We start from the raw sequence: 72089 nt of genomic DNA, 5'->3' as shown, positions 1-72089 counted from the left end.
GTGAGCAGTGATTTTCATGGATGCCTCACAGAGCCATTGGTTTCACTGGGTGTTTTTACATTGGCTTTCTTTTCACTGATCTGTTGTCTGTAGAAAAAAATGTGAAACCTGGCGGGTTTTTTTCACGAATGCGGATAACGGAAGGCAATAGAAGTCTATGGGGCATATTTATCATGAGGCCCTGAAATAATTGCAAATGCCACCTGATTGCTAGCACTTGCGCCTATTTAGCCCTCTCTGTGAGGGGGCGTGGATGGCCGAGCAGGGAGCTGTTGGCCTGGACTGGGCTGGCACGGGGACGGGGTGGCAGGGCCTTGCGTAGAATAAATGTGGCACAGTCCTGCCCCGTTACATGAACAGCCTTCCGCCTCAATGTGGGAATGAACCCTGGGTATAATCTTGGCTAGGGATGTACTCAGGGCCGATTCTAGCATATTTGCTGCCTGAGGCGAATATTAAAATGCTGTCACCCCCCCCCCCCCCCCGCTCCCTGTTAAGTAAATGCTGAAAATGTTACTAACAATTAACAACAGCTCCCTGACACTGTGTGACTGGCTACAGGATCTGAGAGGCATATAGATGACAATCTCTTCCATCAGTAGAACTTTATTCTGGGTTCTCCAATCCATGACGTATCAAGGCTGAATTCATGGCCAGATATCTTCAGCTCCGCGCAGCATCTCCACCCGGCGCCCCTAAAAATCCCACAGTCACTTACAGTATAAAGTCTCCTGGATAACAACACTGTGCTCCTAAATAATATATACCCCTCACAACACAACTGACCGCACTCTCCCCACATATAACACATCCCTTCATTATATATATATTAGTCTACTGGAATTATAGCATGCACAGCACCAATCAATATACAACACCCCCAATTTATTAATACAGACCCTGCCCCCCCCCAATATTTGGTTTACATGATGCAAAGTAATCTGTATCCTATAACTAATAAATATATAGCACCCCCTAATGAATATATATATATATATATATATATATATATATATATATATATATATATATAAAATAAATTTATTTTTATATATCCCTGCTCTCATATATTTAAAGGCCTCGTTATTCACCCCCCAATTAAATTATATACAGCTCCCATATAAAGATCCCCTACAGCTTAAATAAAATCTTGGCCCACATATACAGCCCCCCAGCTTAGTAATATACTGTACCCGATATACAGCCCCTGCAGCTTAGTAATATATTGTATCCCATATACAGCCCCCCAGCTTAGTAATATACTGTATCCCATATACAGCCCCCCAGCTTAGTAATATACTGTATCCCATATACAGCCCCCCCAGCTTAGTAATATACTGTATCCCATATACAGCCCCCGCAGCTTAGTAATATACTGTACCCCATATACAGCCCTTGCAGCTTAGTAATATACTGTATCCCATATACAGCCCCCCAGCTTAGTAATATACTGTATCCCATATACAGCCTCCCAGCTTAGTAATATACTGTATCCCATATACAGCCCCTGCAGCTTAGTAATATACTGTATCCCATATACAGCCTCCCAGCTTAGTAATATACTGTATCCCATATACAGCCCCCCCCAGCTTAGTAATATACTCAGGGCCGCCGATAGGGCAGTACAACTGGTACTGCCCTATGGGGCCCGGACTCTAAGACACTAGGGGGGGGGGGGGGGGCCCGGCCGGTGGGCCGCAGACTGTGCGGTCTGTGCTGCACAATATGTGTGGGGTGGAGGCGCCGGGGGCCGCTGGTTAACCCCTTCCCGCCGCGCGCCGCGCGCGCCGGGTCCCGGTACATGGAGAGGGCTCGCGGGCCGAGCCCTCTCCATAGCCGGTAAGTCTTTGCTGCATATTGCAGCAAAGGCTTACCGGTAACACCCGCGATCGGTGCTAGCACCGATCGCGGGTGCTTTCACGGAGATCGCCGCCGGCAATGCTGCCGGAGGCTCCAAAAAGATGGCGCCGCATGGGCGCCGCCATCTTGCCGTGGATCGCCGCTCCCCGATGACGTCACGGGGAGCGGTGATCCGTTGCCATGACAGCTTCGGGTCTCACGAAGGCCCGAAGCAGTCTCGTTTTAACCCATTCATTACAATGTGCTATCAGCACATTGTAATGAATGAGGAGTAAAATCCCCATATACTGCCATATTGCAGTATGGCAGCATATGGTAGGATCGATCAGACAACTTAGGGTTAAAGTACCCTAGGAAGTCTGAAAAATAGTAAAAGTAAAAGTAAAAAAAAGTTTAAAAAAAAAAAATTATAATAAAAAAACCTAAAAATTCAAATCACCCCCCTTTCCCTAGAACTGATATTAATATTAATAAACAGTAAAAATCATAAACACATTAGGTATCGCCGCGTCCGAAAATGTCCGATCTATCAAAATATAATTACGGTTTTTCACTGCGTTTAACCTCGTAACGGAAAATAGCGTCCAAAGTCAAAAATGACATTTTTTTGCCATTTTGGAAAATATAAAAAAATTAATAAAAAGTGATCAAAAGGTTGCACAGTCCTAAAAATGATAGCAATGAAAACGACATCAAAAGTCGCAAAAAATGACACCACCCACAGCTCCGTACACCAAAGTATGAAAAAGTTATTGCCGCCAGAAGTTGGCAAAATCAAAAAAAAAATTTTGTACAGGAGGTTTTAATTTTTTTAAATGTATGAAAACATTATAAAACCTATACAAATTTGGTATCCACGTGATCGTACCGACCCAAAGAATAAATTAGACATGTAATTTGTGGCACACAGTGAAAGCTGTAAAATCCAAGCCCACATGAAAGTGTTGCAAATGTGTTTTTTCACCATTTTCACTGCATTTGTAATTTTTTTCCCGCTTCCCAGTACGCGCCATGGAATATTGAATACCGTCACTGCAAAGTGCAATTTGTTACGCAGAAAATAAGCCATAACACAGCTCTTTATGTGGAAAAATAAAAAAGTTATAGATTTTTGAAGGTGGGGAGTGAAAAATGGAAGTGAAAAAACTAAAAAAGGCCAAGTCGTGAAGGGGTTAAGTGCGCAGTGCGCTGCGTACAGTTCTTTCATGCTTACCCTGCCGCCAGCGTCGCGTCGGTCTCTGCGCGCTTCCTCCTGGGCTGGCTGTGTGATCCCGCGAGATCCAGTGCTGGGTCACAGGTCTCGCGGGATCACACACTGTCTGCAGGAGAAGAAGGCGCGCGCAAGAGAACGAGAAGAAGACCGGAGCAGCCTTTTCCTTTTTGTAAATATATTTTGTGGCTGGGGCCAGAAGAGTGTGCCTTGTCGTAGCAACAGGCCTCAAACCCTGTTTGTGAAAGGTCACTGCGGGGGGCAGGAGGCTTGTTCGATTTTGGGGTGTGTTGGGGCCCAGACACTTTTGCTGTATGGGGCCCCGAATTTCCTGATGGCTGCCCTGAATATACTGTATCCCATATACAGCCCCCGCAGCTTAGTAATATACTGTACCCCATATACAGCCCTTGCAGCTTAGTAATATACTGTATCCCATATACAGCCCCCCAGCCTAGTAATATACTGTATCCCATATACAGCCCCCCAGCTTAGTAATATACTGTATCCCATATACAGCCCCCCAGCTTAGTAATATACTGTATCCCATACACAGCACCAGCTTAGTAATATACTGTACCCCATATACAGCCCTTGCAGCTTAGTAATATACTGTATCCCATATACAGCCCCCCAGCCTAGTAATATACTGTATCCCATATACAGCCCCCCAGCTTAGTAATATACTGTATCCCATATACATCCCCCCAGCTTAGTAATATACTGTACCCCACATACAGCCTCCCAGCTTAGTAATATACTGTACCCCATATACAGCCTCCCAGCTTAGTAATATACTGTATCCCATATACAGCCCCCCAGCTTAGTAATATACTGTACCCCATATACATCCCCCCAGCTTAGTAATATGTACTCTGGCCTGTTACACTGTGTCAGTCATAAAATACAGTAAAAAACAAAGAAAAATATGCAATGGAATATGTTTGATCAATATGTTTTTTTGTAGGTAAGTAATTCCCCACCTGTAATTTTCTGTAGCTCTGTCTCCAGGACATTCTGTACATGCAGTTTTGCTCTCGTGATCTTCATGGCTTTATCTGCTGCCCTTTCTGCATGGCTGCCCTTCCCTCCCTCATATTGCGCCCTCCCTCCCCTAGGCATCATGCAACACAAATTTCTGCATTGAAGGGGGCGTTCTGGTGCTCAGTTGGACTGTGTGACAAATTTAACATGCAAAGTCCCACATAGTTGTGTTGTACGCCTTATTAAAGGTGCATCAAAATAAGTGGTGCACTCTGTCGGAGAAGTGCAGTGGGCGCCAGATTCAAGAAGTACGGCGCCCTCTGCACTATACACAGGCAAACTGCACATTGTGCAATTTGCACTGTTCTTAGTAAATGTAGACCATTGGAGCAGATTTACTTACCTGGTCCGTTCGCGATCCAGCGGCGCGTTCTCTGCGGTGGATTCGGGTCCGGCCGGGATTCATCAAGGTAGTTCCTCTGCCGTCCACCAGGTGGCGCTGCGCTGAAAAGCATCTGAACGCACTCAACTTCACCGAGCCGGACCAAGTGAAGGTAAGCGCGTCCCGAGCAACACTTTTATTGTTTTAAATGCGGCGGTTTTTCCGAATCCGTCGGGTTATCGTTCGGCCACGCCTCCCCCGATTTCCGTCACGCGCATGCCGGCGCCGATGCGACACAATCCGATCGCTTGCGCCAAAATCCAAGGGCAATACAGGGAAAATCGGCGCAAATCAGAAATATTCGGGTAACACGTCGGGAAAACGCGAATCGGGCCCTTAGTAAATGACCCCCATTGTATTCACATTGCTTTCACATAAATGTGGTTTAAATCAATGTGATGTTAATGTAATGTAAACGCAATGTGCAAAACATCCAAACATTGAATTCACATTGCTTTTACATACACATGCTTTAACTGGTTAAGGACCGGTCCTTTACTGTTTTTTCTTGTCCATTTTTCACTCCCCACCTTCAAAAATCGATAACTTTTTTATTTTTACACCTAAAGAGCTGTGTGACGGCTTGTTTTCTGCGTAACAAATTGCACTTCATAGTGATGGTATTAAATATTCCATGCTATGTACTCGGAAGCGGGAAAAAAATTCCAAATGCAGTGAAAATGGTGAAAAACCGCATTTGCGCCATTTTCTTGTGGGCTTGGATATTACGTCTTTCACTGTGCACCCCAAATGACATGTCTACTTTATTCTTTGGGTCGGTACGATTAAGGGGATACCAAATTTGTATAGGTTTTATAATGTTTTCATACATTTACAAAAATTAAAACCTCCTGTACAAAATTTTTTTTTTTGATTTTGCCAACTTCTGGCGCTAATAACTTTTTTATACTTTGGTGTTCGGAGCTGTGGGTGGTGTTATTTTTTGCGAAATTTGATTATATTTTTAATGATATCATTTTTAGGACTGTACAACCTTTTGATCACTTTTTATAGATTTTTTTATATTTTTCAAAATGGCAAAACAGTGCCATTTTCGACTTTGGGCGCTATTGAAAAACCGTTTATCATATTTTGATAGATCGGGCATTTTCGGACGCTTCGATACCTAATGTGTTTATGTTTTTACTGTTTATTTATATTTATGTCAGTTCTAGGGAAAGGTTTTTTTATTATAATTATTTTTTTTTTTTAACTTTTTTATTTTTCTTTTTACTATTTTTCAGACTCCCTAGGGTACTTTAACCCTAGGTTGTCTGATCGATCCTATCATACTGCCATACTACAGTATGGCAGTATATGGGGATTTTCCTCCTCATTCATTACAATGTGCTATCAGAACATTGTAATGAAGGGGTTAAAACGAAATAGCCTCGGGTCTTCGGAAGACCCGAGGCTACCATGGAGACGGATCGCCGCCCCCTGATGATGTCACGGGGAGCGGCGAACCCAGGCAAGATGGCGGCGCTTATGCGCCGCTATCTTTTTGAGGCTGCCGGCAGCCATCGCTGTGATAACGCCCGCGATCGGTGCTAGCACTAGCAATATGCAGCACTTTCCGGCTGTGGAGAGGGCTCAGCCTGTGAGCCCTCTCCATGCAGCGCGACCCGGTTAAATATCTTGTTCCCATGACAGGGGAAGTTTCTGGCGTGGTGGAGACGGAAAGGGGTGAGCACCCCTAACCCCTCCCAGCTTCATAATGAGACATGACCAATTTGACATGCTTTGTGCAGCGCTGCGTAATCTGTAGGCGCTATATAAATTAAGAATTATTATTATTATGACATTGTGGCTCAGCCATGCATAATTCTAGTCAACGGCAGCCGTGAGTAGTTTGTGTGGCTAGTTCACTGCCACCCAAAACGGTCGTGTGCACGAGTTAAGAAAACCAGTGAAGTGATAACATTGTGCAATGGAGGGATTTATTCTGTCATAGACTATTTTACACTCCCTACTATACAGTTACAGCAGATAACATTAACCATCCACTAACGGGACAGCGCCACCTACTGTCGGACAGGGTGAGTACCAGAGAACTGAGGACACTATGGACTCAAAAGATAGCCTGGCATAGATTTGCTCACAAATTAGAGATATAGCGACACATTTATCAAAAACAGTGCGATTTGTACTATGTACAGTTTGCCTGTCTATAGTGCATACATTTGGCGCCCCCTGCAGTGCCTTGACAGAGTGCACCAATTTTTTTTTGGTGCACATTTAACAGAGTCCGACTGAGCACTGGAACGCTCCTTTATGTGCAGAAATTTGTGTTGCGTTGAGTATAGTGCAGCCGTGACACAAATACCTGTGCAAGTAGTTTTCACATAAAAGAATGTGCTTTTGTAAATGTGCCCATAGTGAGAAAACAAATGAAGGGATACCATTATGGCCTGGAGAGTTATGATTTGGCCTAGGGCATGCTTGGTACGCTTACCATTATCATCTACACTGTTCTTTTCAATTAGTTACCTGTTTATAAAGTACATCTTACCACATAGAACTCTGCTATAAATTGTGCGTGGATCCTGGTGCAGTTTATAGAAAAATTACCGCCGCAGCCCACTCCCCACCCATGTGTTATAGGGTGAAATAAACAGCAAAGAATTGCAAAATTTTCACTGCATAGAAGCCATGACAGAAACCCACAATATCACCTTAATTAGAAAACTTCTTAAAACTTCAACTTATAAATGTGAGAAAACCACTGAAGTCTAGATGGATAGGGCCTAGCTCATTTTATACCTCCTGGTATATGATTTATCCCCAGATGTACATATTCATGCCTCTAGGTGGGGTATATCCGGGTATATCATGGGCAGGGGGAGGGTATAATCTAAGCCGGCTACACCAGCAATGCTGCAATGAAAATCAGTATCAGATAACAGAATCATGAAAATGATGTAACTAAAATATCTACATTTGTTGCAGATTTGCATAGGATTTCACCTTTTAGATTTTTGAGATTTCAGTTTTCAACTTTTTTTATGCTTGATCAGTTTTAAAAATAAAATCATTGATTTGATAAGTAAGTAAGTAAGACAGTGCAAAGTAAGATGGTGGGTCTTCTCCAATACCAGATGTATCAGAGTGTCTCATACTGGGTGATAAATCTGGTGCAGTTTAAAGGAAATCTACTATCAGGATGAAGGATTGTAAACAAGGCACACTGACATACTGGTGTGTGAGCCCTCTGGCAGGATCTACTCTTCTTTTAGCTTTGTATTTCCTGGTTTTAAAGAAAGAAATTGTGAAAATGAGACTGAAACCCCTCAGGCTCATTTGAAATGCAGATCCTGCTAGAGGGGGCACACACCAGTATGCCAGTGTGCTTGGTTTACAATCCTTAATCCTGGTGGTAGATGTCCTTTAAAGAGGACATGTCACAAGATTTTATCCCACTTAACTACTAGCCCTTTCAGGTAGGGTATGAAATGTCCTTTCTAGAATTCCTCCTTTTATGAGATATCTCACATAATTACCTATAAAAATCTCCCCCAAAGTCAGGCACCAGGGCCGGATTATAGGCGGGGCTCCCGGGGCTCGAGCCCCGGGGCCCCCACCATTTTGCCCCCCCAGGGGGCCTCCACCGGATCGCGTTCCCCGGTCCCTGACTCCTCAGCCGCCTGCCCTCGGCACACGTCACCACCTCCACGGATATCCCCTTGCATGTCTTGCCCGCCCACCTGTCCGCCCCCCGGCACAAGTTACCGCCTCCCCGCCCTTCAGCTCCATGGCCGAGCCATCCGCCCCCTGCCCGCCCATCCCGCAGCCTTACCCTGCATCCCCCCGCCGCCACCCTCCTCCTGCCCGAACAGGCAGTCATCCTCCGCATCTCCCACTCCTCCCCGCCTGAACATCTGAACATTCAGCCGTCCTCCGCTCCCCGCGCCCCCCCCCCCCGCCGGAACATTCAGCCGCCCTCCGCTCCCCGCGCCCCCCACCCCCGCCGGAACATTCAGCCGTCCTCCGCTCCCCGCGCTCCCCCCCCGCCGGAACATTCAGCCGTCCTCCGCTCCCCGCGCTCCCCCCCCCCGCCGGAACATTCAGCCGTCCTCCGCTCAGCCCCCCCCCCTCCCCCCCCCGCCGGAACATTCAGCCGTCCTCCGCTACCCGCCCCCCCCCCCCCGCCTGAACATTCTGCTGTCCTCCGCTCACCGCGCCCCCCCCCCCCCGCCGGAACATTCAGCTGTCCTCCGCTCATCGCCAAATCCCCCCCCCCCCCCGGAACATTCTGCCGTCCTCCGCTCCCCGCGCCCCCCCCCACCGCCGGAACATACAGCCGTCCTCCGCTCACCGCCCCCCCCCCCGGGAACATTCAGCCGTCCTCCGCTAACCGCGCCCCCCCCCCCCCCGCACGGGAACATTCAGCAGTCCTCCAGTCCCCAGCGGCCCCCGATGCCAGCTGGAACAAGCAGCCATCGTTAACTCCCCCCGCCCGAACACCCTCCTGATGGGACAGCCGAACAACCTAAAAGGGTAAGTATACATTACATATTTATTTATCTGTGTGTATATATGATGTATATACTGTGTATCTGTGTATATATGTATATACTGTGTATATGTGTATATATGCATCTACTGTGTATCTAAAGTGTTTATATGTATATACTGTGTATCTGTGTATATATGTATATACTGTGTATCTGTGTATATATGTATATACTGTGTATATGTTTATATATGCATCTACTGTGTATATGTGTATATATGCATCTACTGTGTACATGTGTATATACTGTGTATCTGTGTATATATGTATATACTGTGTATCTGTGTATATATGTATATACTGTGTATATATGTATATACTGTGTATATGTGTATATATGCATCTACTGTGTATATAAAGTGTATATATGTATCTACTGTCTATATAAAGTGTATATATGTATATACTGTGTATATATGATTCTACTGTTTATATATAGTGTATATTTGTATATACTGTGTATATGTGTATATATTGTGTATATATGCATCTACTATCTATATGTGTATATACTGTGTATAGATGAATATACTGTATTTATACATGAATATATTTGTATAAGCATATATATGTGCACATTTAAATATACCGTATTTTCCGGACTATAAGGCGCACATAAAAGCCTTGGATTTCCTTGGAAATCCAAAGTGCGCCTTATAGTCCGGTGCGCCCTATAGGTCCTACTTACATAGGTCCCCTCTACCGGAGACAGCAGATCTCCAGCGGGAACTGCAGACCACGCGGCACGAACAACTTCTGCCGCGTCGGTCTGCAGTTCCCGCTGGAGATCTGCTGTCTCCGGTAGAGGGGACCTATGTAAGTATGCCATTCTCCACCTCCCGCTCACCTTCCCCGCTCACCTTCCCCGCGTTCCGCGTCTTGTCTCGGCGTCACGTCTTGTCCCGTCGGGTCTCCGCTCCGCCCCCGGACCTCCGCCACACCCCCGGACCCTGCGCCTTATAGTCCGATGCGCCTTATATATGGAATTATTACATATTTAAGGCGCATCGGTCTGATGCGCCTTATATTCCGGTGCGCCTAATGGCCCGGAAAATACGGTATGCATATATATATGTATATATGATGTATGTTTATATGCTGTGTGTGTGGTATGTATGTATATGTTCTGTATACTGAATGTGTGTGTGTGTATTTCCCATATGTGTGTGAAAATGCTGTATCTACTGAATGTGTCTGTATTTGCTGTATGTATATGCAGCATGTGTGTATATGGTGTTTTTATACTGCATGTATATGTATATATGGTCAGTGTATACTGTATGTATGTATATATATATATATATATATATGTGTGTGTATGCCGTATGTGTGATGTATATATACTGTATGTGTTTGTGTATACTTTGTATTAGTGTATAAATGTATATGGGTACATAAATGTGTGTGTATACTTGTATATATATGGGTGCAAGCATATGAGTGTAGAAATTTATGTGTGTATATAAAGGTGTGAATATATCAGTGTATAAATGTGTGTAATTGTATAAACTGCGGGCTGCATGTCTGGTACGGGCTGAGGTGTATGTTAAATGGGACTGCATATCTGGTAGGGGTGAAGGTAGATACAACGATGTGTTACTGGGGGTGAGGCGGCTGTATGTAGCTGTGTTACTGGGGGTGAGGCGGCTGTCTATAGATGTGTTACTGGGGGTGAGGCGGCTGTATGTAGCTGTGTTACTGGGGGTGAGGCGGCTGTGTGTAGCTGTGTTACTGGAGGTGAGGCGGCTGTATGTAGCTGTTTTACTGGGGGTGAGGCGGCTGTATGTAGCTGTGTTACTGGAGGTGAGGTGGCTGTATGTAGCTGTGTTACTGGGGGTGAGGCGGCTGTGTGTAGCTGTGTTACTGGAGGTGAGGTGGCTGTATGTAGCTGTGTTACTGGGGGTGAGGCGGCTGTGTGTAGCTGTGTTACTGGGGATGAGGCGGCTGTGTGTAGTTGTGTTACTGGAGGTGAGGCGGCTGTATGTAGCTGTGTTACTGGGGGTGAGGCGGCTGTGTGTAGATGTGTTACGGGAGGTGAGGCGGCTGTATGTAGCTGTGTTACTGGGGGGTGAGGCGGCTGTATGTAGCTGTGTTACTGGGGATGAGGCGGCTGTATGTAGCAGTGTTACTGGGGGCAAGGCGGCTGTATGTAGCTGTGTTACTGGGAGCGAGGCGGCTGTATGTAGCAGTGTTACTGGGAGCGAGGCGGCTGTATGTAGCTGTGTTACTGGGGATGAAGCGGCTGTATGTAGCTGTGTTACTGGGAGCGAGGCGGCTGTATGTAGCTGTGTTACTGGGGGTGAGGCGGCTGTATGTAGTGGTGTTACTGGGGATGAGGCGGCTGTATGTAGCTGTGTTACTGGAGGTGAGGCGGCTGTATGTAGCTGTGTTACTGGGGATGAGGTGGCTGTATGTAGCTGTGTTACTGGGGGTGAGGCGGCTGTATGTAGCTGTGTTACTGGGGATGAGACGGCTGTATGTAGCTGTTTTACTGGGGATGAGGCGGCTGTATGTAGCTGTGTTACTGGGGATGAGACGGCTGTATGTAGCTGTGTTACTGGGGGTGAGGCGGCTGTATGTAGCTGTGTTACTGGGGATGAGACGGCTGTATGTAGCTGTTTTACTGGGGATGAGGCGGCTGTATGTAGCTGTGTTACTGGAGGTGAGGTGGCTGTATGTAGCTGTGTTACTGGGGGTGAGGCGGCTGTGTGTAGCTGTGTTACTGGAGGTGAGGTGGCTGTGTGTAGCTGTGTTACTGGGGGTGAGGCGGCTGTGTGTAGTTGTGTTACTGGAGGTGAGGCGGCTGTATGTAGCTGTGTTACTGGGGGGTGAGGCGGCTGTATGTAGCTGTGTTACTGGGGATGAGGCGGCTGTATGTAGCTGTGTTACTGGGGGCCAGGCGGCTGTATGTAGCTGTGTTACTGGGGGCCAGGCGGCTGTATGTAGCTGTGTTACTGGGAGCGAGGCGGCTTTATGTAGCAGTGTTACTAGGAGCGAGGCGGCTGTATGTAGCTGTGTTACTGGGGATGAAGCGGCTGTATGTAGCTGTGTTACTGGGAGCGAGGCGGCTGTATGTAGCTGTGTTACTGGAGGTGAGGCGGCTGTATGTAGTGGTGTTACTGGGGATGGGGCGGCTGTATGTAGCTGTGTTACTGGGGGTGAGGCGGCTGTATGTAGCTGTGTTACTGGGGGTGAGGCAGCTGTATGTAGTTGTGTTACTGGGGGTGAGGCGGCTGTATGTAGCTGTGTTACTGGGGGTGAGGCGGCTGTATGTAGCTGTGTTACTGGGGATGAGGCGGCTGTATGTAGCTGTGTTACTGGAGGTGAGGCGGCTGTATGTAGCTGTGTTACTGGGGGTGAGGCGGCTGTATGTAGCTGTGTTACTGGGGATGAGACGGCTGTATGTAGCTGTGTTACTGGGGATGAGGCGGCTGTATGGAGATGTGTTACTGGGGGCGAGGCGGCTGTATGTAGCAATGTTACTGGGGATGAGGCGGCTGTATGTAGCTGTGTTACTGGGGGCGAGGCGGCTGTGTGTAGTTGTGTTACTGGGGTGAGGTGGCTGTATGTAGCTGTGTTACTGGGGGGTGAGGCGGCTGTATGTAGCTGTGTTACTGGGGATGAGACGGCTGTATGTAGCTGTGTTACTGGGGATGAGGCGGCTGTATGGAGATGTGTTACTGGGGGCGAGGCGGCTGTATGTAGCAATGTTACTGGGGATGAGGCGGCTGTATGTAGCTGTGTTACTGGGGGAGAGGCGGCTGTATGTAGCTGTGTTACTGGGGTGAGGTGGCTGTATGTAGCTGTGTTACTGGGGGTGAGGCGGCTGTATGTAGCTGTGTTACTGGGGTGAGGCGGCTGTATGTAGCTGTGTTACTGGGGTGAGGCGGCTGTATGTAGCTGTGTTACTGGGGATGAGGTGGCTGTATGTAGCTGTGTTACTGGGGATGAGGCGGCTGTATGTAGCTGTGTTACTGGGGATGAGACGGCTGTATGTAGCTGTGTTACTGGGGATGAGGCGGCTGTATGGAGATGTGTTACTGGGGGCGAGGCGGCTGTATGTAGCAATGTTACTGGGGATGAGGCGGCTGTATGTAGCTGTGTTACTGGGGGCGAGGCGGCTGTATGTAGCTGTGTTACTGGGGTGAGGTGGCTGTATGTAGCTGTGTTACTGGGGGTGAGGCGGCTGTATGTAGCTGTGTTACTGGGGTGAGGCGGCTGTATGTAGCTGTGTTACTGGGGTGAGGCGGCTGTATGTAGCTGTGTTACTGGGGATGAGGTGGCTGTATGTAGCTGTGTTACTGGGGATGAGGCGGCTGTATGTAGCTGTGTTACTGGGGACGAGGCGGCTGTATGTAGCTGTGTTACTGTGGGGATAGTGGATAGTGAGCAGGAGGACGTGTATGCACGCTGCACTCAGTGGGGGCCTCCACCAGATTTTGCGCCCAGGGGCCCCCACCACCCTTAATCCGGCCCTGTCAGGCACACATGCCTCTTCTCATCCCATTTTCACATGAGTCTCATTTAGTGGTTACAGAGGTGGTGTCATTTGAGAGACAGCCCGCCTTTGTTCTATAGCACCTAGAAACACGGTTTTTGTTTCATGTTAAAGATAATCTCATAATTGAGATCAAATCAAGTTTATGGTTCTGTGAGCTAAATAACTGGACATACAAGCATTTTAGATGGGAACTACATCTTCATCTGCAGCTTTATCTGCTCCCTCGTACTAGGCTTACCACTTGATGTGTTCAGTTTGCATAGGACAGACTATATACGAGCTACCATCTGCAGTTGTGGGAGGGGCAGGGGTTTTACCTTTGCATCGCTATACATTTGCAATGATTCACAATCTCTGGCTTTATTTTGCAGATATTTTGTTTTTCATTTATGAAAATAATAAACATTAACAAAAATCCTTCCCATTTTATATCAATAGTATAAGGAATATGTTGTAGACCAGCGGAGATCTCACCACTATGACTTCTACTAATCACAAGAATCGGAGTTCCTTTTACTCCAGTCTGAAGAAATTTTAACAATATGGTGGCACATCTTCTCCATTCACTTTTAGGGTTCTGCTCGAGATCGCAGAGCACTTATATATGAACAAACTGTATAAATGAAACAGAAAGATGGTTCATCTGCAGGACATGCATCATTCCAACAGAATAATTACTGACCCCTATTTTCTTGATCGATGAAGACCCCCATGATAAGTCCCACAGCAATCTACAACGTTACCCCTATGCTGTGGATATAAAATAAGACTGATTCATGGGTAAACTCCTTTAAAATTGATAAAATTAGAAATAATATATTCTGAGTTTTATTTTTGTTCAAAACTGTCTGCCAGTTATATATTGGTGTTAAGAAAAGTTATAAAACAAACAATCATATTTCAAAATATGTTAACATAAAACCTAAAATGTAATAGTTACATTACTTTATATTGTGTTGTATTTTTTTAAGGTAAAAAGCCTCAACTTTTGAATAATATATATATTTTGGAGAACAGAAATAGTAATAATAAATAATGGGAGGGTTTCACCTTGTAAATCTGTGCTTAGTGGTCTTCATGGTTTGGTTACACATTTGTGCTCTTCTCAGACCTGATAACAGATATTGAAATTATATCAGCCGGGGAAAATCACTTGATATCAGATAAATACATAATTGTCTCATAAATTATTTGTTAAACGTTAACAGGACCAATATCCTCCCTAGATTCTCATGCAGGTTTCTAACAATTGGATCCAGTGCCTTTAGTTCTGTGTTCAGCACCATGGATAAGACACTGAATACGTCATATAGCTGTGCATCACAGGAAGCATATCCGATTGCACATATTGTAAATCTGATTGCAGCAATCCATCTCTGAGACAATGTCGACCTCTTTGATATGATACATGACCTACAGAGAATACTTCCACAATATCAGGGTCTAACACACCAAAAAACATGAATGAAAGAGCAATAGTCAGACCAGATTTCTGCAGATCAGCTCTTATTAATTTAAATGGAAGCTAAGCTGCAGTGAATCAGTTCATCCACTACACAGAGAAAAGCCCTTTAAAAAGAAATTTAACAAAGAATTTAGTGCCAAGAGGGTAAGGTATGGACCAGAGTTAAGGGGGTCCCCAACACCTTTATGACTTGTGCATCACAGAGAAAACTAACTTGGCTTGACACAGGTGTGCAGCATCTCAACCATCCTTTGCATTCATATGATAAATTCTAAATTATAAATCACACTGTGGGGCCCTATTAATTTTGCTGAAAATTGTACCATTCTATGTGTGATTTGGGTAGTTACCTGTATAAGGTCAACCGTTGGTGGCTAATACTAAGTTCACCTGTATCTCCTATTTAATGAAAAACTGAAGTTGCAGCATGAAAAACGCCCAATAATAAACAAAAAAATATTTATAAGTTTATTTGTACATCAGATTGATCCCCAAACTAGTATTATTATATTTGATATATCCTATATATAAAGGGTAGTGTGTGTTGTATAGGGACTTGCCATGCTAATGAATTCTCTGCAATACAAGAAGTACAACACAAACTTTCATTATTCTTTTAATATTGCCTAAAATGTAGATGTTTCAAAAGTTAAACCAGAAGAATTATAAATAAAGCTGAATTATACTGATTCTTATGTATATCTGTAGCACTTATATTGGTCAGTTACTGATCACATGACCAGTATTGCGCATGCGGCAAGTTTACAGTTGAGAGTGGCAGTTGGAGACTGGCGAAGAGGAGGAGAGTATGTCTGCTGGACCAGGGCAGAGCGATTTCATGGAGAAAGAAGAGATTATAATTATTTCGGACTCATCGGCTGATGAGAAGACTTCAAGCAAGAGCCAGGGGGAGAAGAGGAGAAGACCATCGAGCTCTGCGGAGTCGTCCGACCTATGGATTTATCCAGAAGATGTGCCTGCTGGATCTAAGCAGAGCACCTATATAGAGAAAAGAGGGATCATCATCATCTTGGACTCATCGGACGATGAGGAGACTTCAATGAAGAGTCAATGGAGGAAGAAAAGAAGATTCTCGTCTGGCTCAGAGAAGTCTACTGTTCCACAGATTCCTCTAGATATGGATATAAATGTCCCCAAGAAGATGCAAGCCAAAAAGAGGCACTTGGCAGTGGAAGAGAAGGCACCACCCCCGAAGATCCTGAGGCAGGAGGACCTGCCCGAAGACCAGGGATGCTCAGGTAGATCCATTTATATTTGAAAATATATATATATATATATATAAAACAGGAAATTGCGCAGCACACCGAATTGAGTGAAAAAAATTCTTGTGGTTTATTCCATATTCAATAACAATAGCAGCGACGTTTCGGCTACATGTAGCCTTCCTCAAGCCGGCTTGAGGAAGGCTACATGTAGCCGAAACGTCGCTGCTATTGTTATTGAATATGGAATAAACCACAAGAATTTTTTTCACTCAATTCGGTGTGCTGCGCAATTTCCTGTTTTATTGCTTGAAGATTTGAGGCCCAATCTTATGCAGCGTGCACCCATCTACTGCCCTGCTGAATGTGCTGCTTGAACTCTCCATACGTATATATATATATATATATATATATATATATATATATATATATACAGTATATATATATATATATATATATATATGTATTTGTATATATATGTGTCTGTATACAGTACTGTATATGTGGCGCTTAGGGAATAACGTAAACCGCCAGTTTTTGAATACTATTTGTAAAATATGTATCAAGTCCAAGGTGTGCACCCAACCCAACAGCTTGGGCTGGAGCAACTGAATACTTTTTGATATGTAAATATATACTTTCATAATTGTATATATGGGCAATTATAGAAATGAATGGTCACATAAATGATTTTGCAAGAGATAATCTATATCTAGGCCCCCATTGGATCTATAGGTCATTAATGTGTTTAGCCAGTGTTACATACCAAAAGCTGCATTGCATAGATAGAGCATGGGCTGCAGAAATTCTGACATTTTACTATCTACTTTTCTAGTATAGGTAACATATGTCTATGAGGTTGTTAGTAATAGTCATTTATAGAAATGTTTGCTCACAACATTTGTCTGCTGGTTTAGTCCAGTGAAATGTGGCAGAACTGTAACTGACAAAACATGGTGTCAGCCATGTGACCCCGGCTATTCCATTATCTGTATTCATTAACCCCTTAATGACCGCCCTATCGGCTTTTTACGGTGGTCATTAAGGGTACTTCTTCTGACGCGACGCCTTTCTACGGCGCCGCGTCAGAAGAAGTCTTCGGGACACCGGGTTATTATAGTGCCGGTGTCGGGCTGTGATATCACAGCCCAGACCCGGCACTAACACCCGGGATCGGAAAATCTCCGATCCCGGGTGTTTAACCCCTTACACGCCGCGGTCAAGCATGACCGCGGCGTGCAAGTGTGTCCCCTGTGGATCGGACCCCCCCGGTGTGCTTACCGGGGGATCCGATCCCTCCTGCCTCAGCCCCGGGTTCCGACGAGTGACCCGGGGCTGTCGGCTCCTCTCTGTGCCGGGTTCCGCCTCCAGGCAGGACCCGGCTGTGTGTAACTGAGCATGCTCAGCATGCTCAGTTACTTACACTATACACTGCAATACAAGTGTATTGCAGTGTAAAGGCTTGAATAAGCGATCGGATGATCGCTTATTCAAGCCAAGAAGTAGAAAGTGTAAAAAAAAGTTAAAAAAAAAAATTAAATCTTTTTATAATATAATTAAATAAATAAATAAAATAAAAGTCCCATAATCTCCCCAGTATCACATAAAATGCAAATAAAGTAAATAAAACACAAAAAAAGTACATTTTTGGTATAACCGCGTCCGTATTAATCTGTACAATAAATCTAAATCAATATTGAACCCGCTCGGTGAACTACGTAAAAAAAAAACTCGAAAAACTTCCCATAATATACAATTTTCCATCAAACACCATCACAAAAAATGTTCTAAAAAGTGATCAAAAAAAGTTACGTTCCCTAATATGATACGACTGAAAAGAACAACTGTTTTCGCAAAAAATAAGCCCTCAACCAGATCTGACAACAGAAAAATACAGAAGTTATGGCCCTGAAAAGTTGTCAATAGTAAAAACAATGCGATTTTCTCCAATATTGGTTTTGCTCAGGAAAATTGAGCAAAAATAAGAAAAACTATATAAATGAGGTATCACCGTAATCGTAGTGAACCAGAGAATAAACATAAAATATTATTTTTACGTTACGTTGAGAGGGGGGGAAAAAAATGCTAACAATCCAAAATAAAAATTGATGATTTTGTTTGTGTCCCCCTTGAAATAGTTAATAAAATCTCATGAATTAGCTTTAGACTCCTAAATTAAATTATCTATACATTGTATCTCATCCCGTACATAATGAGCCCTCATATGTTCGCATTACCAAAAAGAAAAAAATGTATAGGTCGTACAATGTGACAATACAAATCTGCTGTACATGGCGCCTCCATTCATTCTATACTCGGCCGTGCGCCCGTACAGCAGTCACCACCACATATGGGGTATCAGTACACTCGGGAGGAATTGGGCATCAAGCGTTGCAGTGCGTTTCATCATTTAATTTATTCTGAAACTGTCAGTTTTGGCCTAAATGAATGTATTTTCCAAAAAATATTCTATAGTTTCTAAATCGCAGGTCCATATTTTTTAACCCATGTGAAACACTTAAAGGGTTAATGGACTTAATAGAAGTTGTTTTACATATGTTGAGGGGTAAAGTTTCTATAGTGGGGTAATTTATGGGGTTTTACTATTATTAAGGCCTCTCAAAGTCACTTGAAAGCTGAGTTGTCCCTCAAAATGTGAGTTTTGGCAATTTTCATGAAAATAAGAAAAATCGCACCTAAAGTTCTGCACCTCATAACATCCTAGAAAAATGACCGGAAGCATAAAATATCATCCCAACATAAAGCAGATATTCTGTAAATGTTAATTATCAAACTTTTTGGGTAGTTTTACATCTTGTCTGGAAACCAGAACATTTCAAACTTGGAAAATGAAGAATTTTTACAAACTTTTGCCAAATTTTCACTTTTTTTCAGAACGAAACGCAAAACATATCATTTAAATTTTATAACTAACATGAAGTACAATGTGTCACGAGAAAACATTCTTAAAATCACCAGGATATGTTAAAGCGTTCCAAAGTTATAACCAATTATCGTGAGACTTGTCAGATTTGAAAAATCGAGTCTGGTCATTGAGCTGAAAACTAGTGTCGGTGATAAGGGGTTAATGTCCTCAATTTTTTTTTTGTTAGCTTTATTTACAAAATAACATAATCACCTAGTGACTGGATGCCTTGTTACATATAATATAGACCTGTTTCCACCATTAGTCCTATTAGGCTAATGGATGGGTCTTGTGTACAAACCAACCTGTATGTAATCCAGTTATTTACTTGCATGACAGACCCCATATTTATTCCTGTTCATTTGTGCAAAATTGAGAAAAAACACATTTGTGCCATTTTCTATTATGCCCTGTTTTTTCGTCTTTCACTGTGCACTCCAAATGAGTCCTCCCCTTTATTCTTGGGGTCTGTATGATCATGGAGATACCATTTTATATACTAATTTATATAAGTATTAATATGTTTTAGTAGATTTAAAAAAAAATCTTATCTTTTGTACAAAAAATATTCTTAATTTTGCTATAGTCTGAGGCCAATAACTTTTCCATACTTCAGGGTACAGGGCTAGTATTTTGCAGAATAAGATGACTTTCTAATTGCTTCCATTTTGGGTACTGTACCTTTTGATTGCTTTTTATTAAAATTTTTATGCGTCTCAAAATGACAAAAAAGTGCTGATTTTCAAATATTCTATTTCTATTCAATTCTAAGGAAAGGGGATGATTTGAACATTTAGGTTTTTATTAATTTTTTTACCTTATTTTTTTTAAAGATTTTTCTACTGTATTTTTAAACTCCCTTTGCGGGTATATGAGGATTTTCTCACTGTTCTATGGGTGGACCACAATCCAGCCCAAGATGGTGCCTCCAGTAGTTTTTTACATGGTTAACAATATTAACAGTAGGTGTTTGCTGCATTATGCAGCAAACATCCAGTGTGTATGAAGAGGGGAACGTCACGGTGCGGCAAAGCTTTAAACAAATTAAAAAATACCCCTTAATAGAATACAGTTATGTGATGAAGTCTCATAGATAAGCACTAATACATCATGTACTGTGTTGTATGGAGATAATTCATGTTTTATTTCAGAGGAAATCACTGCCATGTTGGCATGCTAAGTGTAATCACTGGATAACTCCCAACTTTTGCAGTAGCAAAATAAGGACAAATCATAAAAAAATTACTGTGCCCCTCTAGCAGCTCCTCCTCTCATTGTGAGCCCCCCCCCAGCAGCTTCCTCTCATATTATGCCCCCACTCAGTAGTTTCCCCTCATATGATATGCTCCCCTGATATTGTGCTCAATCACGTCCTTCTCTCCTTTCAGTACTTCCTGTAGTACTGAAGCCATAAGGTAGATGACATCATCACATCACGCCTGCAGGCTCTGCTACACACTGCAGTAACCGATTCACAAAAATGGTGCAGAGAGCCGACGACTCTGCATTATTTCTGTATTCAGCTCTGATGGCGTCCAGAGAATGCTGACAGAGTCAATGTCCTGGGACATATCTCTTGGTGGCCAGGACAGTGGGAAATATATGGCATGATTGTGGGGTATGATGTTGGAAAGGGACAACCAGTAACATAACAGCACTAGGTCTGTTATATTGTTTCTTTGTCATACACATCTATGCATGTGCTTGTGTCATTCAACAAACCTCTGCCAAATAGATTACAGACCTGAATATCCACATTTATAGGCAAAAGTTCTATCTACTTTAGGAAACAATTCTCAACAAACCTGGTACTAAACAAGAAAAGTGAAAGTGGAGGCCTCAACAATGTATAGCAGATAAAGCAATCATTATAATATTGCTTATCTTTTTGATCCTTAGGAGCACCAAGCAGTGTCCAGCCACCTGGCTTCAGCCGCACCTCTGATACCATCATTCAGAGATTACAATTCCATCATGTGCTCGGCGAGGGAAGCTATGGGAAAGTCGTGCTGGTAGTAGACACCATTAGCCGCCGACAATTTGCTGTTAAGATCGTCAGCAAAAGAGCCCTGCTTGCTAAGCGCCACAAGATTGAAGTGATGGTGGAGCACCGAGTGTTACAACTGGCATCTGGCTGCCCCTTCCTGGTCCACGCAGACTTTGCATTTCAGACCAAGATGCATCTACTACTTGGACTGGAATATATGAGCTGCGGGGACTTCTACGACTTCTTGCAGTCGAAGGGGCCTCTTAACATCGCCAGTGCAAGGTAATGATTTCATTGTTTTACAGAAATAAAACATATCTAACGTATGTCTATGTTAAGAAAATGTGTCTCTTTTGATCTTCAGAACTTTACTTATTTCTTATCTTCTTTGTTACAGATTCTATGCCGCAGAGCTCGTGTGTGGCATCCAATATCTCCATCTAAAGGGCGTCATCCATCGAGACCTTAAGCCCGGGAACATCTTGGTGGCTGAAACGGGCCATTTAAAGATCACAGATTTCGGTCTCGCTCTTACCAACATGCACGGAGACCGCACAGCCACTGGCTACGCTGGGACTGCAGGCTTCGTGGCTCCTGAGGTGAGAGGACCCCTAGGAGCAGAGCAGCGGACTTATTGCTTGATTGTCTTCCAAATGCATTATATCACTATCAGAATTATAATAAATATGATATTGTAGTGGCTTAAATATTTATTAAAGTGTAACCATTTTAGTAATTAAGAAATGTTGTATCTTTTCTGACAGATGCTGGCTGAGGAGGAGTATAACGCCGCTGTAGATTGGTACTCATTTGGTGCCATTGTCAACGAAATGGTTACCGGTCAGTGTCAATACGATCCGACACTCTTTAATGAGACCAACATTGGCGCTCAGAACATCATTTTACAGCTCCTCCAGAAAGATCCAGCCAAGCGTCTGGGAGTCAACGGTAACATCAGAGAGCACCCATTTTTCCAGCGTATTCACTGGGTCTCGGTGGAAGCCCTTCGGATGCCCCCACCACACTTCCCAATAGTAAGTATTGCTCCAGAAACTGTAACCATCTTTTTTTGTAGAGTATGGTATGAAACTGCAATTCTCCAACAACTGACTCGTTCGTTGGTCTCAACTTTCTGCTCCACAAGGAGGAGACATTTTTGGATCAGAGTTTTAGATGGACTACTGTCTCAAACACTGATCTATTTGCTACTGTGTGAATCCTGTTCTTAATGTATTGTTAATAGGATTTATTGAACAGTTTAAATGCCTCATAGTCATCTGTTTTTAGCATCAGTTATTGTGAGCCAAAACGCACAGAACAGGTATATTTCTCTACATTATACTTTATCTATGTGTAGTCTCTGCTCACAATAACTGATATAGATGTGATATATAATTAACAGAGGTGTACTGGCCCTTATTAGTAACTCTGGAATCTTCTGTTTGCAGCCATCTATGTCTTGTGGCCATCCAGAACCATTCGATCTGAACACCATGGAAGCAGCAGAGGCCAGCATGTCCTCTTTGTCATCTAAGGACCAGGCTGAATTTAGAGGGTTTTCGTTTGTCACCTCAAAAACCTTTGGCTAAGACACCCATGCTCTATTGTCACCTGAGCAAGCTGCCCTCCTGAGCACCTGGCAGAATATTGGGCAAGGGAAGACCAGCGGAAGAGCCTGAAGATTGGATCACCTACTGCCCCCCTCAGCATCAATCAAGACCTGCATCTGAAGGACATTGTGACCACCACTATGATGGTAAGTCAAAGCGTATAAGACCTGCGCTCATTTTCAATTATAGACATGTGTGAGACTTCTTTTTATACCAGTAACTAGATTTCCTCGCACCCATGATAGCACCAGCTCTTAGTGCTGTTTTGGGTGAGTGAGAAATCAATAGGTGAGCGTTGGCCGGCTATTAAGGGGTGAAGAGGAGGCCGGAATTTTTTTTTTTTTAACGCTAGCACATGTCTATAATACCATCTTTAATGTACTATGGATAGATTCATACTCTGTCAATAGTACATGATATTTTACCGGATTACTTCCTCAAGTCGATGACAATACTGTCATAGATTTGGGGAAGAAGGTGTGAGATGGCCGGCTATTAAGGGGTGGAAGGAGGCCGGATTTTTTTTTTTTTTAATATTAGATCACTATCTGTGCTGCTGTATACATAGTGATTTGATAGAACACAAAGAGCATCTTGATGACCACCAGTAATGGTAAGTCAAAGTATCATAAGTCCTGCATTCATTTTCAATTATAGACATTTGTGAAACTTATTTTTATACCGGTAACTAGATTTCCTTGTACACATGACAGCACCAGCTCCTAGTGCTGTATTGGGTAAGTAAGAAATCGATAGGTGAGTGTTGGGCGGCTATTAATGGGTGAAGAGGAGGCCGGATTTTTGATTATTTTTTTTTAATGCTAGCAAATATCTATACCATCTTTATTGTGCTATAGATTCATACTGTCTATAGTGCATTATACTCAAATAGAAATAGTAGACAGCATACCCAAGATCAAAAAAAGACTGATAGTTGTGGAGGGTACCAGCAGTCCATCAGGGGTCCCTCATAAATCCAATAACAGCAAAGAAGACCATAACACAGCAGAGGGATGGATGAACTCAAAAAGAGTGCTTTATTACGACCAAATGCAACTTTTCCATGGCACTGCTATCTTTGTCAAGCTTGACAAAGATCGCAATGCGATCGAAACGTTGCATTTGGTAACACAATCATTTTGAGTTCATGCGTGCCTGTGCTGTACTGCCGTTTTCTTTGCTATTATTGTACATTATACTTAACCGTTAACTTTCTTAAGTTCATGACAATACTGTCATAGACCTAGGGAAGAAGGTGTGAGATGGCCGGCTATTAAGCGGCGGAAGGAGGCCGGATTTTTTAATATTAGATTGCTATCTGTGCTGCTGCATACATAGTGATCTGATAGAAAACAAAGGATGTCATGACTACCCCCAGTGATGGCAAGTTAAAATGCCATAAGACACGTGTTTCATTACAAGTATAGACATGTGTGAGATATATTTTTACACTGTTAACTAAATTTACTTGCACCCATGATAGCACCATAGTGACTAGTACTGTATCCAGTGGCGTACCGACCGCGGTCGCAGCGGTCGCCATTGGAGACCGGGCCCATTGGACGGGGGGGCCCGGGCGACCGTATCAATGGCGACAGCGGTCGGTACGCCACTGGCAGTCGGGCAGGGGCCTCCGTCCGGACAGGAAGCTCCTGCCCGTCACTGTATAGTGCTCGATGTGGCCGTTCGAGCACTATTACTGGAGCGATGTGGCCGGAAAACCACCCGGCGCACATCGCTCCATGAACTAGGATGCACCCCTTCCTGTCTGGCCGCGGGCTGAAGAACGAAGACGCGGGACCTGCTGCCAGAGGTGAGTGTACAGGGTTTTTTTTTTTAATCAATCAGTTGTAAAAGGGGCTTATTGTATATAATAATTCATTTGATGTAAAAATGAATTGTGTGTGTGGGGGGGAAATATGTAAGAATTCATTGTGGGGGGGAGTAGAATATGTAATAATTCATTGTGGGGGGGAGTAGAATATGTAATAATTCATTGTGGGGGGAGAGAATATTAAATAATTCATTGTGGGGGGCGGAATATTTAATAATTTATTGTGGGGGGAGAGAATATTAAATAATTCATTGTGGGGGGGAGAGAATATTAAATAATTCATTGTGGGGGGGGCAGAATAGGAAATAATTCATTGTGGGGGGGGATATTAAATAATTCATTGTGGGGGGAGAGAATATTAAATAATTCATTGGGGGGGGAGAGAATATTAAATAATTAATTGTGGGGGGGGACAGAATATGTAATAATTCATTGTGGGGGGGCAGAATATGTAATTATTCATTGTGGGGGGGACAGAATAGGAAATAATTCATTGTGGGGGGGGATATTAAATAATTCATTGTGGGGGGCAGAATATGTAATCACTGAAATGTTGGTTAGCAGAAAGGGTTTTGAGGGGTTTTTTTAGGTATAATTGGGGGGGGGGCCATTAGGAATTTTGTCCCGGGGTCCAGTGGACTCTAGTTACGCCACTGACTGTATTGTACTATTGTCCTAGTACTATTTTTTTCTTAATTAATGACATTCATGCAGAAGCCTTTTTTTATTTTTACAAGTTACTGAATTTGGCAATTTTTTTTTGCATAAAGTAAGGCAAAAGATAAGAGGCACACAGTTAGACTAAATACAGTTCTTAAATTAAACCAAATTGCTGCACTGTAATGTCTGTAAATTTGCACTGTCCAACTTTTAGACAGTTTTAAAAGGACTTTTTCTTCAGATTTTACCCCTTTAAACTACTAGCCCCTTCTGGTAAGACATGAAATGTCCTTTAGATGAGTCAAGTTTAGAGGCTGCAGAGGGGAATGTTACTTCAGACGCCCCTATCTCTGTTTCTACAGCACCTAGCAACATGATATTGGTGATACAGAACCAGAGATTCAGGCAGTGAAACAGCTGGGCAGGAACTTGATCTTTATTTGCATCTTGTGGTTCTACTTATTTTTGAAAAAAAAATTATTCTCTGCTTTGCAAATTTCCGAATGTCTAAAAAAAAAAACACTTTTTTTTGCTGTGCCCATTACCTATTTAGTGATCACCCTTATGTCCCTTTTTGGTTACTACTCTTCCTAGATGTTGAGATTTCCTGCAAAGTTGCAATAGTTACATGCATTTTCAATAAAGAGTTTTTGTATTATTTTATTTCTGCATAATTTTATTGATTTTAATAAATTATTGATCTGTTTGGGGAGAAAGCTGAAAAGCGGTCACATATATGCTTCAGCAGTTTTAGAAGAGAAGTGCTGACGGAGCATGTTCGGCATCCTAGCAACCACTGGTGCCAAAAAATGATGCCCACTAAGGCCACATTCTCATGTTTCCTTTGGATTGAGTTTAGAGATGCAATTCAAGCAGATAGGGATGCTTCTTGCAATCTTAGATGTGTTGTGTTAGAGTAATAATTTTTTGCATTGTTTACTGGCAAAACGTGTATTCTGTTGCAGATCAAATTGTTTAGGTCTAAATTGTTTGCTTCAAAGAAGCTTCGACTTGTTGTGCATGTATCGAATTTCTTAACACAATCCAGACACAGGGGTGAACAAGCCCTAAGGAATCCCCGGGCTGAGAGATGTTATTTAAAGGGAACCTGTCATCAGAAATTGGCCTTATAAACCACTAGCAGTATATTGTCAAGCAGCTGAGCAGCTTCTAGATCAGGGGTCAGGAACCTTTTTAGCTGAGAGAGCCATAAACGCCACATATTTTAAAATGTTATTCCGTAAGAGCCGTACAATATGCACATGCCCCCAGTAGATAGGTAGTCTTGGTGTCACGAGTGCCCCTGCAATTTACATCTCGGATCACAGGCACACCTGTGCCCCTCTCCTTGGCCGCATCCCTTTCCGAGCTCACTCACCTCTCCACGTGCCGGCACTCACAAATTTAGGGGGCCAGCAAACCGCTAATTGGCGTTACCCACTTCCCGAGTTCCTATAAAGATCGGTGACTCCCAGCATTCCCTGCCGGATCTTAGTGCTTCATGCCTATGAGGAAGCTTTCCACAGTGTTTCCTTCCCAAGTGTTGACCTCCCGTTGTGACCCCGGACCTGTTCCTGATTCTGCTCCTTCGCTGCCAGCCCTGACCTCTTGCTCTGTCCCTGACCTCGCATCATTGCTGCCTGCCTTGACCTTCTGTCTGTTCCTGACCACGAGACTGCCAAGTGATCCTGTACCTCGACCTTTGCTGCCACCATGGACAAGTTGCGCCTGTGGAACGACCTGGTGGTACCACACTGCAACAAGACCATCCTGATTTTCAGCAGGCTCTGGTGAAGACCGGGTGCCACTTAGATTCTGGTCCCAGGTGTCTGCTTACATCATCGTCCACGGTGGTCCAGGGGGCTCACTTCTCCAAACCCACCACATGCCTCCCAGTAGATAGCTAGCCCCAGCACATACTCTCAGTATATAAGTAGCCACAGCATATGTCTCCCAGTAAATAGGTAGCCACAGCACATGCCCCCAAGTAAATAGGTAGCTACAGCACATGCCCCCCAGTATATATGTAGCCATAGCACATGCTTCCTAGGAGATAGGTAATCACAGCACATGCCTCCCAGTATATAAGTAGACCCAGCACATACTCCCAGTAGATAGGTAGCACCAGCACATACTCTCAGTATATAAGTAGCCACAGCATATGCCTCCCAGTAAATAGGTAGCCACAGCACATGCCCCCAAGTAAATAGGTAGCTACAGCACATGCCCCCCAGTATATATGTAGCCATAGCACATGCTTCCTAGGAGATAGGTAATCACAGCACATGCCTCCCAGTATATAAGTAGACCCAGCACATACTCCCAGTAGATAGGTAGCACCAGCACATACTCTCAGTATATAAGTAGCCACAGCATATGCCTCCCAGTAAATAGGTAGCCACAGCACATGCTCCACAGTAGATAGGTAGTCACAGCAAAAATAAATGAATATTCACTTACCAGCGCTCCCTGCAGCCAGCTCCTCATCGCACCCATGCTCTTATCTTTGACCTAGGCTTAGACGATGGCGGCGATGGCGCCTGGGTCATACAAAGGATATAGGCAGCGGTTACATTGCTGCCTGTGTCCAGTGATTAGTCTAAGAGACACACAGCAGCCATCACTATTTATTAAAGATGTCTGAGAGCCAGATGCAGCCAACAAAAGAGCCATATCTGGCTCCCGAGCCATAGGTTCCCTACCCCTGTTCTAGATGATGTTTCTTTCATGGTCTAGTGTGGTGGCATCATCCAGAAAATCAACTCTGAAGTGAGGTGTAAATTGGTTTTATGAAATCAAGGAGGCGGAGAGTTTAACACTGAAGTCAAGCTTTCCCTGCCTTAAAATGCCCCCTTTACTGTAATTGATGGTCCTGTGTCCAGGGACATAATTGATCAGATCTCCTGAAGTCCATCGCATGATGTCAATCACATGGGAAAAAGTGTTCAAGGTCATGGACAGCTTGACTTCAATATTAAACTTTCCCTGACTTTATGCATCTAACTTCAAAGTTGATTTTCTGGTTGATGCCACCACACTGGGTCATGAAAAAAACCTGATCTAGAAGCTGTGCAGCTGCTTGATAAAATACTGGTAATGGTTTATTAGGCCAATTTCTGATGACAGGTTCCCTTTAATGTTCTAGAGAAAATAGGTTTTGATAGAAGATATGCTTCTTGGAGAAGAAGCGGTTGTAATAGTTCTGACTCAGGATTCATTTTAGACTTCACCCATGAATCACATTTATTCTTAAGTGCCAGGGAGTGGACTATATAGTGTATGAAAAACAAGCACAGGAGTACTAATTTATTGGATTCACATACACCAGTATTAGTTTTATCTGACCAATTAGGACTGCCGTTTAGGCATGTGGAGACTTATTGCCATATCCACTCTTTAGTGTGCCAGGTTGGATGATGGGAACCCGTGACACTGTGGGCCCCATAGCTGTTGGTATGGCTGCTACCACTGTAGTTAAGCCCATGGGGCTCACAATCTAAACAACCTAACAGTATGTTTTGGAGTGTGGGAGGAAACCTGAGTACCCGGAGGAAACCCACGCAAACATGGGAACATACAAACTCTTTGCAGATGTTTACCTGGGTGGGAATCGAACCCAGGACCCCAGCGCTGCAAGGCAGAAGTGCTACCGACTCAGCCACTCACATTAAGTTCTACACACATACATGTATGCACTCATACACTCATTAATACATTATTACATGTATAAACTCATACACACACATGTATGTACTCCTGTGCTGCACGCTCTACGGCTGCTGTCATTACCCGTGGCCATGGTGGCTCAGTAGCCCTGTGTTCGGGCCTCGTTGATGATCTGTGAGCATGGGCGAATGAAGATCATGGGGATCTGGCAGGGCCTCTACCCTGAGCAGGAGGAGCGCTGTCTGTGGGAGTTCGGGGCATCCAGAACACGGATTGTGTGGGCCACATCACATACCAAAGCTCTGGGCTGGACCTGCGTCTGCTCCACCCAGGGCCGGATTATAGGCGGGGCTCCCGGAGCTCAAGCCCCGGGGCCCCCACCATCTTGCCCCCCTAGGGGCCCCCACCAGATCGCGCCTCCCGCTACCCCCTTATGAGCCGCATGCCGTCCGCAGCCTCCCGGCCATCTCTATAAACGACCATGCCGCGTCCCAGCTCATCCACCCCCCTGCATGGACTCCCCGCCCACCCATCCTGCTGCATTCTAAGCCGTCCGCACTTCGGCACAGGCGACTCCGCCTACGCCTCCGCGCAGGCCCCCCCTCCCCCGGCACAGGTGATGGCTTCCTGGCCCGCCCATCCCGGCGCCGTGTATGCCCGAGCCGGCCCACACAAACAAGCGACACCGCTCGACCCCGCCCCCTGCTCGGCACCGCAACCCGCTCAAACCCCCACCGCCCCCTTCCGCTCCGCGCTCAAACCCCCATCCGCCCCCCGGTCAGCGCTCAAACCCCCACCGCCCCCTACCGCTCCGCGCTCAAACCCCCACCCGCCCCCCGGTCAGCGCTCGAACCCCCACCGCCCCCTACCGCTCCGTGCTCAAACCCCCACCTGCCTCCCGCTCCCCGCTCGAACAAGCACCGCCAACCCCCCATTCCCGGCCGAACAAGCAAACAAAGGACCCTCGCCCCCCCCCCCGGCGAACAAGCACCGGCAAGACCACCCACCCGCCCAAACAGACACCCGGTCATCATAAAAGGTAAGTATATACATATGTATTTATGTGTGTTTATTTATGTATATACAGTGTGTATATGTGTATTTAAGTATATACAGTGTGTATATGTGTATATACAGTGTATATACAGTGTATATACAGTGTGTATATACAGTGTATATATGTGTATTTATGTATATACAGTGCGTATATGTGTATTACAGTGTATATACAGTGTGTATATGTGTATTTATGTATATACAGTGTGCATATGTGTATTACAGTGTATATACAGTGTGTATATGTGTATTTATGTATATACAGTGTGCATATGTGTATTACAGTGTATATACAGTGTGTATATGTGTATTTATGTATATACAGTGTGCATATGTGTATTACAGTGTATATACAGTGTGTATATGTGTATTTATGTATATACAGTGTGCATATGTGTATTACAGTGTATATACAGTGTGTATATGTGTATTTATGTATATACAGTGTGCATATGTGTATTACAGTGTATATACAGTGTGTATATGTGTATTTATGTATATACAGTGTGTATATGTGTATATACAGTGTGTATATACAGTGTGTATATGCGTATATAGGCATCTACTGTGTATATATGTAGGAAAAAATTGTGACTCCGTAAGATAAAGTCAAGTGAATTTATTCCACCTTAGTGATGCGACGTTTCGTCTTTTCAATCAAGACAATTGATTGAAAAGACGAAACGTCGCATCACTAAGGTGGAATAAATTCACTTGACTTTATCTTACGGAGTGCTGCTTCATCGCGGTTTTTTCCTGGATGTATGGGTCGTGTCGGACCCTCTTCTGAAGACCTGCACCCAATTTTTTCCTTTGTACACGGTTCTGCTCCTTTGCCCTACTTTGGTTTGTGTATATATGCTTCTACTGTGTATATATGTATATACTGTGTATATATGCCTCTACTGTGTATATATGTATATACTGTGTATATATGCATCTACTGTGTATATATGCATCTACTGTATTTATACACGCATATATTTATATAAGCATATACTGTATGTGTGTACATTTATATATATATATATATATATATATGTGAATGATGTGGTTTTTGTATATGCTATGTATATGGTATGTATATATATATGCTGTATATACTGAATGTGTGTGTGTATTTCCCGTATGTGTGTGTATATGCTGTATATACTGAATGTGTGTGTATTTGCTGTATGTGTGTATATACTTTATGAGTTTGTATATACTCTGTGTATTAGTGTATAAATGTATATGAGTGCACAAATGTGTGTGTATAAGTCTATACTTGTGATAATATATGCAAGTATTCGAGTGTAGAACTTTATGTGTGTGTATATAAGTATATAAAGGCGTTTATGTATCAGTGTATACATACACTGGGGGCGAGGCGGCTGTATGTAGCTGTGTTACTGGGGATGAGGCGGCTGTATGTAGCGGTGTTACTGGGGATGAGGCGGCTGTATGTAGCTGTGTTACTGGGGGGCGAGGCGGCTGTATGTAGCTGTGTGACAGGGGTGAGGCGGCTGTATGTAGCTGTGTTACTGGGGATGAGGTGGCTGTATGTAGCTGTGTTACTGAGGATGAGGCGGCAGTATGTAGCTGTGTTACTGGGGATGAGGCGGCTGTATGTAGCTGTGTTACTGAGGGTGAGGCGGCTGTATGTAGCTGTGTTACTGGGGATGAGGCGGCTGTATGTAGCTGTGTTACTGAGGGTGAGGCGGCTGTATGTAGCTGTGTTACTGAGGATGAGGCGGCTGTATGTAGCTGTGTTACTGGGGGTGAAGTGGCTGTATCTAGAAGTGTTACTGGGGATGAGGCGGCTGTATGTAGCTGTTTTACTGGGGATGAGGCGGCTGTATGTAGCTGTGTTACTTGGAGCGAGACGGCTGTATGTAGCTGTGTTACTAGGGATGAGGCGGCTGTATGTAGCTGTGTTACTGGGGATGAGGCGGCTGTATGTAGCTGTGTTACTGGGGGTGAGGCGGCTGTATGTAGCTGTGTTACTGGGGATGAGGCGGCTGTATGTAGCTGTGTTACTGGGGATGAGGCGGCTGTATGTAGCTGTGTTACTGGGAGCGAGACGGCTGTATGTAGCTGTGTTACTAGGGATGAGGCGGCTGTATGTAGCTGTGTTACTGGGGATGAGGCGGCTGTATGTAGCTGTGTTACTGGGGGTGAGGCAGCTGTATGTAGCTGTGTTACTGGGGATGAAGCGGCTGTATGTAGCTGTGTTACTGGGGATGAGGCGGCTGTATGTAGCAGTGTTATTGGGGGCGAGGGGGCTGTATGTAGCTGTGTTACTGGGGGTGAGGCGGCTGTATGTAGCTGTGTTACTGGGGATGAGGCGGCTGTATGTAGCTGTGTTACTGGGGATGAGGCGGCTGTATGTAGCTGTGTTACTGCTGGGATAGTGGGAAGGAAGCAGGAGGACTTGTGTGTACACTACACTTAGTGGGGGCCTCCACCAGATTTTGCGCCCAGGGGCCCCCACCATCCTTAATCCGGCCCTGGCTCCACCGCTCCCTATGGGACTAGTCGTGCAGCCTCGAAGGAATCATTGTGCCTACAGGACAAGGATCCTGGTGGATCCTGTCATTACTTATGCCGCTGCGCTCGGGAGCAGGGCAATGACCAATTATGATTTTCCCATTGACCATGGGACCCTGGACCTTGCGGGCCCTGTAGCAGTAGAACAGTATAACATTACAAGATTACTATGTATCCAAAACTTTGTATAAAATTACCTGATGATTTGGGGAGTCAATGACCCCTTCAATGTATGAACAAAGATTACATTAGATTGTCCCTCATTAGGATTTAAGTGGGAACAATATGAGGGGGAAGAGAGGATATGAGAGTGTGGAATATGGAAGAGAGGATATGAGAGAGGGACAGAATATTATGGAGGTAACAATATGAAGGAGAGACGGACAGCCACAATATGATGGGTAGATGAAGGAGGTAATACAAGGTGGACGAGAGGGGGCCACAATATAAAGAAGGAGATGAGGGAGGTAACAATATCAGGGTGAGCTGAGATGAGTGGACCTGATGGTTTGGCTGGTTGACCAGCACCTAGACATATTTTGTCAGAACAGCCAATCTGGCAAAGTGAGGCCCCTAGCATTGCCATGGATATTAGTGGTGATAGGGATTTTTATGCAGGGCCCCAACAGCTCTCTTGACTTTTGTAAGGTGAGTCCTAATGGACCCTCTCTACCAGCATCCAGGTCCCATCGGCATCTGGGCTCCAGCTTTCCTCCACACTCCCTTCACTTCTGATGACACTCGGGCCACCAGGGACTGGAACACCTGTGGATCAAACTTTTAGCTCAGAACTCACTGCTGAGACTTCAGGACAGTCTCTGGGTTCCATCTGTGCAGCTGCCTTCGCCATCCTGTCAGCCACATACTTGCCCTTGGCTTGTGGAGTTACCAAATTGTGTGTGCTTTTACTTTTACTTTTACTATCCCCACCTCTTGTGGAAGTAGGAGAGCATCCATGAGCTCTTTAACCAGCGTGCCATGCTTAGAGAGGGTCCCTTCAGAGGTGAGGAAATTTCTAGCCTTCCATATGGGTTCATAGTCGTGTTAAGACCCCAGACCTATACCTTGAGTATAGATGTTTGCCCTTTTACCTTCCACCAGCTGTAGCGCTTCTCTGAGTGCCATCAATTCACCTCCTGCGCTGACCTGTGTGAAGGGAGTGATTCTGCTTGTACTACCTCATGTGCGCCACTGACCACTGTATGTCCAACATAGAACCGACTGTCTTCTCCTGCAGACCTGGAGCCATCTATGAGAAAAAACTCAACATCTGGGTTAATCACCCTTCTCTCCCCCCCCCCTCTGAATCCTGGAAGACTGGCGATAGAATGAAGGATTCTGTGCACCTTATCAGTGTATCCTGGGGCATCAGGAGTGCACACTGGAGTCTGAGCTGTCTGGCCTTTGCTCAGATGTTTGGGCCGTACTTGGGTGAGGATACTGTGCAAGGTATGTGGGGTTTGCACGGTAACTGAGTGATCTAGGATCTGGGATCAACTCACTGGCCTTGCTGAGCAGATTGCTGGCTGCAGCTACTGACACATGAGGGGCTCCCCTCACGACTGAGTCTAACCGGGCCTAATAGTGGGCCACTGGGGAAGCCACCACGTTCCTGAGCAAAGACACCTGTGGCGTGGCAAAATAAAATAAAAGATCTTATCCAATAGGATGTGCCTAGGGCCGGGCAGACAGGATTTGCCAGCTTAAGGCTATGGAATGCATCAATTGCCTCCTGACTAAGGGCAAATGGGGAAGAGGCAATTCAATTATCAAGGGCCAGCTTCAGGCTGGAGGCAGCAGACCTTATCCCAGGCCTGCAGGAACTGGCCAGTCATAGAAACACGTGAAGAGGCTTAGGGCCTCAGGGCAGGGGCATATTCTGGACTGCCAGCTTTCTTTCCTCTGTCAGGTATCTGCCTGTGGCTGAGAAGCAGTGGCCTAGGAAGACCACCTTCTCCTGGCAATACTGGAGTTTGTCTCTGGAAACCTTGCAACCCTTCTGGAACAGAAAACACATATGGTCAATAAATGCATCCTGGCAAACAAAAACAGTAGGTCCTCCGCACACTGAAAAGGAAAACATCCAGTAAGGGGCTAGTCTGCCAGTCTACTCCTTGTAGGGCCGTGGGGTATTGGCTGGCGGAGTTTTACCCCCGCCCCCTCCTTGTGGGAATCTGCATCAGGAATACTGGCATACTGAACTGGTGAAGGCAAATAGGTACTGGCAATCTTCATGTAGGGGCACAGAGAGGAAAACATTTGCCAAATCAATAACAGTGAATAATATATCACTCTCGGAGACCACTGGGCTTCAGTACACTCATTGGCAGCTTGGAGGTCATTGACCATCCTACATGTATCCTGCTTTTCTTTCTGGGTCTTTTTCTTGACTGGAAATGGGTTAAAATCATCATCGGGCTAGCAGGGGAGAGTCACACTTCAGTTCTTGTGCGTTCTTGTTCGTTACCACCCCCCCATTATCATGTGGCCACTCACTTTAGTCACCTCAGTCATGTCTCCTCCCTGCAGTCGAAACACGCCCACTTGGGTCGGGCTGTCAGCGGACCGCAACTTTCTCTCAGTCTCACTTTGCCGTGGTCTGTGAAACTAGTCTCTGTTTTCCTCTGGCTTTCAGTCACAATCTTATCAGTCCCTGTGTACGCAAGTCTGGTAGAGATGTCTCTAGTCCGTTAACACCTTTGGTAACAACCCATTACAAAACAGATGTACACTACATTCTCAGGTCATCCCCCATGTGTCCCAAAGCTGCAAACCGTCAGACCGTTCCCATGGAACTCTTCCATTACCGTTTGCGTCTCCGCTTTATCTCATCCAGACATATAGGATTCTCTTAACTATCTATAAACTTCTGGCCAGACTCCAACATCTCAACAAAATCCAGGTACACTTACCGTATATACTCGTGTATAAGCCGAGTTTTTCAGCACAAAAAATGTGCTGAAAAACGTCCCCTCGGCTTATACACGAGTCAATACATTTAGACAAATGCTCAGGGGACAAGATGAAAAACAATGCAGTGCTAATAATTAGCACACAGATCCTTACCCATGTGCAACACCCTCGCCGATGCAATGGCGAGGTAGTGCTTGCGAATACGTCCCACCTGTAGGTAACACCACATTACACTACATGGTCCTTGTAGGATCAAGGGGAAATTGCAGTGGTTAATCCTGCCTGGCAAGGCAGATGTTAATGTATGATGTAATTATGTCAACCAATGTCTGTGTTACATCCTGTGCTCTGTAGCTGAGATGTGATTGGAGGAGCAGCCACCACCTGACCAAAGGGAGGTAATAAAACCTCTGGCCCATGAATGTTCTGGGTCCTTCCAGAGTTCTTTTAGCAAGCACTCTTAGAGAGTTAGACTGAGAGAAGTCTCTCAGTCTATGTAGTGAGTGAGCGAGTGTATCTCAGTCTAGCCCATACCAGAGCAGGAAGAGCCTAGCCCCTGCCTCTGAAGAGTGGAGCTATTAGACTAGAGTAGTGTAGTGAGGAAAGGGGTATCATTCCTACCTTCAAGGGTGATACCTGAAGCTCTACAGGACAAGCTGAAGCTTCCTATAAGGACACAGCTGCCACCCAGCCTGCCCTCTACCATCCAGGCTGGTGAACTATCTCCTGAGGCTCCCTCCAACTCACATCTCGGCACTCCATCTACCTGTTAAAGGCACGTTTTCTGCAGTTCCTGCCGGTTGCAATAAACTGTAAGTTGTTTGCTTCAACTTCTGCCTCCGTCTGGTCCCTGCTAATACGGCTGCCTTCATCACCGGCACCCTGTCCATCACCCAGAGACTCACACTCGGGACATTAAGGGGTTGCCCCAGGGAGATCCGCTATAGCAGCCGCTCCCTCATCATTTTCTTGCCAACACCACCCTGCTGGAGACCTGCCAGGCTGTAGGACAGCCCTCCGGTTCCCCCGTACCAAGCACCGTGACAATAGCGTGCTTAGGCCGCAACCGCCAGCCACTCCGGTACCGCGGGCCCCGGCTGTCTCCAGGCCTCCCCTTTAAGGCTAGGCCCCGGTGGGGAACGTTGCAAGTGGCGTCACGAACAGGATATAGACTTCTGTGCCTTATTACGGCATTAAAGACTTTCCTTTATTAAAAAGACTGTGCTGCCTAACCCTGCTGCCATCCGGGTTTAGGCCTAAGGACTTGTGTGTTTCTGGACTGCACTGCGTTATACTGCTGCCACGTGCTGCCGAGCGTCGCTCCAGCACTCCAGAGGTTAATCCTGGCAAGAACTGTACCAGCTCTGCTACAGCCGGCGCTGCCGCGCCTGAAGATTTTTACCTCAGAAACTGTGGCGCAGCAAATAATTCCAGCCCGCCAAAACCTTCACTGGCGGGAAATCCAGATGACGCACAAAACTCCACCCACGCGCGAATGGCGCGAACCCCGCCTCCTGTGGCGCAGGAAAAATTAGAGCCCGCCACAGCTCTTGGCGGGAAGGACTCGGACTCCACCCCTTGGCCCGAGGCGGACTTCCTGCCCTGCCTCAGAGAAGCGCCAGATCTCAAGTGGTTGTTGAGCGGAGAGGACTACATCATGTGGGGTCCTCCGCCCTTCCCTCCTGTGGAGCGTCCTGAGTTCTATGAAGTCCTAGAGACGATGGTGGTAGTCTCCGCGCAGCCTGTCCGAAGACCTTCCGCGGGACATCGGCTGCACCGAGGAATTACTCGGGCTTTCGTCACCCGGACCTGCTACCACACGGTGACGCAGTACCAGATTCCTCCCGGGCGGATCCTGGTCCCTATCCCGGCTGCCATTCCGGTAGCGCGGGCCCACGTGGAGGCGCCACGTGGAGAGGCCCCGACTCCTGCTGAGCCAACGCCTGGGCCTAGTATGACCGCCCCACCTGCTCCGAGGCCTACTCCTCCTGCTACGCGGCCTGCTAGCCCCGCCAGGGTGGTTCCTGACCCTCCGGTGGTTCCTGCTCCTGTTCCGGCACCTACCTGTCGCCCCAGGAGAACCGAGCCTGCACCGGAGCCACGAGCCCCAGCACCGGCACCTACGCAGCCTCGAGGCCGAGGTGAAGCCGCCCGCCGGCGACTCCGAGACGCTGTCTCGGACCAGCGACGCCGAGAAAAGGAGGCCCAGCAGTATATGGCCGGCCGATCCACAGCTGGAGCTTGGGTCGAGAAGAACCGCACCACCGGCATGGTCAGGTTCTTCGACAAGCGGAAGGGCTATGGCTTCGCTACCCAGGACTATACCGGACGGGAAGTATTTATACCCCGCCGGTCCGTCAAGAGGCCTGATTTGCCGGAGAACCAGCACAACCTCAAGCCAGGCGAGTGCATCGAGTTCTCCCTGCAGGAAGGACCCCGAGGACCCTGGGCGGCTGGAGTGATCCGAATCCCCGACTCCGATGAGGACCGTTACTTCCCGCAGGACGACTGGTTTGAGGACGACGAGTGGCCGGAATCCCCGAACACTTCCTCCTCGTCTGCGAGTCCCCGGGCGGTGACCCATGTGAATGCCCCATCCACCGTAATTGTAAGTACGGGGCCCATTGCCATCCATGGGCCGGGCATGATACAGGGCGCCACCCCCAACGGTTCCCCTGCTGGGAGCGTTGCCAGGTCCCGCGGATCTTCCGTGGGTGAGGACATCCCGGCTGGTGAGCCTTGTCCGGAGGCTTCCACTAGGCCCTCTTCGCCAGTTGCCACCTACCAGTGGGGTGATGACCCGGCCCCAGAAGAACTGGAGCCGGAAGGAGCCGCGGCGCTGCCGCAGGTTCCCATTTATTTCTTCATGGACCCCTCTGTGGTCCCTGGCTCAGTTGAGCCCCCGGCTGGAACAGCCGACACCCCGGGCGACAGCGCTCCTCCCCCTGAAGGTCCGGAGGATGTTGCTGCACCTGCAGTACCCACTACTGCCGCCGGGTGTCCCCAGCCGGCATCTACTCCCGCTGAGGATATACAGGACTCCCCGCTGGAGCCGGATCCTGTTTTTGCTGAACCCAGCGATGCAGAGTAACCCCTGAAGGGCTGTAGCCCACTTCAGGTATTGTACTATGTAAATATTGTGTATATTTCCATTTTCCCCAAAGAGCCAGAGACAGTCCTGAGACTCTTACCCTTATTTATCTCAGTCCAGAGATTATGTGCTATGATAGCACCCTTCCTCTGCCACAGCAGAGATTTCTTCAAAGGACTCTGTCCCTCTCCAAAAATAGAGGAGACCCTTTGCATCTTTATTGCACTTTTCCCCACATCAAGGGCTGTACCCAGAAGATGGACTTTGTTTCTAGAGACCTTCTGTGAGACTTTTGCCAACCTCAAGGAAAAGTTGCAATGTAATTGATTATCATTTTGCACTTAATGCCTTCCTTTTTAGGTATGGACATTCTGCTTGCACTTTTTTATGCCTTTCCTTTTCAGGAAAAGAGACATTTTATCCTGCTACCCTGAGTAGCCTATCCACCTCTGTAACGTTTGCAATGTTATAAGATGTGTACCCATTGAGCTCCTAAGCCAATGTGAATTTACCTGTTGCACACTGTCATATCTGCCAGTAGTATGCATTAACCCTTTCATAGGCTTTTCAGGTTGTAGTGTGGCTGTGTCGGACCGTCTTTTTGTGTAAAACACTGACCGCTACCTGATCCCTCAAACTGAGGTTTGCACATGGGGGTAGTCCGTAAACTGCGGGTCTTTAGGGGACCGGGGGTGTTACACAGATAGCACCTGGATGCCACTCATACATGGGTAAGGTTGTCAGTCAGGAGGTACTCGTGTCGCATATGCTCATGCGATGCAGATAGACACCATATAATTGCCGCCAGGGAAGAAGCGTTGATCAAACAAATATACAGGCCTTGGTGCAAGGAGTGGATTACAGGACATGACACCACACCTTTCCTACTGTACAGTTCGGTTTAATGGCGTCAGCGACCAACTGTCATACAGATCTTACATATTTTTGTCTTAGTCCGACACCAACCCAGGTGCCTGTCTCCAGGACCATGGGCGGTTTGTCCCTACACCTCACATAGCCTGCACTTCCCAGAAGTGCCCTTAGCCCCCTCTGTGCCCCAAAACATCTATAGTCGAGCCGAGGGCGGCTCTTTCAATTGCCCCCGGGGTATGCAACACCCTCGCCGATGCAATGGCGAGGTAGTGCTTGCGAATACGTCCCACCTGTAGGTAACACCACATTACACTACATGGTCCTTGTAGGATCAAGGGGAAATTGCAGTGGTTAATCCTGCCTGGCAAGGCAGATGTTAATGTATGATGTAATTATGTCAACCAATGTCTGTGTTACATCCTGTGCTCTGTAGCTGAGATGTGATTGGAGGAGCAGCCACCACCTGACCAAAGGGAGGTAATAAAACCTCTGGCCCAGGAATGTTCTGGGTCCTTCCAGAGTTCTTTTAGCAAGCACTCTTAGAGAGTTAGACTGAGAGAAGTCTCTCAGTCTATGTAGTGAGTGAGCGAGTGTATCTCAGTCTAGCCCATACCAGAGCAGGAAGAGCCTAGCCCCTGCCTCTGAAGAGTGGAGCTATTAGACTAGAGTAGTGTAGTGAGGAAAGGGGTATCATTCCTACCTTCAAGGGTGATACCTGAAGCTCTACAGGACAAGCTGAAGCTTCCTATAAGGACACAGCTGCCACCCAGCCTGCCCTCTACCATCCAGGCTGGTGAACTATCTCCTGAGGCTCCCTCCAACTCACATCTCGGCACTCCATCTACCTGTTAAAGGCACGTTTTCTGCAGTTCCTGCCGGTTGCAATAAACTGTAAGTTGTTTGCTTCAACTTCTGCCTCCGTCTGGTCCCTGCTAATACGGCTGCCTTCATCACCGGCACCCTGTCCATCACCCAGAGACTCACACTCGGGACATTAAGGGGTTGCCCCAGGGAGATCCGCTATAGCAGCCGCTCCCTCATCATTTTCTTGCCAACACCACCCTGCTGGAGACCTGCCAGGCTGTAGGACAGCCCTCCGGTTCCCCCGTACCAAGCACCGTGACAATAGCGTGCTTAGGCCGCAACCGCCAGCCACTCCGGTACCGCGGGCCCCGGCTGTCTCCAGGCCTCCCCTTTAAGGCTAGGCCCCGGTGGGGAATGTTGCACATGAATGAGAACCACACGCCGACCCCGACGTACGTTTCAGCCATCAAGCCTTCATCTGGGGGAACAACAGTGGCAAACATATAACACAGAGACAGTCTTACCCGGTCCGTCCAATTAGTGAACCAGAAGTGACATATCAAGGTAGACAAAAAAAACCCAGCTTACCCTGAGAGCTCTCTGGTCAGTTCTGTTCACCAAGCCGGCGGGGACCCTTCACGGAGGCTGTCTCGGTGTTGTTGTTGCTCACTCCTAAGCCCACCCAGAAAAGGACGCCAATTATGATAGGGATTTTTATGCAGGGCCCCAACAGCCCTCTTGACTTTTGTAAGATGAGTCCTAATTAACCCTTTGAGGGAGGATGAGATAGCTGCCGGCAGCGAGATGACAGAGTAAAAGAAAGACACAGTCTGGTCTTTAGATGCACTCAAATCCAACTGTTTATTTCAAAAAACCCCAGCTGTATTTTAATACAGAGAAATCAGCATTTTGGGTGTTGTATGAAAGGAGATAAGGCACTTCGATTCCATTGGACATCAGCACATTCTGCATACCTCCCAACCGTCCCGTTTTGGGCGGGACAGTCCCGTTTTTTAACCCTTGTCCCGCCTGCACGGACCGTTAAGTGAAAGTCCCGGTTTTTTTGCGGTTTCACGGATTTTTCCGTTTTGTCCCGCCCCCGAGTCCCGCCCCCCCCCCCCCGAGTCCCGCCCCCGAGTCCCGCCCCCGAGTCCCGCCCCCGTCCTGCTCAGGATACAGAGAAGCCAGGGGGCGGGGTACAGCGTCCTCCTCCTCTCCAGCTCCCGGGCTGTCTGCTGCAGAGCCGGCACCTCCCCCATCCCCTCCCCTGGGAGGCAGAGCCCTCCCTGTCCTCAGGCTGCCACTTGCAGGCACATGGATGGATGGATGGAGCAGTGCAGAGTGTCATGTTCTCTGCACTGCCCCTGCACAGCAGCCCCAGGGGATCATCCTCCGTGCAGGCAGGAACTCTCCAGCACTGCTACATCAATGGCTCCCTGCCCCCACCTCCTCCTGCTCCTCACTGAAGTTCGTCTGATGAAGCAGAGCCGAGTGTGTGCAGCTGCTGCAGTGTGATAACAGGTACTCTACAGTGACTGCAGGCAGCAGCTAAAGGGTTAAACACTTTCCTCCATAGACCCCCTGCCCCCATCCCTAACCCCCCCAGTGCCCTTCTATTCTGCTTTTATTGTACCATATACTTAATCCCTTAACCCCTTAAGGACGCAGGGTTTTTCTCTCATTTCTCGCTCTCCAACTTCAAAAATCCATAACTTTTTCATTTTTCCGTGTACAGAGCTGTGTGAGGGCTTATTTTGTGCGTAACAAATTTTACTTTCCCGTAATGTTATTTATTTTAACATGCCGTGTACTGCGAAGCTGCAAAAAATTCCAAATGTGGAAAAAAATTTTTAAAAAACCGCACGTCACGTTCTTGTGGGCTCAGTTTTTTCGACTTTGACTGTGCACTCAAAATAACACCTCAGCTTTATTCTTTGGTTTGGTGCGATCGCGGTGATACCGGATTTATAGGTTTTATTGTGTTTTAATACATTTTCAAAAATTAAACGCATGTGTGCAAAAAAAAAAAAAAATTTTTGCCATCTTCTGACGCTAATAACTTTTTCATATTTCGGTGCACGGAGCTGGGGGTGGGGTCATTTTTGGCGAAATGAGCCGACGTTTTCATTGCTACCATTTTGAGGTCTGTGCGACATTTTGATCATTTTTAATTTCATTTTTTATGTGATGTAAAAAGGTGTAAAAGTCGCATTTCGGACATTTGGGCGCCATTTCCCGCCTCGGAGGTCACCGCCGCCCGTAACCGTTTTTATATTTTGATAGATCGGGCATTTTGGGACGCGGCGATACCTAATATGTCTGTGATCTTTACTGTTTATTATGTTTTATATCCGTTCTAGGGAAAGGGAGGTGATTAGAATTTTTAATATTTTATAAATTTTTTTTATTTTTAAAACCTGTTTTTTCTTTTTTTTCCACTATTTCTTAGACCATCTACGGTACATTAACCCTAGATGGTCAGATCGCTCCTACCATATACTGCAATACTTCTGGCTCATTGTAACGAACCTGCAGAAGCCATGTAGCCTCGTGTCAAAAGAAGACCCGAGGCTACCACGGCAAACGATCGCCGCCCCTGATGACGTTCGGGGGCACAGCGATCGTAAAAAAGACTTTGCCGGCGACAATGACCGACTGCGGTTATTAGCGGTGGGGGTTTTCTGCAACATGCAAAACCCCCCACCTTGTATGAAGAAGACTCAGCCCGTGAGCCCTCTTCATACACTCCTTATACTCTCTGCGTCGTAGAGCTACGGCGCAGAGCGTTAAGGGGTTAAAGGGGTTTTCCCACAAATACAAGTTAGGCCCTATCCATAGGACAGGGCTTAACCTGCTGATGTGTGGGGGTTTCAGTGATGTGACCCCCATAGATCATGAAAACAAGGGGTCTGTTGGGGTCCACATAAGGTCCATGTCATCGCTCTATGACGGTAATGGAGCAGAATGGTCATACACGGCCGTCTGCTCCATTACTCTGACGGAACAATTTTTGCGTTTCCATATTTCACTCCCCACTTTCAAAAATCAATAACTTTTTTATTTTTCCACGTACAGAGCTGTGTGCGGCCTGTTTCTGCGTAACAAATTATACTTCCTAGTGACAGTATTAAATATTCCAGGCCCTGTACTGGGAAGCGGGAAGGAAAATATCAAATGTGTTTTTTATGGCTTTCACTGCGCGCTCAATAGGACTCCTCCCCTTTACTGCGCTCCATAGGACCCCTCCCCTTTACTGCGCTCCATAGGACCCCTCCCCTTTACTGCGCTCCATAGGACCCCTCCCCTTTACTGCGCTCCATAGGACCCCTCCCCTTTACTGCGCTCCATAGGACCCCTCCCCTTTACTGCGCTCCATAGGACCCCTCCCCTTTACTGCGACAACGAGCATGTCCCCCCCCTAGACAACGAGGATTTCCCCCCCTAGACAACGAGCATTTCCCCCTGCTAGACAACGAGCATGTCTCCCCCTGACCCCTAGACAACGAGCATGTCCCCCCCCAAGACAACGAGCATGCCCCCCCCCCTAGACAACGAGCATGTCCCCCCCCCCAGACAACGAGCATTCCCCCCCCTAGACAACGAGCATGTCTCCCCCCGACTCCTAGACAACGAGCATGTCCCCCCCCTAGACAACTAGCATTTCCCCCCCCCCCTAGACAACGAGCATGTCTACCCCTGACCCCTAGACAACGAGCATGTCCTCCCCTGTGGCTGCGTGCCCTTTTTTGTGTGTTTGTGTTATTTTTGTCTTCCAGGACCGTGCCTGCTGTGGACTGCTTCGGATTCGAAGGATTACATCTATGACCGACATTTCTAACAAATAAAATGGTCAACGAGGGTGTGTCTGCGTCTTTTGTTCAATAAAATTTTCTGAAAACGGTGTGATTATTTATTTTTTTGCGACACTCTTCATAGTTTGCCGTAGTAGTGGTGCCGGCTAGGTGACGGTGCTCATTACTAAGGGCTGGCCTTAGTGTTTGCCTTAATTTTTTTGGCAAATTTACACTAACGCCCATACCATTACCCCGGTACCCACCACCACCAGGGGTGTCGGGAAGAGCCGGGTACAAACCAGTACCTGACCGTCTATAGATGGTCAGGTGTTGGGGCGGCTGCAGGCTGTTATTGTTGCGCTGGGATAGCCCCCTAACAGTGGCCTATCCCAGCTCAGTAATAGCAGGCTGCTGCTGCTTTTTTGTATCTGGCTGATTTGAACAATAGGGGGCACCCCATGCCGTTTTTCCCCCCCATTTTTTTGTAAAAATGGGGGAAACAGCCTGGGAGCCCCCTTTAAAGGGGGGACCCCACGCATATTTTTGTCAAAAATTTGAAGAAAAAACGGCATGGGGCTCCCCCTATTTTTCAAATCAGCCTGATACAAAAAAGCAGCAGCAGCCTGCCATTACTGAGCTGGGATAGGTCACTGTTAGGGGGCTATTCCAGCGCAACAATAACAGCCTGCAGCCGCCCCACTACCTGACCATCTATAGACGGTCAGGTACTGGTTTGTACCCGGCTCTTCCCGGCACCCCTGGTGGCGGTGGGTACCGGGGTAATGGTATGGGCGTTAGTGTGAATTTGCCAAAAAAATTAAGGCAAACACTAAGGCCAGCCCTTAGTAATGAGCACCGTCACCTAGCCGGCACCACTACTACGGCAAACTATGAAGAGTGTCGCAAAAAAATAAATAATCACACCGTTTTCAGAAAATTTTATTGAACAAAAAACGCAGACACACCCTCGTTGACCATTTTATTTGTTAGAACTGTCGGTCATCGATGTAATCCTTCGAATCGGAAGCAGTCCACAGCAGGCACGGTCCTGGAAGACAAAAATAACACAAACACACAAAAAAGGGCACGCAGCCACAGGGGGGGACAGGCTCGTTGTCTAGGTGGGGGACATGCTCGTTGTCTAGGGGGGGGGGACATGCTCGTTGTCTAGGGGGGGACATGGTCGTTGTCTAGGTGGGGGTACATTCTCGTTGTCTAGGTGGGGGTACATGCTCGTTGTCTAGGGGGGGGTACATGCTCGTTGTCTAGGGGGGGGCATGCTCGTTGTCTAGGGGACATGCTCGTTGTCTAGGGGGGGCATGCTTGTTGTCTAGGGGGGGCATGCTCGTTGTCTGGGGGGGACATGCTCGTTGTCTAGGGGGGGGCATGCTCGTTGTCTGGGGGCGGACATGCCCGTTGTCTGGGGGGGACATGCTCGTTGTCTGGGGGGGACATGCTCGTTGTCTAGGGGGGGGCATGCTCGTTGTCTGGGGGCGGACATGCCCGTTGTCTGGGGGGGACATGCTCGTTGTCTAGGGGGGGACATGCTCGTTGTCTAGGGGAGGACATGCTCGTTGTCTGGGGGGGGCATGCTCGTTGTCTAGGGGAGGACATGCTCGTTGTCTAGGAGGGCATGCTCGTTGTCTAGGGGGAGTGGAATATGCCCCCCAATTATATACATAAATATACATTGGTGCCAGTGGATGCGTTGAAGGTATGAGCAGTGGCGTGGCCAGGGGGTGTGGTTAGGGGGCGTGGCTAGGGTGTGGCTTCTGTGGGTAAAAAAATCGCCGCGGCGCGCTTCGCGCGCCGCCATTTTTTCCCTCTTTCTCCTCCACAAAAGTTGGGAGGTATGCATTCTGGGAAAAACAATTAATTAATTGTGCTCAGTTCTCAGAGACCTTGTACACAGATATTGTTTATACTAATTTGCGGAGAAGAATAAGATAAGTGGACTCCAGAATCATAATATAAAGGACAGACTGGCTTCTCATTAAATGTCAAAGGGTATTAGCTGACAGGCGAGCAAATAGGTTACATAAAATGAAGTTTGAATCATGACATTAACTTGACAATGGTCAGTTTGTAAACCCCCCATATTGGATACTACTTGGTATCCATGATTCCTTTCACATTGTTTTACCTCCCTTCCCTTCCCCTCTGATACTTTTAATGTTATAAAAATCTTAATAAATTTAAATATGTAAAAAACTTGACAATGGTCAGGGAACATGGCCGCTGTATCTAAGATGGCGGACAGTAGTCAAGATGGCGTCCGAAACCAATCCCCTTAACAGTGGCCAGGGGGGTCCCTAGGTGCAAGGGGCATCAATTGCCAACTTGGCCATTGACATATTGCAGGATTGGCAGCCGAACAGACAGTTCGGCAAATTGATGCCCCTAGCACCTAGGGACCCCCCTGGCCACTCATATCCATGGTAATGCTAGGGGCATTCATATGTGGAGGCGAGGGGACGCAGTAACTTGCAAAACATTGTGTTGCCAGAATAAAAATGAATAGGTTTTAATTAACAGTAGGGCCCCGAAACAAAGTTCGCATCGTGGCCCAATGGACTCTTGTTACGTCACTGGTGACACCGTTCTTCTCTTTGGTTAGTTGGAGTACAAACATGACGTTTATTGGCTTCAAAAATCACACTGCGCCTGCGCCCCCATGTCTTCCTGCGTACACAGCTCGCCTTGTGCGGTCCGTAACGGTTTCCAGGGTGATGTCGCTTCCACTGTTAGTGGCCAATAAGAATGTAGTCACGTGCTCCTAGTGCGAACTTCGTCACAACTTTTCCTAAAGCCGATTGGTCTTTAGGCACGTGACCATGTGAGTGTGTTTCCCTTCTTCTAACCAATGAAGTGGCGCAGCTTTTTATGAATTGTGAGAGGAGCCGGAGCTGAGCTGAGAACCGAGTGCTGAGGATCGCTGGACCGATGAGCCGGGCCGAGGGCAGAGGAGAGGCGGTTGGAGCAGGTGTGTACGGACGTTGCTTCCCTGCGCTGTTACTAGATGTAGGGCGGATATCGGTGTATGGAGCAGTGTGTGTCTTGTGTCTGCTGTGTGATGGGTAAATGTAGGTATATAGTGCAGTGCATCCTGGATCTGTCTGCTGTGTGATGGGTACATGGATGTGTATAGTAGAGTGCACCTGGATGTGTCTGCTGTGTGATGGATACATGGATTTGTATACTGCAGTGCACCTGGATGTGTCTGCTGTGTGATGGGTACATGGATGTGTATAGTGCGGTGCACCTGGATGTGTCTGCTGTGTGATGGGTACATGGATGTGTATAGTAGAGTGCACCTGGATGTGTCTGCTGTGTGATGGATACATGGATTTGTATACTGCAGTGCACCTGGATGTGTCTGCTGTGTGATGGGTACATGGATGTGTATAGTGCGGTGCACCTGGATGTGTCTGCTGTGTGATGGATAGATGGATGTGTATACTGCAGTGCACCTGGATATGTCTGCTGTGTGATGGATACATGGATGTGTATACTGCAGTGCACCTGGATGTGTCTGCTGTGTGATGGGTACATGGATGTGTATAGTGCAGTGCACCTGGATATCTTCTGTGTGATGGATACATGGATGTGTATACTGCAGTGCACCTGGATATGTCTGCTGTGTGATGGATACATGGATGTGTATAGTGTGGTGCACCTGGATGTGTCTGCTGTGTGATGGATACATGGATGTGTATACTGCGGTGCACCTGGATGTGTCTGCTGTGTGATGGGTACATGGATGTGTATACTGCAGTGCACCTGGATCTGTCTGCTGTGTGATGGGTACATGGATGTGTATAGTGCGGTGCACCTGGATGTGTCTGCTGTGTGATGGATACATGGATGTGTATAGTGCGGTGCACCTGGATGTGTCTGCTGTGTGATGGATACATGGATGTGTATACTGCGGTGCACCTGGATGTGTCTGCTGTGTGATGAGTACATGGATGTGTATACTGCAGTGCACCTGGATGTGTCTGCTGTGTGATGAGTACATGGATGTGTATACTGCAGTGCACCTGGATGTGTCTGCTGTGTGATGGATACATGGATGTGTATACTGCGGTGCACCTTGATGTGTCTGCTGTGTAATGGGTACATGGATGTGTATACTGCAGTGCACCTGGATCTGTCTGCTGTGTGATGGATACATGGATGTGTATAGTGTGATGGATACATGTACAGATCACCTCTATGTGTACTGTTGTGATGAATGAGACACAAATGAGGAGTTTCCTACATAAAATGTCCCCATGCTGGGCTTATAAAGGGGTTGTCCACCTATCCACCTATGTTGTGAATAGACGCTACCCTAGTCCCTGCCAGGTGCCACAGTGACTACTGTAAATGAGATACGTCTCTATGGCGGCTTCAAGATTGCTGCTGTCTCCACCTCTGCGCCATGTGTTGCATTTTCTGCTAGCATGGCTATTATCCACCTATAGATGTGACTTATTTACAGAGGTACCTATGGCATTTGCCAGAGGCTTCTCAACGAAAGTTGAGAATAGGGAATAAGTTGTAGCCAGGTAGAGGATGCTGTGCAATGCTACTTTGCCGTACCCTAGAAATGAATGACGTGGCCGCACGCCTACGTGTCAGCTGATCCATCAGATTGATGGATAAGGAACCCCATTATCACAAATAAGGCTCCCAGGGCACAGGCCCTAATACCCTGTTTGGGTAAGGTGACTCAAATAATCTAGAAAACAAATTCGGTAACGAAAACTTGATTACTAATAACCTAACCATTAATCTTAACAGAGAACAACCATTGGCCCAAATCCACCAGCTATAAAGTGACAAATCCCCACTAAATAACACAGCAACAGTCCAACGACTTGATAGTTACCTTAATAATGGAGGGAGTGGGGTGCTAGTCCATAACTTAACTTATGAACCTTGTGGTTTGTCCTTAGGCTCGTCTGTTGGAGGTTGTTTGAGCTTGACGTTGTGAAAAGTGGAGATGCAATCTCATAATGATGCTGGATATGGCTGTAAGTCCTCTGCTGCTCCGAAGAACACATGGATGAAAGGAAAAGAAAATGGACTAAACGCTCCAAAATGTCCTCAGCAAGGAATGTCAAAACCACAGAATCCTCCAAGAAGTAGACTGCCAATTCCTTCAAAAACTAAGGAACCACCGGATTTCCAGAAGCTGCACCAGTCTTGGCAGAACCAGTTTCATAAGGTGTGGGAAGACAAAATAGGAATTTACGCTTATTTTGTATTCCATTAGTTCCATGTTGCAGTGAAGACCATTTTGCTAATAGAGGTTCAAACCACTGTGGCCTTTCATCATTTACATTGCTCTCTACCGCGCCCTATTAGGGGTGACTCTGCTAGCTTCATCCCATTAAAGGGGTTGTCCGAAGGTATAAAATAACCCATTGGTGCCCGGGATGAGAAAGGTAAAAAAAATAAACATTTACTTACCTTCGTACATCCTGGGTGTTTGCTGCATAATCCTGCAAACACCCACCGCTAACACCCGAAATCGGTGCCAGCACTAATTGCGAGTGTTAACCATATAAAAACCTCCTTCACATGGGTGCTGCCATCTTGGTCCGTATGATTGCTGTGACAACCGGGAGACTCCCAGGCTTGTCATTCAGCACCATCTATAACAGTAAGCCACTATTATAGATCCTAAGGAAAATACAGTAGTATTGCAGTATATGTTAGGATCCCTAGGCGGGGGGCTGGGGGGTTTAAAGATGCAGTAAAATAAGAAATTAAAAAAAAAGTAGAATTTTTTTTTTTAAAATAAATACCTATAAGTTCATATCACCCCCCTCCCTTAGAACTGATAAACAAAACAAATCATAAACAAGCATCGTCATGTCCCAAAATGTATAATGATAATATAAAATGGTTATTCCTGGCGGTGAACCTCGTATCAGAGAATAGCAGCCAAATGTCCAAAAAGCCACTTTTTCTCGAAATTTGTTCTGCAGAATTTAGGCCCTCATACAGTAGTGTACACAGAAAAACAAAGTTATGGATTTTTGAAAGTGGGGTTTGAAAAATTGAAACCTAAAAATAAAAAAGGGCTGTGCCCTTAAGGGTTTAAAAGGAACCTGTCACCTACTTTTACGCCACTAAACTACTAGCTCACTCAGACAGGGGGGTTAAAAAAAAAATCTAGTATTTCCCTTTGTATGCAAAATCTCACCCTTTTATCTATAAAAATTTGATTTTTTTCCAGCGATGAGTCCGGCTTAGGGACTGAAAGGGGAGTGTCACTTTAGATGCCTATATCTTGGGCTCTGCAGAACTGCTGCCATCATATAAAAGATGAGAATCTTATCTTTCAAATAACATCAGGTTCTTTGATCTTAAGAAGTGAAGATAGGGGAAGTTAGTGTCATAGTTGGGAAAGCAAACTGCAGATTAAGATTAACTGCCTGTATCTCTGACCCCTATTCATCAATTCATAAAACCCAATTTTGGACTAAAGCTAGGCTGGAGGGGTATGTCTCTGACCCCTATTCACCAATAAATAGGTGTCTAAAGCTAGGCTGGGGGTGGCTATATAATTTCTGATGCTTGGGTTCTGTACTAACTGGAACCAAGCTGTTGGTAGAAGAAAAGAGACAAGACTCATCTTTCAAATCATATCAGAGAATTAGACGTGTAATTGGATCTTTATCTGTAGCTCGCATTCCCAACTATGTTTTTATCTTCCTGTGTGTCTGGCTCTGTAGCTCACAGAACCACAATTCTGATGCGATCTTAAAGATGAGATTCTTGTCTTCTAATATAATGCTCAACTGTGGCTCTTGGTGAGATATTGGTATATATGTGTCTAAAGTGCTTGTCCCCCACCAGCCTCTCCGGTAAAAAGAAAATTAGTTTTCAGCTCCTTTTAATGTGGATACTGGAAAGGATATGCCATACCCTACCTGTAAGTCTAGAGGGGTAAAACCTGGTGACCGGTTCCATTTAAGTAGTTTTTATCCTGCATCCTATGCAGTTTTTATGCGTCAATGTCATTGATGCTTAAGTTCCTAGTATTTTGTCTAGGTTGCTGGAAGGTCTTGCTACATAAGCATTTTAGTTGAGGATTTGAAGATTCTTTATTTCGGTAATCATTTACCTTTTTGTCTGTTCCTTTTTTATCAGGGTAAAGCAGTGAGAAAAAAGTCATGCACTCGCCCCCAACCTTTCAACTTTTCTCAAAAGGGAGATTGCTCTCAAGTAACCTCAGATACAGTAGTGTCTACAAATCCTCAAACAAGTCACAGAAGAAGGGAACCATTAGCTGAGGTCACTCTTGGTCAGAAACTTCAAGAGTCCAAGGATGCTGATGTTAAAGGTAACAAATATACTGCTCTTCAACTCGTTTCAGAATCTTAAATACCTGTAAAAATGGCTAAAGTAAGCAGCTCCTAGTGCTACCACAGATGCAGCAGTGTTACACTGCCAGCATTATCGGAAACCTCTGATAACGCTAGCAAACACTGCCCTGATGTACTATAGAAACGCCGGACCGTTCTGTAATAGTGCATATTATTTTTCTTAAAAATTTGTGCCATTCCGGCAATTTTAGAACAGTTCTGATATCTGTAAAGGAGAACAAGCTTGTGAGTCCTAGTTCTACCATCAGTTTCACCGACTAAACTACTAGAGATGAACCTGCTTTATCTCTATCTCTATTTAGTGTTTTATTCAGAGAAAATGGTGCACTGTTATGTGTTCCAGTGATTGAATCTGTTATATACTGGTTTATTTTTTCCTTTTTAGTTGGCTCCGATGAGTTTAAAGCCGATCCCGCAGCTTTGGCTAGTATTCTTTCAAACGCTGGCGTACCCATTGCTGCTATTGGGAAACTTAGCTTGGCTCAGAGAGTGCCCATGAGAGCTTCATCTATTGCTCAGTCAACCAACAACTACAAGAACACGGTAAATGTCAATAGATCATTCTGGATGCTTTGATTCGCAGATGTTTTCACCCACGTAGAAGTGCAATTTTTAACAATTATTTTGTAAAAGGGAATCTGTCTGCTCCATGGCTGCAAATAAACTGAACACAGATTGTGGATGTTGGGTGGTTTGCTCAATCCTGACCTCAGCATCTTAATGCCCTCAGCCCTATCGATCACTGGCCACCATTAGACTCTATGGGTGATATGTACTTGGGATCAAAGCATGCATAAAGGTCCGGCAACTATTACGCTCTATGCCTTTACCCTTTTCATATTGTGGATAGGGTGGCAGCTTCCCACCAGTGTGGTACTTGGGTGGGTTACCTTCCCCACACCTTTATGTATAGCTTTGTGTATTTTGAACTTTTTAAATGTCAGGTCTTTTGTTGTGGTCTTTTATTATATTTTACAAGGTTTAGTCACCAGAGGCGACAGGGCTTTTTTCCTATGAGAACTGTCAATCTGTGGAATAGCCTGCCTCAGGCACTGGTCACAGCAGGGACAGCAGAGGGCATCAAGGAGAGCCAGGTGCCTTTTACAGCTTTTGGAGTGTGGAAAACAGAAATTGGAGTTGTGGTTTTGGAAGGGTTTAATTGGTTGACTAGTCCTATTTCTTCTGGGTGAAAACTCAGTTTTTATGATGAGGGGGAATTCTTCATCAACTTCTGTATTTCTAGTTCTATGCTCATGCTTGGCTATAAGATCTACAGTCAGTACAGAGAACCCTCCCCCTCCCAGTCATGAAAGGAGAGATAAATCTAAAAGAGAATTATGTGTTAAATGAAATGACTTTTTGGTCCTGTGGTTGTAGTTGCAGCCCTCTTGTGCTATAAAGGGGATTTACCTGTGACCGGTGCAGTATAGACTGTTCTTGGACGCATTGCACTCTGCACACACGTATATAGTATTTTGTATACAGGCAATCCCCCGGGTTACATACAAGGTAGGTTCCATAGGTTTGTACTTAAATTTAATTTATATGCAAGTCGGAACTGTATATTTACAATTGTAGTTCCAGACAAAATTCTTTTTTTGCCCTAGTGACAAAATTTTGCCCAAGTTTCAAATTTTTTTTTGCTGTAATGGGAACAAGGATTATCCATAAAACTTCATTACAGACACCTTACAGCTGATCATTGCAGTAAAGCATCCAGAGAGCTTCACCAGAGGTCACAGTGGGCAGAGTGGTCTAGGGGTCATCTGTAAGTTGGGTGTCCTTAAGTAGGGGACTGCCTGTGTTCTGTAATTTTCTTTGTTTGTTTCCTTATTTATGATTCTTATTGCATATTTCTTTGTTTGAAGATGGTCAGAAGTTCTATGTATGATGTTCTGAGAAGCAAGCCAGCATCTTCTAATCTAGACAGGATTTCATATTTCTCCAAGATGCAGAATAAAGGTAAGTGGAAAGGACCTTGTGGTTTAGGATGATGTATATACTTGGCTAACTAGAGTATTCACTTCCAGAGTGTGGTTCCTGGGCTATGTCCCGAGCTACATAACATGGTTATAAGGAAGATGATCCAGGAATTAAAATTTGTTTTTTAAAACAATGGTATAGGGAGAGGTGACAGATGCCTTGTGAAAAAGTATAAGGGATATATTATTTGTAACATTTTTGCGGTTACAAACCTTGTCTTGTCAGTATAGAGGTGCATATGCACATGGCCGGGAGAATGGGGCAGGAGGGGTAAGCACTCCTCACCCCTCCCCTCTCCATGGAAAGCCTGGGATTGTGACCAGGTACCATAGACCTCTATATGGGCTGTGACAATACGATTGTGTGCATGAGGCTTAAATTCTCCCTTAAACCACACACAGAACCTGAACAATGGTGAACAATGCATATGCAGGACACAGGTGAATTGCATATAAGTATACAAATTGAATGTTTTAACATTGCAGCCATAAAGAGGGAACCATTGAGGCTGCCACGTGGCCCTTGCATTGTGTTTACCAATGCATTTCCATGGAAATGTATGCAATCGGTAACCAACACTCAGTGTCTTGCATTGTCCATGGAAACGCATTAACCGCACCCTAAGGGCTAAAGGCAATGCATTTAAACCATAGTTTTTGATGAAGTATTTAGGATGGTAGGTTCCCTTTTAATAAAAAAGATGTTGGCCGGGGATTTGGATTCTGTACCAGGGAACGCCATGGAAGATGCATACATAGCGTTATAGTGTGTATGTGATGGTATTACTGTCCTTTCTTATCTAGTCCACCAGCAGTATAGTATCTCTGCTTATATGTACCAGGCTGCCCAGCAACATTTACATGTGCGATAAAGAAAACAAGTCTGTTGTCATATTTTAGTTGCTGTACTAGTAAGAACTAGTAGACGAATAATATTTCAGTCTGGTGTTTTTTTTATTTTTTTATGTAGATGTGAACACTCAAAAACCTGTATTTGGACAAAATTCACTTTTGAAGAAACCTATCCCTGACTGTAGGTTAGAGGAACAGAAAGCCTCCAGCCATCATGAAGAGCAACAGTCACAAGTTAGTAATCTTTTAAAATGGCAGAATTGCTAAAAAAAAAATATATATATATATATATATATATATATATATATATAACTTTAACCTGAAATTATGGGAGTATAATATTTTCATAGGAGAACCCAGTATTACAGCAGATGAATCCGCCTCCGGTGCAAGCCTCGGGTGTGACATCACTGTCCCTCAGGAGTCATGAGGTCACGGCTGTGAAGTCCCCTCCGCTTCCTCCAGTCACTGAAGATGGAGACCCCTTTGTATTGCCAGCAGATAAGTATGTGCCTTACTTTACATCTGACTTTATAATGTGTTACAGAAAAATTTTTAGGCTTCCTGAAAAGTCAAGTTGATTTTGAAATAAAATATCATCTGGATGTCTGTCATGCGGTACCCCTACCAATCATCTGCAATCACCTAGCTACTACACGTTGCAGAGCTGTGCTTCTCGCTCTGTTCTGAGGGCTACTTCTAGCCATAGAGTCAGTGGGACACCAATCTGATGTTGATCTATCCCCAAAATTTGTCACCTGTAACCTATAAAACTTCAAAGATGGGCATGTGTTCTGTTAAAGTCCTTAATGTGGTTGAGAAATGGAAAGGCTTTAATTTGGCATAGGGGCACGTATGTACGGCATGTTCTCCCACAGACGGCAATGGCTGCATGGAGTGATATTGTAGTATATTGCATAAGCTATCAGACCCTAGAGTTCACCACTATAAAGAAATGGTTTGCCCACATTCAGTTCTGGGCACCAATTGTGGTATTAACAAATCTGTGGGAAGTGATTGGATAATTGGGTATATTCATATATTTTTTTTTGTCCCCCCCTCCCCCCCCTTCCCCCAAGGGTTGAAAACAATACATCAGAAACGGGATCTCCTACAGAGAAAAGTGATTCCACAAAGAAGACCGGTAGGAAACCTTTTCTCTCTGAGCCTTCAAAAGTTCTCCATAATTCTGCCATGTTTGATAATTGTCTGACCTCTTCCTTTCAGGTGCCGCTCCTATAGAGTTTAGTGCAGATTCCCAGGCATTAGCCAGTATACTTTCCAATACTGGAGTGACCATCGCGAATTGTGGAAAAGTCAGCTTGGCACAGAGGGTCCCAGTGCAGGCTAGAAATGTCACTGTAAAGACTGGTACGGTAAGTGGAAATGTAGTCTTAAAGGGGTTGTCCGACTGTAATAAACACTTACATGCTGGGGAGGGCTTTTTTTAAAAATAAATAAATAAAAAGCTTGTACTCTCTCTTCTGGTGTCCCACACCATGGTCTGTTGGAGCTATGTCCCTCTTCGTTTAGAAGGTCAGGAAAGCTCCGCTAAAACAACTTCCGTTTCGGCGTGACACGCCCACCCTTCCCTGTGTCCCAGCTATGAAGCCCTGGAAGTTGTTGGAGTGGAGGTTCCATGCCCCTGTAAACAAAGAGGAGTACAGCTCTGACAACCACGGCACGTAATGGAGGAAGTGAGAACAAGTTGTGTGATGGCTTTCTCCCTTTTTCACATGGCTTAGCTACATGCTGAGAGCTGTATTGCTCATCACATTACCATAGACTTTTTCCACTCTGTATTATACAAGCAGTTTACCATATTGGATGGGAGATCTCTTGCAGCATGTAATAAGTGGACTGCTATTCACCTAATACCTAATGCGGATGTTTTACCCACATAGAGTTGTGAAATATATCTGTCATTTTTAGAATTGCATCCAATGAGAATAAAATTTGCATTCACATTGGTTTTAGGTATAAAAAAAATCACTCTGATTTAAGTCTGTCTCAGATCAACTTTTCAAATTCTTTATCCATGTGTTTTCAGACCTCTTCAGGCTCCGTCGTAATGCAAGTCACAACACCAAAACCTTGCTTTGGACGGATGTCTGCCATGGCCGTGCCAATTAAAGGTGAGAATTTTGCTTCTGTACTTTTTGGCTTAATCTATGGGGTAGACTCTACTCTTAGTGCAGTTATCATTCTGGGGGGATGTAAAAATGTCATGCGGGTAACCCCTACATCTCCGCGAGATGCCATTTAGTGATGTTTGTACCATTTTATTATTGATTCTACTTTTAAAGAGAACCTGTCGCCACATTTTTCACAAATGCAGCTTGAGGCAAGTTCTCATCGAGCCCTAATAAAGGACCCCCTTCTTTTAGATAAAAATTGTTTCTCTCAGATCCCCATATGATCAACTTTATATATACTTGTTATCTATAGCAAGTCGAGGTGGGCTGGCCTCCTCAGGCTGAATCTAGAAGCTCATCCTCATGCTTTCTCAGCATGCAGCAGTAATGTCATGTCACCAGGGTGACATCATCTCTGGTCCTTTAGCCTCCTAACATTAGCAAACTATACACCATGCATATATCTATTCTCATAAAATCACAGCATCCCTGCATGGAAAGGAGTAGAGGATCTAGAAATCCCTGGGTACCAGGTAAAATTTAAAGTTTGACTATATGGTTATCTGAGGGAAACTGTTTTTAGCTCAAAGAAGGGTGTTGGTTAATAGGGCCCTACGGGGACCTGCCACTTGCTGTATTTGTAAAAAAATGTGCTGACGGGTTCCCTTTAAGTATTTGTCTCATTGGCTAAGTGCTTATAGGTGAGAACTTTTCCCACAAAACCCATTTGTACATGAGTAGTTTTTGGTTTGCATTCTTGGCTTTAGCCGTTAAAATGGGGTTTTCATCTTTGTTATTTATGACCTAGACTACGTCTAGACTTCTGACCTAGATTTCCTCAGCTATTTTTGTCTCTTCCATAGACCTGGAGGAACGTCACCTCTCCATTTCACCCTTCCCCCAAATCTATATTGTTTTGTTATCATGATTACACTGTAATTAAATTTAGATTTTTTTTTGTTTAATATACACCATTATAAGTATTTTTTTCCTTGCACTATCTGATCAGATGTAGCATTCAGTCCTTGTCGAGTTCCTAAGACACTGATGTCCGACACGTCTTCGAGTGGATCCGCTAAGAGAGTTCAGCAGCTTACCTCCTCTGCTATGGTTTGTACCATTTATTACCGAAAATGTATTATAAGTCCTGTTACATCCTATTGGTGGTGTCACATTTCATTCTGATGTGAAAAGGTGTCCACTGGTTCCTGTCAGTCAATAAAATGGTGTAATCTAAAGTGATATGTAATGGGTTGCAAGTTCTGTTCATATAGTTTATGGACCGTTTTGCACCGCAAAACCAGAAGTTGATTGTACAGAGATAAAGTATGATAAAAAGATTGGAACGTTTCTGTGTTCAGAATACAATGTTGGTTTTGGCTTCTGGATATTGTTATATAATACTGCCATATTATTTGGCCTGTATTAAATAAAAATTGCTACAAAAAAAATTTCCCCTCCCACAATTGGCCAAAAATACAAAGGCTGCCATGTAAAAACAATTGACACATTGCGGATTGTCATGCGGACAATCCACAACCGATATGCACGTTTTTATTTGGATTTGTCATTGCGTTTTTCATGTTCTGCATGTGTTTTTTTTTCCTGTTTTGTTTCACCTGATCTAACATCATTTCAAGCTAAAATCTGCAGATTTGATGCAGATTTTCACTTTACTCTCCCATAGAGTTCAATAAAAATAAAACTGAATGCAAAAATTTGAGGGCTCACAAGAAATGTAACACAATCAAATCCCATTCACTTTAATGCTACTGTATTAAGCAGCTTTTTTTCCTATTTTCCGCATGGCATTTGCGGCATGTTGGCGGTAAATTTTGGTTGAAATGTTTTTCTTTTGTTTATATAAAAAAAAAAAAAAATTAAATGAAGAATTCCAAATTATCTCCTTATCCGACAGATGGTTTTACCATCCAAATTAGTTACTAAAGAACATTCCCTGTACTGCTTTGTGTTTAGAATTTTGTAAATGTCTTAATATTTTATTACAACGCCACAGTGTAACCCCTTACCGACATGTGACGTAACAGTATGTCACATGCTGAGTGCAGGTGCATGGAGAGGGCTCACGGGCTGAGCCCTCTCCATATCCGGTGTAAGTGTTTGCTGTATAAAGTTTAAAAAGTGTTTTAAACCGCAATACAGCGGTTTAAAACACTAACAAAAATAAGCTCCAGCACCAGCTCACCCTGAGCTGGTGCTCGGTATTTCCATCTGAAACCTTCCACTACAAGTGGTAGGTTTCCTTTAAAGGTACTGTGTGGGTTTTTTTTTTTTTTTTTTTTGAGGGGCGGAGGGTTGGGGTCACTGGTGTCAGGTTTGCCTTTTTTTGTAAATTTTGGAGGAAAATTAATGTATGACTCGCAATCCGAAAACTTTTTCATTATAAAGACGAACTGAAACCTCATCAGTAAATAATTATTCATCAACAATGATCAATATGAAGTTAAGCCTCTGACTGGGCTTCAAGGTCATCCTGTGACTAGAAGCTGCTGTGTGCATTGGATCATTGTCCTCCTCAAAGACTGAACTTCAGTGAAAACTGCTGAGGAAGTTTGTCTCTCGTTCATTTAATGTTCAGTATGATACTTTTCATCTAAATGACTCTGTCTGATAGTACATGCTAGGATGGGGGTTATCGTGGAGATACTGTTATTTAAGTGGGTAGTCTACTTCTATGGCTTTGCCTGTACACCTATTTAATATAATCTAATTTTTTTTTTTTATAAAAAAACTTATAAAATCTTTTTGCATTTTCAATTCCACTATAGACAGAGGCTAGTACAACTGCATTTAGTGCCATGTCCATGTAATAGGATGTGCATCAAGCCCAGCAATGTTTTTTCACCAGCGGTCAAAATAATTTCATCACTTTGCCTTCTGTACCTCAGGATTAAGTTGTTTTTGTTTTAGCTACTAATTTTACTTTTTTCCCCCACCTCTTGTAGAAGTTCTCTCAGCGATCTACCTCAAAACAGCCATTTTTTCCCAAAACGCCTCGTGCCTTGGCCCTGGAGATGGCAAATAAGAAACTAGAGACTGAGCTTTCCAATACCCGGGTAGGTTTTAATAACCACCTACATTTAGTAATGGACTTGCTATGCGTTTGATGGTTGGATCTCAGTTATCTTAGTTTTTACTCATATATTTTTTTTTTTTTAAATATGTAGTCTTCAGCAAGGTCGACGGTGAAATGGGCCGATGAGCTTTCTCCTTCTTTATCTGAGACTCTCATTGAAAATGAGCCCAAAATGGTGAGTACAACAGTAACATTTACACCCCCATCAAAAAGAGTTTGGAGTTATTCTGGCTTTTTAAAGGTAACAAAATTGTCAGAATTGGTCATCATAGCCGAGATTTATAAGGCTTAGGTTTTTAGGCTTTCCAAGAATGAAAAGTTTCTTGGATTAAAGGGATCCAAACTCCCCTGTGATGTAACTTGACATGCCCCAGGTCGCAGTTCCACCATCACTGTGGTCTCTGGTTCCTCAGCACTGTGTCAGGAGATTTCACTTGTTCTAAGTAAACCATTCTGCTGTGCTTCAGAATTGGAAAACCCTGTGATACCATACAGAGAATATACATTGTGTTTTTTTTTTTCTTCTTTTTTTACGCCTTATATGTGGTTTTTAAATTATTTTTTTTTTTTTTTTTTTTTTTTTAATACCATGGGTTGTGCCTTAGTTGAAGAGTCGTTTGCTTAAGGTGTGTAGTAAAAAAAAAAAACTTTTTACATAGGACGCCAACATATAGGTGGTGTGATTGTTGCATAAAGGTGCACCAAATGTATAACCCAAGTTGTGCCACTTTAATAAATATGGTGTATCTGTTCACATTTGCCAAATATCGGATGAGGTTAGTATGCTTTCCTCCAATTTTCCAAATTCTGCAAGACCTTTAAAAATGACTGGCAAACCAGCAACCAGATTCCTTTTATTTCTGTAGAGACACAAGACTGACACCTTTTTAAGTTTTAATTCCTTTACTTTTACTATAGGAACAGGTGGCAGTGCGGTTGTTCTTAGATGGCGAATGTCCAGGAGATATGGATATGAAGAAGGTGAGACTTTGCTTTTTATTGCCCTGTTATTTAGTGTGATGGATTTTGGTTTTCTAATCGGTTTTCATTTTTAAAATGTTTATTTTCTCTGTGATGAAGAGTTTTTGTGTTTCCATTTTTTGACTTCAAAAATCTAGAAGTTCTTTATTTTTACATATACAGTGCTGTGTGAGGACTTGTTTTCTGCATAACAAATTGCATTTATAGTGACTGTATGGTTAAATTCCGACAGCTTCGGGTCTTTGTATGACCAGGGGCTGTCATGTGAGCAGATCGCCGTTACCAGTAATGTCACGGAGAGCAATTCTCTTTACCAAGATGGTGGCGATCGCAATGTAAGCACCTGTGATTGGTGCTACAGGTGGTTGTTTGCTGCAATATGCAGCCAACACCCTCCTCAGGCTGTGAGTCCTCTCCAAACATTGCCTGACGACGTGTGACACAAAAATAAGTCACACATTGTTAAAGGGTTAAGATATGTGATTTACAGCTGTTACTGCTACTTCCTGGTCACAATCTATTAATGATTTATCCAATTGTCAGCAGTCACACATGTAGGTCCTTGTTTAGTCGTATTCTGTTGGCCCGTGGTTGCGGCACGGGACCAATCCATGGGATGCAGTAAACTAGTCTAGCCACAAGGTGAATGGCTGCTTCTTCTAGTAGTGAAATCATTGTATCATATCACCTGAGATTTGGAAGATGCTGGAACTTCCTCTGCCTCAATGTGATACATCAAGCGGTGGGAGTGCTGGGGGAGCAGGGTGAAGGGGAAACAGTGTAACAGCATGTAAACTACAGCACATAGAGGCTCTGGTAACATTTCAGGCTTATAAACATAATTTCAAAAATGGATTTTAGAAGGAAGGAGGCCATGGATTACAAATATAAGAAGATTACCACAGACAAGTGGCCCTGGTTTATGATGCTTGATTTTGATGATTGATTGTTTTTTTATATATTAAATGAAAAGGTAAGTAGAGTACATAAATAATTGTGAATTTAAAAAACACCATATATATCTGGGTACGCAACAGTACATATAATCAATGCTGGACAGAGTTGGTCAGGTATTCTTCTGCATCCCCTTCCACACTTTGTATATTGTGTTTGATGTGACATTGATGCATGAATTGACTATAGATTTTGCAGGGAACTTCTGGGCTCAACACCTCCCCTTCTTTTTATTTAGCCACAATTATTATTGATTAGTACCGTCCCTAATTCACTGCCACTTCTAACTACTATTGCATATTCTAATATACATGCATATATCAGAGGTGCTGTGTTCATAGGTTATAGGAATTGTACTGGCCCAGATCTTAAAACTTACTAGGTTATTGCTGTAGGTGCTTTCTCTAGTCATAGATCCTGCTAGCTCATGGCGTATACTGTGTATACGGGTGTATAGACCTAAATGGATACCTACCAAAACCTGTTCAAAGAAAAGCTACTCAAAGGGTACAGTTGACACCAGTGGTCAGATGAGGAACAATGAGCAGATCAAGCTGCTGCTGCTGTGGTTACTTTTACATATACCCAACTGGGGTTTAAAAGCTTATGACTTCACTTTAAAAGAAAGCTACCATTTGTTTTGTATGCATTATGAACTAAACATGCCTTGAGAATGCTGTAGCTACACTGATGCAGAAATATTTCTTGTTTAATCTGAGCTTAGTGGTTTTGCTGAAAAAACAATTATAAAATTATGATAATGAGGCTCTGTCTCTCCTGCGCCTGCCCAGGCACGCTCATCTTACCAGCCTTATCCTGCCCAGCATAGGCAAAGAATGCTTCATCACTGTGTTGTCCTGACAGGCAGAAGTAATCAAACGCTGCACCAGCTGCTGTGTATAAGTCATCCAACTCAGGTTGATAACTCCTGTCTGGACAGTTCAGGCAGCTCCTGCGTATGTGAAAGCAATGTGTTTATGTACGGCACCCAGCCTTCCCAAGATCCTGAATTTTTCTTCTTTAATTTTTTTAAATTTTGTTTTTGAGCAAAACTACTAAGTTCAGGGATACTACTCAGGTAAAGGTATTTTTGGTTCACAATGCATAAAAAACAAATGGCAGATTTCCTTTTAACATTTTGTTTTTTGTTGTATATTTACATTGGCTGGGTTATAGGCTCCAAGGTCCCCTGCATACATATGACTTAATAATTGTAGAATTTGGTCCGCCTACAGCCACCACTAGATGGCGCTTACTGCTGACACAGAATCTAGTAATAAACCTGTGTATTCCTTGTTGTTCCCTTCACCCACAGAATAAAATTAGCCATGCATGCATGTTTTTTTTTTTTTATTTCATATTGTCTATATAAATAACTTGCATTTCTCAACAGGAGCCTCTTGAAGAATCTACTGGCTTGAAAGAGCTTGAAGGCCTGGCAGCCAAGGAACAAAAAAGATTGGGGACAACTCTGCCCAGCTGCTCCATTAATAAGAGTGATGTAATTTCATCTGCTGGGGTGTCCCAGGACTTGCCTTTTTGTCTTGCTAAAGCGGCTGACCCTCCTGTGCAGTCTACCAGTATGGCGTCTTGTATGAAGACCTCTCTGCCACTCTCCTTTCTCTCCCATCCAGCAGTACAGGCGCTGCAGTGTCACACTCTGGGTAAGATACATTCATGGTTTGGATTTGGAACTCGACTCCTTTATAGAAAGACTGAGGAATATAAACACTTCAACCATGGTAGGAGCTAGCGAAAAAAAGTACTTGTCCTGCCGCAGCTCTGTTCTAGCGTAGTCACCATGATCTGTGTCTTGGTAGTGCCAGAAGTGTGTGTGTGTGGGGGGGGTTCACCGGCCCTGTTGTGGTCTCTGTAGAACGATTGCCATTCCTGGAGCCCTGCTGTGGCTACTGATTTATCAGCAATGGGTCCGATGTTCCCCTGCACTTCTGGGGTGGCTGTGAGTGACAGGGCACAGACCACTCCAATGATGCTAGAACCGGGAGCTGCAGTAGGATACCTACTCTTTATGTTACTTTTTTTTTCTCTTTCACCCTCCATCCACCGCCCCTGCTAGCATTCTCTAATGGTGCTGGGGCGTACATGTAAATTGTCCAATGCAACCACAGGATTTAAATGGCATTGGTTCATGTGTGTCACCATATTTGGTTTTGATAGATCACTGCCCCTTAATAAGGTTATTGGGGGGGCGAACTGTTTCTATGAGAGCCTCTGAGGCCCCTGTAGGGGTGATAAAAAATGAATCTATATTTGACCTTGCTGCAGTGTCTGAGCAAAATGCTAGCAAAATAATAATGATAAAATTCCCCATTATGTAGTAGGCTGTGTTTCCAGGTAATAGTAGTAGCTCGTACTACAGGTCTATACACATTGTAAAGTGAACTGCCTTGTTTTTGTCTTCATTCAGGTCCTTATTCTTTACCTGAAATTGGACGGTTGAGAATACAAGCTGCTGTGTCTGCCAAACAAAGGTTCTGGGAGACTTGTCTCGATGAGGAATGCGCTTTCTATACATCGCGAGGGGCTGTCAGCTCTTGTAGGAACTGCGTTGATCCTGTGTCCAGTTTCCTGGACAGGCAGGAAGATCTGGTGAGTAGAATACACTGTTAGTAATAACATGCATGAGATATACCCAGTTTCATGTTCTAGGAGAGTTCAGTATTCAACAATGTGTGACCATGTTGCTAAATAGTGTTGGTAAATTGTTAACTTGGGCTGAGTTCACACCTGCGTCGGGGGTTTCTGTTTCTCTCTCAATTTTGGGAACTGAGAATGAAAGTCCCATTGACTTTTGTTACAATAGCGGGAAAAAAAGATGCTGGCTGCTGCGCCATGTGACTTCACAGAATTAGGAGTTGTCGCCAAAATAGAATGTTTGTTTGAGTTTTCTTGGACTATCCGGGCAAACGTGCCGGTGCAAAGAGGGTTTGGCTTGTGAAACTCATCCTCATAATAAGAGGTTTTACTGGTGTTGGCGAGCCATTGGGCCAACTGGTTCCTAAGAGCAGGACTTGCCTGCAGCAAAAAGACACAAGAGTTTAGCAGGTACTAGAACACTGTGTAGGCTAAAGTGGGGTGTGAAGGAAGGTGTTGCCCATGGTCTTGTGATGTGATAGTGAGATAGATGGTTAACATCTATATGAAATGGTATTCCCACAAAGACAAGTTTCTTAAATGTACTCAGGATAACAAAATAACACACATGCTGTAATTCACAGTTATTAACAAAAATGCAGCATTTCACAGACATGTCTCTACCAGTCCTGATATACACAATGTCAGTTGCCCCTGGTTTCCGACTTAAGGATCGACACCCATCTTGTCTGACGCTGTGGAGCTGAGTTGTTCTGTGCTCCCTGCAGCGACCCCCCCACTTTCCAGGACACACACACACACACACACACACACACACACACACACACACACACACACACACACACACACACACACACACACACACACTTACTTTCTGCCATCACTCTTGAGGAGAGGTACAAGCTACAGGCAGATAAGTCCTTTGATCGTGGAGGGGGAGGAAGGCACATTAGATCTAACAGTGTGTGCAATATCCATCTCATAATCTCTGATCTGTCTAATCTCTTTCTATGTGTCAGATACTAGTACCATTTTCAGAAGGTAAATGAAAGTGTATATAAACCTGTACCCTGATAATCTAATCACATTTCAGCACACTGTATCTCACAGCCCTACAGGGATCATAATTTGTCTGATTAGAGAGGCCCGCCCAAACCATAGGATTTTACACTAACCATCACATAGGAGCTAAAACAGCAATAAAACTGAGGAAAATTGTAAAGAAATGGGTTGAAAATTATCTTTATTGTGTTATCACTAGTGGATTGAAATTTGAGAATTTTCTTTCATGGGCAAACCCCTTTAACAAAGTTTCTAAAACGTAGAAGGTGCCTGTGAATTCTTACAAATGCAATGGGCTTTAAAGTTAAACTGACAGGCTCCCTCACTCACACTAACTAAACATATCTGTGAAAACTGCTATCATACAGCAGCATAATGGTCCCTATATTGTTCCTCCCCCATGCCTGTAAAGTTCCACAGTCCATTTGTAAAGTTGACTTGCCATCTATGCAAATGACCCCATGTGAGTCCGATCATCGTCTTTCCTTTAAGATGAGTCCGGCATATTTGTGTTCTTCCAGTTCAGTCTCGCCTCCAGTTTCCTGATTGATAAGGGGTGTGCTTTCTCTTCAGCCAAGTCTATTCAGAAATGAGAGGTGCTGGCTGTGATGTGGAGAGAATTACTGAGAGAGGGGAATGAGGGACTTGATTTCTCTTCAGCAGGTCAGACAGCCAGCGCCTCTATTATTCCTAATTGGCTGAAGAGAAAGAAAACCCCTTCAAAATCACAAAGCTGGAAGAACATAAATATGCCAGACTCTGCTGATCAAACTCTCATGGGGTCATTTGCGTAGATGGTGAGTCAACTCTACCTGCACAGGGAGGACAATATAGGGATAGTTGTACTGCTGTATAACACCAGTTGTCAAAGATTTGTTAGTGATGGGTTAGTTTAACTGAAAGGGTCCCATTAAGAAATCCTGATCTTTTGTACGTAATGGGTGGGGCTGTGACCACCTATAAACCATGTAGCTCGTTCAATAATAGGACTATTAACAAACACTGTTTTTTGTTGTTTTTTTTTTTCCTTCTCTTTTTAGCACTTTACTCCTATTATTCCTGGAGAACCCTGACTTTTCTTGAAGACATCTTATGTAGAAAGTAGATTTTACTTGAAAAAAACAAAAATGCTGGTTGCATCATGCTGCCTGGACATGAGATCCCCTCAGAGCAGAAATGGCTTTCCTTGTATTCACAATTATTTAAAAAAGTTAAAATGGGCGCATCGTTCTGGATCTAACATTCTCCAGTACCTGTTACATGGTCGTTTTTATCAAAAAGAAGCCTTAAGAATCAATTCTCAGTATAGGTATCAACCCACCGCCCCTAATACCTGCTGTACTGGTGTTGCCAGAATTGGAGTGGAGTGTCCATCCTGCCAAGGATAAATTTCACTTCAGATTATATCTGTTTTACCACACAATTTAAAATGGATCCCTAAAGATAAATGCAATATTTTGTTTTCTACATTTTACTTTGTATTAATGTAAAATAAAATAAAAAACACTATTTATATTTATTAATCTTCTGAAGAAATAAGTCTTTTATTGCAGATTATAAATGTAGGCTCTGTTCACATTTCTATTTAGTGTCTGAATCCTCTTAACTTGTGATGTATATTTAATTGGGTTTCCATTGTACTAAAACACACACACAAACAAACAAACACATATACAAGCGGTCCCTACTTAAAGGACATCTGTCATCAGGTCTCTGTCACTATTTCTGTCACCTCTACCTGTTGGAGCAGCTCACAAGGATCCCATCCCAGCCTTTATCTAGTTATTTCATACATTAATCATTATAAAATCTTCTTTTCTTTATCATGTAAATGAGGCTGGTCACATGGTCAGAGGCAGTGATGTCACCCCTGTTCCCCCTCCCCTCTCCTCCCCCTGCTCATGTCTGTGTGTAATGTATAGTAAAGCATTGCTGGTGTTTGTGCTGCATCTGCTGACATGCTGCATCCTCCTAATATACAGGTGAGAGACACAGACATCAGCTACACATGAATCTGACATGTTCTGCTGTAACATGGCTGCCTGGAGCTGCTGTATCTCTCCTAAACACACACACACATGCACACACAGGCTGCAGGGGGCGTGGCCACCAGCACCAGGAAGCACATCATTATACAGCCTCACTCCATTATACCGGCTGTCAGTCATGCACTGGGGGTGTGGCTGTACCTCCCACTCATGAATAGAGTGGACAGCTTGAATATGCTAATGCTTCATTGGACATTTCACAGGTCATTTGCATACAGCTTTAGGACCTCATTGCTTAAGTTTACAGGCATGTAGAGGGACAATGAAGGGATAGAGGCAATGCTCTCTAATGGCAGTTTATGAAAATATATTTAGTTTAGGAGGGTTATTTTGCCTGATGGGTTCTCTTTAAGAACACCCGACTTGCAGACCACACCTTGATAAAGACTGGTGAAGCTCCCTGGATGCTTTTCTATTGTCCCAGATCAGCTGTAAGGTGTCTTTATTGAAGCTTTATAGATAATCCTTGGTCCCATTAGAGCAAAAAAATTGTCACTGGGGCAAAAAAAAAAAAAAAGTTGTCTGGAGCTACAATTGTAAAATATAGTTTTGACTTGCATACAAATTCAACTTAAGAACACATCTATGGCCTTGCAGCGCTGGGGTCCTGGGTTCAAGTCCCACCCTGGTCAACATCTACAAAGAGTTTGTATGTTCTCAACGTGTTTGTGTGGGTTTCCTTTGAGTCCTCTGGTTTCCTCCCACACTCCAAAAAAAACCCGTTGTGAGCCCCATGGGGACAGGATTGGTATGATTTGTGCAGCGCTGCATAATCTGTAGGCGCTATATAAAGAATTATTATTAATATATAAAATATAAAAATTTTACCCATAACTTTTTATTTTTATTTACTCAAGTATAAGCCAAGTTTTTCAGTACAAAACTTACTCAAGTCAAGAAGTCAAGTGTACTCTCCTTCCGACGCCCCCGGCAGGTCCTTTTCTATACAGCGACTTTGGTCCCGCGCTGTCCGTCGCCAGAATCGTGACATCTGTCGCTGACATTCTACTATGTGCTCTGGCATCGGCACACACTATGTCAGCGAGCGGCGTGGGGACACACAGCCAATGCCCGAAGCATCGCTGTATAGAAGAGGACCTGCCGGGGGCGTCAGTAGGGGAGTACACAGTTTTTTTTTTCCTACAGGCATTATATTGGGGGCAAGGGATGGCAGGCCATATACTGGGGGCAGGAGCTGGCAGCCTAGATTTACTACAGGGGGCTGGTTGGCTATATACTACAGGGGGCTGGCTGGCTATATACTGGGGGGGGGGAGGCTGTGATCAATGCATTTCCCACGCTTGGCTTATACTCGAGTCAATAGGTTTTTCCAGTTTTTTGTGTTAAAATTAGGGGTCTCAGCTTATACTTTGGTTGGCTTTTACTCAAGTATATATGGTACTTTTGTTTTATGGAGCTATGCAAGGTGTGAGAATATGCCCTATACTATATGTGTTGGTCTATGAAGTTTATTTTTCTTTATGCATGCTCTGTGCAGATTGGAGGTAAATGCCACGTGTGAATGCGGTCTAAGGTTTAGTGGTGCCAGTAGTAAAGGAATGCTAACATTGTGTGTGTGTTTTATCAGTCATCTTATTATGGAACAATTGTCATTTATTTTCTGTGTAGCAGAATACTTTTGGGCTGCGGTTAGACTTGTAACTGCAACTCTCACACCCGGAGACAGTCCTTTGCCCAATAGTATATGCTTTTCCATGGAAAAGCATGCGATCGGTAACCAGTACAAGACACCGGCTGCTGGGTACCGATTGCATTCGTTTCCATGTAAAAACACATATGCGATCAGGCTGAGGTGAATCCCCATGCGCTAGCGCTGACTTTGCAGGCAGATAGGTGAGTATAAGCTCTTTATTATTTTCAAAGCCCCTCCGTCCAAATATAAAAGAATGTATTCCTGGATAACACCTTTAAACCTGTCCAAGCCTATCCAGATCACGTATAAGTGAGACAAGAGGATACCTATTTTTGTATGTTACATATGTTAAAATGCTTTCTTTGAATAGGATATATAATATGTAAGTTCTATTCAGGCCAGCAGGGGGCAGTTGTGTATTGGCCACCACAATACAAGCTAGATTGGATTTGGATATGTAACGGCTCCTGTCCATAGCAGCCTTCACCACGATTTAATAGTGTGAGAATGGGCAATGAAGAACCATGCCGCCTAACGCTATCACATAATTAGTTCTAACAAGCCATCAACAGTTGTGGCGGAGTGGGAAATACAATGGTAAGTGTTATAGAAGTAAAGAGCAGCTGAAATCTTGTGTGGTCAGACATCTCTGTTGTATAAAATTATACCAAACTGTCTAAGGATGTGCCGGGTCTGTCATACCGCATGAACCACCGTGATGCATTTGGCACATTTTCAGACTGTCTTGAAATTAGATGGGATTAGTGAATCTGCCCCAGTGTATTCCTCTGGACTGTGGCCGGAGCTCGCTCATTAAAATCAATCATTTGCGCTACAAAGTCTCAATGTAGTCTGAGCCTAATGGGATTGGTGCCAGATTATCAAATATTCTAAATTATTTGATGGTCCCTCATAAGCATGAAAAATTTACATATGAGAACCTCACAATAAAACCTCCAGTATAAAGTATGCTGCCCTCACTTGTTGGTTTTTATTATCAAGAGTCATCTTTTACTTTTGATCTTATTAAATTTATTTAGACTGAACTGAGAGATGCAAACACGTGCTGGGAAGTCAGTATTTTTAATAAAGAAATAGAGCGAGCCAATGTGTATGTTAAAGGAATGAATGACTCATTTTTTCACTTGTCCCAATCTATACATTTCGGCTAAACCACCCCACATAGAGGAAAGAAACCTCAATGCCGCAACCATGGGGGCCGGTCGTGTCCATTATTACTCTGCTCATGGGGGGAGGTGGGGGTCTCCTATAGTATATCCCAAAATGTCTCTATAAATTAGATATGCAAAGTGCTAGGCTGTACTGATGCCATCCATTCTCTCCAGGTTAGTGCAGAAATTGTACAAATGTACAGGCAGTCCCTGGGATACGTACAAGATAGGTTCTGTACGTTTGTTCTTAAGTTGAATTTGTATGTAAATTGGAACCGTATACTTTATAATTGTAACCCCAGACCAAATTTTTTTGGTCTCTGTGACAATTGGATTTTAAAAATGTTGGATTGTCATCAGAACCAGGATTAACAATAAAGCTTAATTGCAGGCACCTTTAGTAACTGTTTTATAGCTGTTTATTATAGCCGAGGACTAAAGTACAGTAAATTACCAATTACCAGAGGTCGGTTTGTAACTAGGGGTCGTCTGTAAGTCAGGTGTTCTTAAGTAGGGGACCGCCTGTAATCTAGGAGGGCAGATGGCTGCATGACAATTTGAGTTTACTTCTTGGAAAGATTGATATCCACCAAGGTGTGAGCTGTCAAAACAGAACATGGGATTTTGCCCTGAAGCCAACACAATGCCCACAATGGAATTGCAATTATTTTCCCCTTCACGCCAACTCCATGCCAAAAGGAGAGGCGTGAAGGGGGGAGTGAGGCCAGTGACATAGTGGGCAGAAGCTGCAGCTCGTGAAATTTCAATTGTGCATAGTCAGCCATCAGTAACCTCAAGAAATGACACAAGAGGGGCGGCAACATCATCATACTCAGACACTTGATACATAACTCCCATAGAATCAAAAGTCCTAAAAAAAATATATAGCTGAACACCCCAGCAAATAACGGATGAGGGGGCTCTCCTTGAAAGCCACCATATTGGAGTACATTTACTTACCCGTTCCCTGCGCGATCGCCAAGATGCGTTGTCCGACGAGGATGAAGTCTGCCGCAATTCAACAAGATCATGCACCCGATATCATGCGTTGCTTCCCCGCTCAGGTCCACCGGAATCTTAAATCCCGCGCTTAGTCCAAATCAGTCAGGTTGTCCGATGGCCATGCCCTCGATTTGTGTCGCATAAAAGTCGACGGGATTGCTCCAAAATCCGATCCACGTGCAGCAAAAACGCCTGTTAAATGCGGCGCAAAACAGAAATAGTAGGGAAACCCGACGGAAATGTGGTCCACGGACCCTTAGTAAATATGCCCCATTGAATTCTCTCTATAATCTGATTTTCAATATCTTTCGTGGTTCAAAACTTTTCAACACAAAAACTCTCAACAACCACCCGGAGTATTTCCTGTCATGCTCAGCTATTTCATGTGTCTAATGTCGTCCATTGCGCTGAATCTAATGATTATGGAGCCACATGAGAATCACTGGAGTTCAGAAGACACGAGACACATACAGTGCCTTGAGAATCTATTCGGGCTCCTTGAAATTTTCTACCTTTTGCCACCTTTCAGGCTTCAAACATAAAGATATAAAATTGTAGTTTTTTTTGGTGAAGAATCAACAAGTGCGACACAATTGTGAAGTGGAACGAGATTTATTGAATATTTTAAACTTTTGTAAAAAATAATAAATTGAAAAGTGGGGTGTGCAATATTATTAGAAGAAGTTTAAAGCCGGATTTGGATACATTAAGATTTCACAAACTTTAACCCCTTGCCGGATCCCAATGTATATGTACCTCTCTGTGAGCACATGGCCTCAGTAGCAGAGCCCGTGCGATCGCTGCTGGAGCTTGGCTGTATGTGAAAGCTGGGCTCCTGGAGTAACAACTGGGATCGCGATACTTGCGTTCCCCACTGTTTAACCCCATAGACACTTTGGTCATATTGACTGCAGCGTCTATGGAGCAGTGCTGGGTACTCAGCCGGCGGGTCAGCATCCTTCGTGCAAAGCACAGAGGTGCATACGTATCACGTTGTCGCCGTTTGCTGACATTCTAATGTGCGAGCCGCTATCAAGAGGGGGGGAGCGTCGGAAGGTGAGTACACTTTTTGTTTTTCTTATAGGCTGGGTTTTTCTCAAGGGGGGGTGAGACAGGGTCTGCAGGCTCTATACTGGGAGAAAGAGCTGGCTGGCTACATACTGGGGAGGCTGTCACCAATGCATTTCCTTCTCTCGGCTTATACTCCAGTC

General features: G+C 44.6%; 2 protein-coding genes across 3 annotated transcripts; both read left to right on the top strand.

Moving 5' to 3' along the window:
• The first annotated feature begins 15769 nt into the window (after positions 1–15769).
• On the top strand, positions 15770–24260 carry LOC140116527 (protein kinase C delta type-like). The gene is made up of 5 exons (XM_072133038.1): positions 15770–16234; positions 21024–21393; positions 21509–21710; positions 21876–22145; positions 22560–24260. The coding sequence occupies exons 1-5, from the start codon at positions 15784–15786 to the stop codon at positions 22698–22700; spliced, it is 1434 nt and encodes a 477-aa protein (XP_071989139.1). The 5' UTR covers positions 15770–15783; the 3' UTR covers positions 22701–24260.
• A 22361-nt stretch (positions 24261–46621) lies between these two features.
• TROAP (trophinin associated protein) lies at positions 46622–66521 on the top strand. Of its 2 annotated transcripts, none has more exons than XM_072135116.1 (17): positions 46622–46924; positions 48882–49153; positions 51088–51280; positions 51709–51866; positions 53192–53285; positions 54276–54391; positions 54508–54662; positions 55237–55301; positions 55385–55533; positions 56208–56292; positions 57302–57402; positions 59259–59369; positions 59481–59564; positions 60308–60370; positions 62718–62988; positions 63753–63934; positions 65663–65768. In XM_072135116.1, exons 2-17 carry the CDS (start codon positions 48929–48931, stop codon positions 65702–65704), a joined length of 2094 nt encoding a protein of 697 aa, XP_071991217.1. In that variant the 5' UTR covers positions 46622–46924; positions 48882–48928; the 3' UTR covers positions 65705–65768. The 2 variants fall into 2 exon arrangements, with proteins under 2 accessions (XP_071991217.1, XP_071991218.1); XM_072135117.1 differs by lacking the exon at positions 65663–65768 and adding an exon at positions 66043–66521 and having other exon boundaries at positions 46623–46924.
• Positions 66522–72089: the final 5568 nt, after the last annotated feature.

This window comes from Engystomops pustulosus, chromosome 2, assembly GCF_040894005.1.
Source record: "Engystomops pustulosus chromosome 2, aEngPut4.maternal, whole genome shotgun sequence".
NCBI lineage: Eukaryota > Metazoa > Chordata > Amphibia > Anura > Leptodactylidae > Engystomops > Engystomops pustulosus.
This window is presented reverse-complemented; position numbering and strand designations above follow the sequence as displayed.

Bases quoted from the DNA above. Each gene is read 5' to 3' on its own strand.
- LOC140116527 (XM_072133038.1), top strand. From the start codon at position 15,784: ATGTCTGCTGGACCAGGGCAGAGCGATTTCATGGAGAAAGAAGAGATT. The intron at 21,394-21,508 runs GTAATGATTTCA...TCTTTGTTACAG, and splicing joins CTTAACATCGCCAGTGCAAG to ATTCTATGCCGCAGAGCTCG. The intron at 22,146-22,559 runs GTAAGTATTGCT...TTCTGTTTGCAG, and splicing joins CCCCACCACACTTCCCAATA to CCATCTATGTCTTGTGGCCA.
- TROAP (XM_072135116.1), top strand. From the start codon at position 48,929: ATGCAATCTCATAATGATGCTGGATATGGCTGTAAGTCCTCTGCTGCT. The intron at 55,302-55,384 runs GTAGGAAACCTT...TCTTCCTTTCAG, and splicing joins TGATTCCACAAAGAAGACCG to GTGCCGCTCCTATAGAGTTT. The intron at 62,989-63,752 runs GTAAGATACATT...GTCTTCATTCAG, and splicing joins GCTGCAGTGTCACACTCTGG to GTCCTTATTCTTTACCTGAA.